General features: G+C 46.5%; 1 protein-coding gene across 1 annotated transcript; it reads right to left on the reverse strand.

The window, feature by feature from the left end:
* Positions 1-10,129: 10,129 nt before the first annotated feature.
* LOC135221942 (zinc finger and BTB domain-containing protein 49-like) lies at positions 10,130-60,592 on the reverse strand. The gene is made up of 6 exons (XM_064259974.1): positions 60,485-60,592; positions 24,250-24,347; positions 19,984-20,601; positions 19,644-19,940; positions 13,689-13,868; positions 10,130-11,069 (listed from the first exon to the last, which is right to left on the reverse strand). The coding sequence occupies exons 2-6, from the start codon at positions 24,328-24,330 to the stop codon at positions 10,758-10,760; spliced, it is 1,488 nt and encodes a 495-aa protein (XP_064116044.1). The 5' UTR covers positions 24,331-24,347; positions 60,485-60,592; the 3' UTR covers positions 10,130-10,757.
* Positions 60,593-65,777: the final 5,185 nt, after the last annotated feature.

The following is a 65,777-nucleotide window of genomic DNA, read 5'->3' on the forward strand; positions in this document are numbered from 1 at the left end:
TGGTGGTTCGTCACAGGAGTTGGCGCTTGACAGCCCTCTAAAAATGCTCATAATTGCCTACTTTAAAAGCTCATTCAACAAAAATCCCCTCTAAAAACATTTATAACTATCTATTTTAATAGTTATATCATGAAAGATGTATTTTGTCATAAAAATATGGTAATACGACAATTAGTGAATATTTCTCTACTAAATAGTCTGTGAATAGGCAAATTTTAGGCAAATAATGCAGATATACTACATTCCACAAAAAAATCTGCAAATAGGTGAAGCCGCGAATCCAGAACCGCAAATAGGCAGGGGTTGACTGTTATCAGATTGTTTACTTTAAGTAAAAGTCGTTTGAAATTGAAATTCACATAGAAGAGCTCTCATACAGGAGGGATTGCTACGTGGATGCAAAGATTTCTCATTAAACATGATTGGGCTGATATGTGCACATCTTCCTCTTTCCACTGAATTTTGTTTTATTTTGTTTTTCTTTTTTTTAAAATTGGCCATCCTTAAATTTAGCCCTGTCTAGGGTTGTGCTTAATATGTATTTAGCTGGACTGTGAGGGCTAAAGGGACCATCAGAGAAAAATTAGAATGATGTTAAGTTTATTATTGGATACTTGCTTTCCTATCTAATTAATTATTGGTCAGATTCAAACAGACTGCATTTGGGGCATGATTCACCATGGCCTGCACGTATCCTAGAGTAAGATTGAACTGGCATTTTGAAAATTTGACATTTTCACAAAAAAATTTAAGTTCCTTTCATGTTATAAATTGGTACAGAATAGTTTGCAATTTTTGGAGAAGTTTTGATTTTTTTTATTTGAGATATTTTCTGCTATTTCTAAGATGGCTTCTTTAATTACAAAAAGTGTTTAGTAAAGGGCTCAGTGCTGGTCCTTGATAAATATCAATATTTATCTCAAATTATCCTGACACATCTGCCACTGTCTTCACTCTAGATCTAGTATGTTTAAAAGTAAGTAATACAGTTCTTTCTGGACTTTTTTCTGCCATTGTAATGCCATTTTATTCTGTCTTGATACTTGACTAAATTTCTTTTCCAGATCTATAAATATATGTATAACCTCTTCCTTCAGTGGGGTAATACTTTTTCTTGTGGTTGCCTTAATATAAACAACTACTTTTATTGTTGATCAATGTTGCATGAAACCAAACTGGCAATTAGAGATTTTAACTCCTTTGTTCTGCCAGTACCTTTATATAGGATGCTCAAGCAATTTTACTATTTTACAGATTTTCCTTTATATGCTATTACTGGAGGGCTCTTTTCTGTCTATTCTGGTTATACCTCTCCCTTTAGGACATCCTCTTCTGCTGTTTCTATTTAGCTGCCTACTATTCTGGATGGTCCTGAGCCTGTTCCATTTATGATCTTCGCAAAATCCCATACAAATATCCTCTTCAGTTTTAAACTCTGCAGGTCCCTCCATTATGCCAACATTCTCAAGTTCATATTAATTTTCTTCATACATCAGATATAAACAATGCACAAGCCTTCTGCAGACAACTCATAACAATGCACACTAGTTAGCTTGTAAATTTAATACTGTTTACATATCATACCACATAGCACCAATCATGCCAAGTTTTCATGTAACAAATGAAAATACAATGAAAATGAAACTGGGTGATGGAGATGAATTGGGCATGTAATCGGCTAGAGATCTATTGTGGGCAAAAGATATTTTTTGCTTACACTAAAAAAAATCTTCCCATCCCACCTTAGGCATTTTGGTCTCAAATGAAAAATGAATGTCACTCAATATTTTTCCATACTCCTGCATTTTTTTAGTTTTCCTATCATCACCCTACCAATGTTATTTCATGTGTAAAAGCAATGTAGTTTACTAAATTTATGTAATCTATTCAATAAATATTCAATAAATTTATATAAATGAACAGGCTAAAAGGAAACTTTTGGGAATACTTTCCAATTTCTCACAAATAAATTTATTATATATGCTCTGCGCCTAACCCAAAAATAAATTTACATATTATGTATTGTAATCTTGAAAATGGAACATTAATTTTGAAATTTGTTTTTATGTACCATATATGCCAGCATGTATATGATGAGCCCCATTTTTTGTCAAAATGTAGGTTAAGAGGTATTTTCACCATATAAGATGACCCCACAATTTATTAAATTAAATACGTAATACTATCACCTGATGTAATTGGAATTATTGTATCTTCAAGATTTTAAAATGTTTGGCAAGCTCACCTTCATGAAAAAATAATTTTGTATTCCCTTAGGAAAAACATGTGGTAAGCATTACAACAAATGCTGAATGCAAGTGACGTCACTGCGGTTGGAAGTAGATCCGCATGAATGTATTCCTTTCATATTGGAGTGATCCCCGATATGAAAGATAACTGGGGAACTATCAATATCGCAAAACCCTTTACTGTAGTTTGATTATAAAATACTACTACCAAGGAAATACTGGCTTGTAAGTCAAGCACGACTGGGAACTACGAGCACGGCTATGGTTTGTAAACACGAAAGTTAGACTATCCCGATTTACCCTTTTGGTAACTTTAAATTATCTATCAATGCTAAAAGGGCATTGTATAATAAGTATTAATAATAAAATTGTCTAATATTATTGCCTTATAATAATGGTATTCTGGTTAAAGCTAGTACCAAAGTGAGAGCTTGCTCATCTTGAACATTTAATAATGGTAATACTACTGCAATTATAGTTGTTTTGTTTACCGTATCGACAGTTGTGTCACAAGTCATTCACTTGAATTACCTATGGTTTTTACTGTTATCACAGTAGTTTTGTTTACAGTTTCAATAGTTGTGATGGTAGTTAACAATTGACATTACTATTGATACTTTAGGGGTGGTTAGCCTATCATTAAAAATCTCAGCAGGATTTTAGGTTTGTTTTTTATACTAGGCGTAAAAGACGAACTCCCATTTTGGGGGAGATTTTTTAAGGTTAAAATGTTGCCTTAGACACCAGCTTATACAGTAACTTTTTTTAAAGAGATGACATTGCTCCATTGCAAATTTAACTATGATATCTACAACCAGATCATCATCATCTTGAATGATTTTATTATGCGCACTTATGTGTTCTGTGCTTTTCTTAAGTTGGTTTCTTATGTGTAGTGGACATTGCTGGATATTGTTTTAAGAAACACCAACAGCATATTAAATACAGTACCTGAAAGTTTAAAAAAAGTCTATTCTGATATCTAATATAAGAACAAGAAAATGTTTGGTCTTGCTTACTACCTTAAAATACTTACTAAGATATTGCCACATGGGATTTCATACTTTAATAATTTAAATAAACAATATTTAATTACGGTCCATTTCCTTCAGCGTACTACACTGACTTGTACAGTACTACCTAGCATTTTCATTTTATGAAAAAGTTTCAGATCCATTTGGCTGAAATGTCACGGTCGCTCTTAATAACAAATGTTAAGTACAACAATAAATTCTCCATCGAGATTCCTTGCCAAAACCCATTGAATAGTTTTAATGTCTTAAAAAAAAATCATGTGCTTTCATGAAGACCATACTCAAGAGGCACATTTGAATTAATATCATTTAAAAATATTTAAAAAAGATGAAACCACCAAATAAAATAAGGAATTCAAAACCTACTTTGTCCCTAAAAGCTAATCAGTTATCAACTGACCCCTGAACAATGGCAGATAAACTTGAAACAACTCTTAACACTATGGAGGGAAACATCTACAATTCAACAACAAATCTTTGACTGGCATAAACAATTACTACTTACAGAGGCAGTAGCAAAGACCCCATAAAAATCCGTTTGACTATCTATCCAATGTCTTCAAACATTTAATGGCAAAGTTAATTCATGTGAAACTGACAAACTTTGTAAACATGTTATTGTTATAATACAATTAAGTTTGTTCATACTTACCTGGCAGATATATATATAGCTGTATTCTCCGAAGTCCGACAGAATTTCAAAACTCGCGGCACACGCAGTGGGCGGCCAGGGTGGTAGTACCCATTTTCCCGCCGCTGGGAGGCGGATATCAGGAACCATTCCCATTTTCTATTCATATTTTATCAGTGCCACTGTCTCCTGAGGGGAGGTGGGTGGGCACTTTAATTATATATATCGCCAGGTAAGTATGAACAAACTTAATTGTATTATAACAATAACATTTTGTTCATGAAACTTACTTGGCAGATATATATATAGCTGAATCCCACCTTCGGATGGTGGGAAGAGACAGAATAGGATTTGTAGGAAACTTAAATTAAGTAGATGATATACACCTTGGTTCCTCACCTGTTAGCAAAGTAGACTCTGTGATTACTGTCACTGCAGCCTGCTTGTGCTCAACCAGAGTTGCCAGCCAGGTGGAGACCTGTAGTGCTGGTGCGCTCTGGATGCTCTGTCAACGGGGACGTGACCACAATGTGACAAGAGCATAGAGCCATACAAATGAGGGCAACGAAGCAACTGACCACCACCTGACCAACTATCCAAGACCCCCTGAACACTAAGCTAAGAGATGGGAGGTCTTCACCAAAGCCTCACCACAACCAAAAAACACAACAACTAAAACCTAACCTAAACCTAACTAAAGGATAGGGAGAGAGCTACCTTCAGCCCCCAAGACTGTGTCTGCAGAAACGTATGGCCCAAGAGAACAACAGTCCTCGTATATCGTTCTCACATCTCTCAAGTAGTGTGAGGCGAATACTGAATTGCTCCTCCAAAAGGTGGCGTCAAGGATGTCCTTGATCGACATGTTCCTTTGGAAGGCAAGCGAGGTTGCGACAGCTCTGACCTCGTGAGCTTTCACTCGCAAGAGGCTCAAATCGATCTGTGTGGAAGATGAATGAGCCTCTTTAATGACGTCCCTCAGAAAGAACGCCAAAGCGTTCTTGGACAATGGTATATCGGGTCGTTTAACCGAACACCAGAGATTATCTGAGGGACCTCGTACCTCTTTAGTCTTGTGGACATAAAACTTTAGAGTCCTGACAGGGCACAGGACTCTCTCAGGTTCTTGACCCACAAGGCTTGTCATACCCTTGATTTCGAAGCTCCTTGGCCAAGGGTTCGACGGGTTTTCATTCTTTGCTAAGAAAGTGGGACTCAAAGAGCAGACAGCGTTGTCCCCTTTGAAGCCCACTCTCTTACAAATGGCCTGAATTTCGCTAACTCTCTTCGCCGTCGCCAGAGCAGTTAGGAAAAGAGCCTTCTTAGTCAAGTTCCTAAGCGACGCTTCATGTAGAGGTTCGAAAGGACTCGACATTAAAAGTCTAAGGACTAATCCAAGTTCCAAGAAGGAGGCCTCGCCTGAGGTATCTTGGATGTCTCAAATGATCTCAGGAGATCGTGAAGATCCCTATTATCAGACAGGTTAAGTCCTCTGTGTCGGAAGACTGCCGACAGCATACTCCTATATCCCTTGATGGTCGGGACAGCCAGCTTCTGTACATTTCTTAAAAATAGCAGGAAATCGGCTATCTGGCTCACAGAGGTAGTGGAAGAGGAAATTCCCTCCTTTCTACACCATGCCCTGAAGGAAGCCCACTTCGACTGGTAAACAGCTCTCGAGGACGTTCTCCTAGCATTGGCGATCGCCTTTGCAGCTGCTCTAGAAAAACCTCTCGCTCTGGCCAGCTTTTCGATAGTCTGAACGCAGTCAGACCCAGAGCGGAGAGGTTTCGGTGATATCTTGCGAAGTGGGGCTGTCTGAGTAGATCTTTCCTCCAGGGCAAGGTCCTCGGAAAGTCTATGATGAATGACATTACCTCCGTGAACCATTCCTTCGCGGGCCACATCGGGGCGATCAGGGTCAACCTCGTCCCCTCCGAAGCCGCGAACTTCCTTACTACTTCCCCCATGATCTTGAATGGCGGGAAGGCATACAAGTCTAGGTTCGTCCAGTCCCAGAGCAGAGCGTCTATCGCGACTGCTCCCGGATCCAGCACCGGGGAGCAATAAAGAGGCAACCTCTTTGTTCTCGACGTCGCAGAAAGGTCGACTAGCGGACACCCCCACAGCCTCCAGAGCTCTCGACAGACGTCCTGGTGCAAACGTCCATTCCGTCGGCAGGATCTGATCTTGTCGGCTGAGAAGGTCTGCTCTGACGTTCTGGACTCCCGCGATAAATCTCGTCAGGATCCTTATCCGTCTCGCATCTGCCCACAGCAGAATCTCCCTCGCTAAATAAAACAGAGGACGGGAGTGTGTACCTCCCTGCTTCTTTAGGTACGCCAGGGCTGTGGTGTTGTCCGAGTTGACTTGGACTACTTTCTCTGCAACCTTTCGTTGGAAGAACTTTAGCGCCAGAAAAACCGCCGCTAGTTCTTTTACATTGATGTGCCAGGACACCTGTTCCCCCCTCCAGGTGCCTGACACTTCCTCCCCTCCCAGTGTTGCTCCCCATCCCGACACCGAGGCGTCGGAAAACAACACTAGGTCTGGCTCAGAAGCTTTAGGGACAACCCCTCTCGAAACTTCCGAGGATCTAACCACCATCTTAGATGGTTCTTCACCGATTTGGTGATGAAAAGGGTCGCATTCAGATCCTCTCTGACTCTCCATTCGTCTGCTAAGAAAAACTGGAGAGGTCTGAGGTGAAGTCTTCCCAGGGAAACAAACTTTTCCAGCGATGAAATGGTTCCCAGCAGACTCATCCATTCCCTCGCTGAGCAAGCTTCCTTCCCCAGGAAGGCCGAAACTCTCTCTAAGCCTTGCCGCTGTCGTTCCTGGGACGGAAACGCTCGAAAAGCCACTGAATCCATCTGAATCCCCAGATACACGATGGACTGTGTTGGGGTCAGATGCGACTTTTCGAGGTTGACTAGAAGTCCCAGGGACTTCGCCAAGGCCAACGTGAAGTGAAGGTCCTTCAGACACCTTTCTTCTGACGATGCTCTGATAAGCCAATCGTCGATACAGGGACACTCTTTATTCCTGCAGAATGTAACCATCTCGCTACGTTCTTCATGAGCATGGTAAATACCATCGGAGCCGTGCTTAAACCGAAACAAAGGGCTCGGAATTGCCAAACTTTGTCCCTTAGCATAAACCTCAGAAACTTTCTTGAAAGAGGGTGGATAGGCACGTGAAAGTATGCGTCCTGCAGGTCCAAGGACACCATCCAGTCGCCCGGTCTTAAGGCTCCTAGAACCGACTGAGGTGTTTCCATCTTGAATTTTTTCTTTTCTACGAAAAGATTCAGGCTGCTTACGTCCAAGACTGGACGCCACCCCGACGACTGCTTTGGTACCAGGAAAAGTCTGTTGTAGTATCCTGGTGACCCCAGGTCTAAGACCTGCTCCACCGCTCTTTTCGTGATCATTTGTTCCAAAAGATCTAAAAAAGAACCTGCTGTTTCTCCCCTTGAAAACGACGGGGAAAGATCTCTGGGAGTCGTTGAAAGAGGAGGAGGGTCTACAAAGGGGATCTTGTACCCCTGTTCTACTATCTTGAGGGACCACGCATCTGTATCTCTCTCTCTCCACGCCCCCGCAAAGAACTTTAGCCTGGCTCCGACAGGCATCTGAAGGACTTTCTTCTCATTTAGAGGATTTAGGTTTGAAGGAACCTCTTCCTCTTGCAAGTCCTCTCCCTCGAGGGGCAGCTCTCGAGGGAGGAGCGCTACGAAAGGGTTTAACCTTCCTAGGAGGTCGTCCAGACGACGACGTGATAGGGACTGCAGGACGTCTAGAAGACTGGGCCAAGAGATCCTGGGTAGCCTTCTCTTGTAGGCTCACTGCCAGGTCCCTTACCATAGCCTGGGGGAAGAGATGGCTCGAAAGAGGTGCAAAGAGAAGCTCTGCTTTCTGCGATGCAGAAACAGACCTCGCTGTGAAATTGCATAAGAGCGCTCTCTTCTTGAGGAAAGCAGTGCCGAAATGAGACACTAACTCTTCCGAACCATCCCTGACGGCCTTGTCCATGCATGACAACACATTGGACAGCTCCCCCAGACTCAAAGAATCAGGACCCCTAGATTGAAGATCCAGGACTCCTAGGCACCAGTCTAGGAAGTTAAAGACTTCCAGAGTCTTTAACAGACCTTTCATGTGATGGTCGATCTCCGTTGGTGTCCAAGAAATCTTCGCGGACGACAAAAGGGATCTCTTCTGGGCGTCTACCAGACTAGCAAAGTCCCCTTGGGAAGAAGACGGGATCTTAATTCCTACTTCAGACTTGGTCTCATACCAAATGCCGCCTCTCCCACTAAGTCTTGAAGGAGGAAGGGCGAAAGTCGACCTGCCCTGATCCTTCCGACGTTCCATCCAGTCCTGCAATTTCTTGAATGCTCTCTTAGTGGACAAGGAAGTCTTCATCTCCACCACTTCCGAAACCTTGCCCGACTTCGAAGACGAAAACTGAGAGGGCGGAGACTTAGGAGCTGCAGGCTGGAACTTCTCCCCAAACAAAGAACGTAAAAGTCGAACCAGCACCTTGTAGTCGGAAACCGACGAAACTGACGGCTGTTCTTCCTCCACTGAGTCAGCCGGACTACTATGTTCTCCTTCCTCCCGAAGAGGCAAAGGAGATAGAACCTCTGGAGAGGGCGTGCGCCCAACGGGTCTAGCCTTCAACAAAGGCTTTCGAGGAAGACTAACATCCGCCTCTTCAAAGCGACCGACCTTCTGTCGATCTTTAGAGCTCGAACCACGAAGAGCGTCCTGACCTCGCTGCGCGTCAAGAGAGGATACTCTAAGTCTCTCTCGAGGAGCGTCCTTACGTTTGACGCTCAAGCGTCCAGCTTTCGCTTTCAAAGCGTCCTTCTGAGCGCTCTCAAAAGCCTTCTCCACAGGCAAAGCGTCAAACAAAGCAACCCGACGAGCGTCTTCAAAAGCGTCCTGCCGAGCGTCTTCAAAAGCGTCCTCCAAGGCGTCCTGTCGAGCGTCCTCAAAGGCGTCCTGACGTGCGGGCGGAGACAGCGACGAACGAGGAGACAGAGACGGAGACTGCCTCGTCCTCTTGACAGGCAGTCTAGCGTCCTTCCTTCGCTTAGGCTCAACTGCTGCTGGGCGAGTCTTCCGAGCCATTAAGGTCGACAATTGGTCTTGAAGCGACGCAAGAATACTCTTCGTAGGTGAAGAACCGAGAGGAGGTGAAGGGCTGCGCCTGCGAGAAGACGAGGGGCGGGGGGACGCCTCCTTCCTTCTCACAGGAACAGCAACCTGCCTCTCCGAGGCGCGAGAGAAGCGCTTCTCAGCGTCGTCCTCGGACGACGTCCTACCTCTCTTCTGTGGAGGAAACGCGTCATACGACGCAGGCGAAGACCGCAACGAGAGCGGAGAGAGGGGACGTAAAGCGTCCTCCCTAGGAAAAGTCCTTTTCAACGGACGCGAGTCACTCCGAGAGCTCCACCCCTTGCGCGGGGAGGGCGCCTCGGAGGACGAAAAACAGTCCTTCAGGATGCGAGCCTGAGCACGCTCCTTGGCAGCCTGGGAAGTAGCAACAGGTCCTGCCGAAGGGACGCCAGATCGGTGGGGGGGCCCCGTAACCCTCTTGCGGCTTTCGACATGCCCACTCCCTGAGGTCTGGGAGTCCGACAGAGGTCTAGACCTAGAGGCATTATGGGGCCGATCTGACGCCCCCTCCACAACACTAGGGGCACGATCACACACTTTACTCGAGCCGTTTTCAAGGGCCAACACTTTGGACTCTAGAGTGCGCAATGACTCTTAGAATCAGAGAAAGGGCATTACCTTCTCCAGACACAGAACTAGGGCCCTCAGGCAACAACACAGGATTAGGTGAAGCAAATTCTACTGGTGTTAATATAGGCGAAATGTTACTTCCCTTACCTTTCGTAGAACCGCTCTTAGAGGAAGACCTCCTGATCCTATCGCGCTCCAACTTACGCCGATAGGATTCATACACCTTCCATTCATCCTCAGTCAAACTTTTGCATTCAATGCAACGATCAACCAGCAAACAAACATGCCCCCTACACCCCATACATACTGTGTGGGGGTCTACCGATGCTTTCGGTAGCCTCACCTTGCAATCACTCCTCACACACACTCTGAAGCTCACTGAACTTGATCCCGACATCACGTTCATAGAAAAGACCAATCCAAAATCCAAAACAGTCCACTATCGCGTATGCCATCCAACAATCCAGAGTCAAAACCAAAAGTCAATCCAGATACTTATAACGAGTCAAATCCAAAAATCCTGGGCGGAGGTCTGTAAACAGGTGTTTACCGACCGGCGACAGAAAAAATATGAATAGAAAATGGGAATGGTTCCTGATATCCGCCTCCCAGCGGCGGGAATGGGTACTACCACCTGGCCGCCCACTGCGTGTGCCGCGAGTTTTGAAATTCTGTCGGACTTCGGAGAATACAGCTATATATATATCTGCCAAGTAAGTTTCATGAACAAATTATCTATTCAACTTTAGGCAAATAAAAGAAAATAAAACTAACACCATTAAAAGTGATCATGATCCCTTATTGGTCCCTTCTCTTTCTGAAAAAAATTAGACATTTTCATTGCAGAAAATAAGTTTCTTTGAGAATTTGACATGAGACAGCACATAATATAAGTATATTCTACATTACATCGATTATTTAAATTTCTTTTTACTTTAGCTATGATTCCATTTGTCCAGCGACTAGACACCTATAACAAAAGAGCCAGAAGTACCTTATTAAGAAATAAAATTATAAATAAGTTACAAAAAATATCCTCCATACAAGTAAGTACCAATAAATCACTTACACTTGTAAAGTTTATCCCTCAACAGAGAGATTCCCTGCTAGCTATTTTCTGCTTGTAATAATCTGGATGCTTTACCTTTATATGGGCCTGGAGATTACGTTTCCGTTTTATGGTCATGTTACACACTGGACAAGGTAACCTCAAGTCTGCACCATTATGCTCCAATAGATGTTCAGCAAGAACTTCACGTCTAGTGAAAGCTCTTGTGCATATGTGGCAAACATACGGACGGAAATGGGCAAGATGATGTCGTTTCAGTATGGCAGCTTTTGCAAAGCACTTATGACATATAGGACACGAAAATGGTCGTCCATCACTAGATGCCATTTCCTGTGAAGAGCAAAAGGTTTTGAATGTTTGGAAAACAGTATCTGACTTAATATTTTGAATATTTGGAAAACAGTATCTGACTTAATATTTCTTAATAATCATATCACTCTCCAATCATGACTTTACTACTCTATGCAACATTAGGTTGATTTCTATCATTAATATAGACACTACTCACTTCATAAAATTGGTCTTTTATAACTACTCAGGCAAGCGACCAGTCAGTATTAGTATATGTGGCATGGGAAATGTGTTCAAGTTGTAAGTTCCATAAGCAATAGTATGAATGTCTGTCTGTTTACCATCTTTCTCTCTTGCTCATGTAAGGCTATTTTATTCCAATTTTTAATAAAGTTAATATCCCTTGGTAAAATGTGGCTAACTGTTATCAAGATACACATTGGATTAAGTACTTATCCAAGGCCTCCTCCACTTCTGTTATATATTTTATCAACTCAAGTACGCTAAATTTAGAGAGCATAAGAATTTTTTTTATTTTCATATGCCATGCCATATATAACAATATTTCTTTTGTAATTACATGGACAGCATTTTTTACTTTTTCTGTTTTAGGTGGGTAGACAGATCTACTGCAGGTTCTATTTCTACGGTTATTCCTACATATACTATGTGTTCAGAATGACACTTTTATCTCAGCCCCCATCCCCCCTTACCCCCTTCAATTTCATCTGCCTCCAATGGGTAACTCAAAAGGGCATCAATGAACTTATGATTGCTTAAATTTACAAACTAAAGTAATTGTTCATTCATTATAAGAAATTTATTTAAGGTTTGTGTATTAGAATAGCACTTTAAGTAAGTTTAGATATAAGCTATATAAATGATTATGTTTTTGTGATGTAAAGTCATTGAGCGAGTGCCTGTAATTAAAATGGTGGACAACAAACAGACAATTTAGCAGGTTGTACTGGGATGTAATTAATACAATGAGCAACAGCCATAAAAATATGAAATGATCAAAAAGATTTTTATAAGTACTTATACAATACAGGCAGCCCCCGTTTATTGGCAGGGGTTCCATTCCTGGGGGCTTGGCGGTAACCAAAATTCACCGATAACTGAAATTCAAAAGTCTACTGGTGCCGCAATCCACCTCAAGGTGCCCTAGACTGATTAATGATGCCTAACACAGTGTCAAGGCCAGCTAATTTACCCTTATATGTAATAACTCTAAATAAAAATGTGGAATTTTATTTGCCTAATCCTTTACTACAGTCTGCACAGTAGTTCTACAAATTTTTAATGCTAGATTCAATGAACTTACAAGTAAACCTTGGACTACAGAGAGAGAGAGAGAGAGAGAGAGAAAAGTCACCTTTATCAGAACACTTAACATCTTTCATCTCCATCTCTTTATTTATCCTATCTTCTAGTTAAATAAGTTAAAAAAGTAAAAGAGAATGATAAAAATAAATTTATAATCATTGCTTAAATGTATACAGCCATAAACAACTGAAGGAAAAAAAGTTGTTTTGCTACAAACAATCAAATCAGACAACAGCTGCTCTTTTGCTTGCATTTTAGCCATTATACGATAGTAAATAATTACCGTAGTTATGTTACAAATGAAATTAAGTAGAATAGGACTGATATATTTTTACATATACCTTTATTTGCTATGGAGAAAATAACGGAAAGGAAATATACTCCTAAATTTAAGCTGCAGTTGTAGCTGAAGCTGAGAAAACAATGTTCACACTGCTAATGACCATAAATTATCATGCATCAGTAACATGGATGACACTTGACCATACATAATAGTGGAGAAAAATAGTATTTTAACACAATTTACTGTTGATTTTATGTCAATAAAAGATAAATAAGTAACTCTAATAGATATTATGATGAAATAGGGTGAAAATAATGAATGGAACTTACTAATATTTTTACGCAAAAAACAATAACTAAATTTAGCCCACAATAAGACATATTTGTTATATTTAGAATTAAAACACCATATAGCAAAAAATAACCTTGTCCCATATAAGTAGTTTCTATAGATTTATTTATCCTAACTAGAAGTAAGAAAATTGCTTGAATTGAGTTATATATGGCAAAATAAACTTACCTCTGCCCTCAGCTAATTTTTCCAAACTAAACATTGCTTTTTTGTATTTTATAATACAATAGTTATACATATATGAGAATACATACTTCATTATTAGATTGTAGAGTGAGGTAAAGCTAACTTTTTAAGATGCATGGAAAAGATTCATATTCATTATGTTTGTATTTTATGAGGGTCTCACGACACTAAGCTGCCAATAACTTTAAACTTTTAAACCCTAGTTATTAAAAAAGAACCATAAAACCAAAAAACTGATAACCGATCCCGCCAATAACCAGGGCTTTATTATTATTATTATAAAGGATTAGTTTATCCAGACCTCTGAGCCTAACAATGACTCTTCTCGGGCTAATAACCAGGGCTGCCTGTGCATATTTGAAAAGTAGTATTTAAACGTAGATATCACATTTGTCAGATTAAAAAGTAAAAAAATTGGAACTAAGACTTAGATTTTGGTAAAAAATGTCAAGAAAAATATCCAGCTGCACTGCATGAAAGTCCTTTAAAACCAACAATACAATTTTAAGTACCTGTGGTTCATCAAGGGGAACAGCTTTGTTCAAATTGGCACTTCTGGTAAAGGCATCCAGATATATACGGGTCTCTTCTTCAATGCTGTTGGTACTGAGTGGAATATTTTCACCATGCAAGCCTTCTGACAGTGCAGTATTGGTAAAATCTAGAGCCTCTTCCTTCACTTCAGCTTTCATCTGAAAAAGTTAGGGCTAAAATTAGAAAAAAGATGGGAGTAGAAAAAAAATTATTGCCAGAAATTTCTTTTCCAAGTAATTACAAAAAGAAAAGACAAAGAAAATGCTAAGAAACAATGAAGTAGGTAATTTGTATTTTTCCTAACATTCAAACCTGGAATCCTTTAAGTTAGGATTTAACTTGCAAACACAAGCTGGAACAGCCATTTAAACTTTACTGTCAGATAAGAGGGGTGGCCATCTAAGTAAAGAACTTCAGGTTTGTATGTTAGGAAGAATACATGTTGAAGCTGCCACAACAGGACCCAAGGAAAAGATGTCCAAAGACTTTTGGGCAATGTCCTGCAGGTAAAAAATGAGCCAAAGGTGGTCTGGTGCAACCACAACAATACATGCAACACATGTTGAACTAACAGGTTCATAAAGAATGCCAGAGTCAGGGCGATGCCCCTGACTTCGTGAGGCAGAGCTCATAAAGTCAGGGGGATTGCCCCGACTCTGGCACCTACCAGCCTTGCTGAAGTGTCATATGCCCGCTTGATTATCTCGCGCAGCCAGAGAGAAACTGTTTTCTTGAAATACTTTCTCCTCGTCTTGCCACTGCTAACAAGGAGGCGTTGACACTCATGCTGAGATAACGAGTTCTCTTAAGATAGTATTGCAGCACCCTAGTGGGACACAGTACATAGTATCTTGTCCAGATCACTATAGGGAGGAGTTATGGGAGTTCCATTTGACAATGTCCTTGAGGAGAGAGAGAGAGAGAGAGAGCGAGAGAGAGAGAGAGAGAGAGAGAGAGAGAGGAGAGAGAGAGGAGAGAGAGAGAGAGAGAGAGAAGAGGAGAGAGAGAGAGAGGAGGGCGTAATTTGGTGGATGGATGGTTAACGATTGAATTGGCTGTTGGTGAATTCTGGGTTGTCTGCTGGTGTGGTTGGAGTTAGTTGTTAAGATCAGAGTTCTGAGGAGGCAGTCTGTATGAGAAATTGTGTAGGACAGACGTTTGGGCAGCAGTCATGGCAGTATTGTTAGTCAGTGGTGTTGTGTTTTCAGGGAGTTATTTGTGCTGTGTGTTTGGAGGTTGTTGCGCTTGTGTGTTGGGAGGTTGTTGAGCTTGTGAGTTTCTGTTGAGTTGTTATAGTTTAGGGTTGTTGTTGTTGTTTGGTGAGCTGTTTTGTTTCTTGGTGTTGTTGTTGTGGCTGTAGTCCTTGGTTGTTGGTTGTGGTTGTGGTTGTGGTCCTTGTTTGTTTGTTGTGTTGTCGAGTTGTGGTTGTAGTCCTTGTTCGTTTGTTGTGTTGTCGAGTTGTGGTTGTAGTCCTTGTTCGTTTGTTGTGTTGTTGAGTTGTGGGTTGTGGTCCTTGGTTGTTGTGTTGTGGGGTTGTGGTCCTTGGTTGCTTGTCGTGTTGTTGAGCTGTGTGGTTATAGTTCTTTGTTATTGGTTGTGTGTTGGTTTGCAGCAGTTGCTGATGTCTCAACGACCTCGTCCAATGGACAGTACAGCATAGCCCTGAGTATCTGGAGTTGGGGTGAGTACATGTGTTTGTGTTTTTTTGTTGCGTGTGTAGGTAATACAACTGTCCTGTTTTTTCTGTAGCGTGAAGAGGAAAGTGTGGCTGAGGGAGAGTTTGGCAACCAGATTGGTTAAATTTATGTGAGGGGGGGGTCTTGCCCGCTTGTTTTTTAGCTTGTGATCCCGCTACAACTATATGAAGTCCTTTAAGGAGGGGATTGTAAAGGACTTGAGGCCAACATCAGGGATCAACAGGTTCAGATTTTTCACCATGAAATCCAGAAAAATCCCAGCAAGACAGACCCCCAGCCCCTCAAGTGCCTAATGTTAAAAAGAGGCCATGAAGTTCACCTACCCTTTTTGCCAATGCCAGGGTCAGATCTTTGTCTGACGACTCTCTCAAAGGCTAATATGGGTGACGATCAAGGTTTCTAAGGATGAGAGTCATGTCCCACTTGGAGGATCCGAGTTCTCTTAGGGGACAAGTCTATTCATAGCTTCTACGGAGCATGGTGATCTCTTACAAGGAAGAGAGACCTGCTGCTTCAAGTCTCATGACTAGAGCCAACCTATAGACCTTATTGGCCAAGATAGAGAGAAGTCTCTCTCAGTGAAAAAAGACGAGATGCCCTTCTACATGCTGAAGAGTTGCTCTTACTAGGGTGAACGCTGTTGATGATACCACCCACAAAAGACAGCCCATTTCTCCTAATACACATCTGCTGAGGATTTATGTGGTTATCCAAATATCTCTTTCACTGTATGGGCGAGAAAAGCCTCTTGCTCACAGAGATGCTGGATAGTCTTCAGCCTAGTAATACCTCTCATTGTGTGGCTGATACAGAAGGTTGAGCTACAAAGGAATCTCTCTCAGGACCTGATAACAGATTATTATTATTATTTGTTTAAGCAGCCATTTCTGACTAAGTCCAATCGGCTGATCAGATAATAGAGCAAGCAGCTCAGGATATCACTCGGAATGTGGCCACTTGGGTGCCACCTTAGTTAGTTTGAGATTGCCCCATGAGTGCTGAAAGGCATCTTCCATTGCAGTCCATGGGTCTGGAACTATTTAACACAAGCGTCCCTCAAACCACAAAAAGCCTTCCTGCTATACCTGTGTGCAGGGACCACTTGTCCTTATCACCTGTTCTTGTGGCTGAGCTTGTTTGTCACTACAATCCAAGCCTCCAGAATGTATCTGGCAGTCAGTTCTATTGAGGGCCACCACCCACTCATGTGCTTGCATCATCAACTGGTGCAGAGGGAGAGAAACTAACCCTCCAAGCTTGCTGATATATGCAACTACCATAAAGTTGTCGCTCATCAGCACCACATAGCGCCCCAACACTCAATCATGAACTCCTTAATTCTTAATGGACAGGGTAATAAATCAATATGCATTCCTGATTATTTCCCTTAACCAAAACAATACTGTATTCTTGGACACTTCTTTCTTGACCCAGCCTGTGCATACAGAGGCCCTTCAACACCTAAGTCTGAGATGTCAAGTTTTTTTTTTTTTAAATAAGCCACAGTACTATGACAGGACATAACAACATTTCTTCAGTGTCACTATCCACAACGTATCACAATGAAAGTACAGAAAAAAAGACAAATCTGTCATCTACTACTGATGGATTCTGAGTCTTAGCCACGATTTCTGGTATAAATTTGAAAAGTAACAACTTTCAAAATCTGGAATGTTTTCACTTCATATGACAGGCCATTCAGTTCCCACATCCTTTTGGTAGATGCTAGGGCAAGCAAAAGGACTGTTTTCAGAGTTTAGTTCCTATCAGTGGTGTGTCGCAATGGTTCATAGGAGGCCTTAGTAAGGCTAGTCCATACCAGGGTTAAATCCCAGTTAGGAGAATTTAGTTCTCTAGGAGAACAAGACAGCTCAAACCTCTTAACACAGATATTTCCCATGAAGAAGAAATATCTACATCTTTCATCTGTAGGACCAGAGCTAGTGCAGCCCTATATCACCTTTATGGCAGACACAGAAAAGTGTTTTTCTGTTCTAAGGTATCTATTTGTTAAATAGAAGCTCTGCGTGGAAAATACTGTCTACGGCACCAATCACAGTAGACAGACCACTTTCCCTTGTACACACATGTCAATGACTTTCTGATATCTCCTGCCATCTGTGATGCTGCTTTTTAAGAAAAGCCTCTCAGCCACAGGAGATACTTGACAGTCTCCACTCGTGAAGAGATAAGGACTGTACTGATTGCTAATACCTCTCCATGTGGGATTAACATAGTAGGTTCTGCCAGAGAGGTAATTCTCTTGGAACTTTTATTAGTCGGGATAACAAATCCGGAAACCATTCTACCTTTGACCACAAGGGAGCCACCAAGGGCATCTTGAGATTCTGTGACCTTATCACCTTGTTCAGGATCTGACGGATCTGACAAAAAGTATGAAAGGCAAATACGTCCAGATTGTCCCACGGATGTTATAGAGTATCCTCTGTTGCTGCTTCCGTGTCCAGGACTACTGAACAATATCTCTCTAGTTTCTTGTTGAATCTTGTTGAGAACAGATCTATCACAGGTCTTTCCCACAAGAATAACATTCAGTTCATCACTTCCTGATGCAAAGATCACTCTGTTACCAGATTCTGGTCCTGGTGGCTCAGCTTGTCTGCTATTACACTCCTTTTCCCAGGAATATAGCTGGCATTGATGACTACTAAGTTCCCCACAGCCTACTGATGCAGTTTAACTATTATAGTATAAACTCAGAATATTTTGCACTATGGAAAAAATACATTTTGCTTCCAATCATACATAGTATGTACTGATAATATTACTATCAATGCCTATTACTGCACATAACAAATGTGAGGAAAAATAAGCAAACATTTCAGAATTTTCCTCTTTAACACTGGTTTAGTGATAATTCTCTTAAAAATGTCCTTACTGCTGGGAGAGATGGACTCAAAGCATTCCCAACACACCCCAGTTTCATATAGTGCTATGTGAAGAGATTGATAACTTTTGTTACAAATTTTCTATGAATGATGTAATTTCATATACAGTCCCCTTGCGAACAACACGAATGTAAAAAAGGGATTTTGACGTAGGAAAAATCTATTTCTGGGCGAGGAAGCCGTATCGCTCCGTGAAATAGGTTCCTTTAGCACTATTTCTAAGGTAAAATATTGTTATAATACCAGAGAACTGCTAAATTGGACATGCCAGAATATTCTGGTTCGCTCACCTTTATTAAAAGGTGTCGGTATGGTTCCTGGGGCGAGTGAAAACCACTACCACGGGACCCTCTCCAATTAGCCTCTCCTACATCAAAAACCCTTCAGAAAAGAGTAAAAATTCATGGAGATATGTATGCTTTTCTAATATACAAACAATTCTGATTGAACACAAATTTACTAGTAAGCATCATTTTCTAATCAGACATGTGCCTGGGTTGATCACAAGTGGCAAAGATGTTACAGCCATATTACCAAGTAGAAGAAGAAAGAAACCTACCCAGGGTTTCCAGGGTCCCAGATGTAAAAAAAGAAAGAAGAAAACAACACAGACAAAACTACTACAATTTTCTTATGAATGAAGTATCACAGGAGCCAGAGAAAAGTGAAGAGGACGTACAGACGAAAAAGAAAAGTGAGCAGTGAGGAGGGATGGACAGCATATGACAGTACTAGCAACAAGTAGCCAAAGCGGAGAAGTGCATATTAATAAAATAAGTATGTGCTTATGCTTTCATGACTTTACTAATGTGACACTTTTTTTAGAAAGAAGATAAAGTACTTAAGAGAGATTTTCTATACAGAAGTTATCTCTTTTCATAGCAGCACTGGAGTCAAAAGAAGAGGGAGCTGGAAGAGTGTGATGAACGAGGCAGCGGGAGAGCAGGGAAAGTAAAAACTTGTGTTCTTATTGTTGTTTCTGTGACCTTCTAATGTTTCAAGTTTCCTTAAACGTAATATTCCTTTAAAAGTTGACCATAACCCTCAAAACAGGCAAACTTTTTCAAGAGTCTAGGAAAATTATGGGAAAATTATGTTTACCAAATAATGCAATTTTAAACACAACATTTCCAGGAACATAACCCTAATGTTATTTCCAAAGTAACTGCAATCAGAATCTCAAATAAATAGTTAACAATGATAATTCTAATGTGTAATAGTATAAATTGCACTATGTCTCTATTCATTTCCTAAGCAAGCTGCAAGCCTCTAAACTGGCATCCACACTGTATCAAACAATATTCACAGTGTAGCAAGTGGGACTTACCAAGTTTTCTGGTGTATCTGCAAGACCAGCATTTGATTCTTCTAGTATATTAGCTAAACACCCTGCACTATAGTCTTCCTTGTTTCCTCCCAGACCTGCTAATGTATAATTCAATGCTCGTGGTGATGCTGTCTTAGTCTCAGGCCTAGGATCATGTAGAGGTTCTTGGCTTGAAGTACTTCTTTTACTACTATCTATATGCGAGTGATGGACTGGACTGTGACTGAGAGTGGAATAGGTTGATGTAGTAAGTGACAATGTAGAAGAAATGATAGCTTGGTTAGTTTTCTGGGCGCTCTCTCGCAGAGTACAGACCACTAACTTCTGTTCGAGGCACTACATTACCTTCCCCATTCTCTTTCACAATCATGGGTGAGGACGGCTCTACTGAGTGAGTTTTGTCAGAAATAGATGAACACAGGGCAGATGATGCAAAGTTAGGGCTTTTCAGCAAAGGCCTTTCTTCAGGTTTTCTTCTTTTCGGTGTAGACATTAGTGCATAATGGTGGCTATAAAGATTTTCTAAAAAGTGGTTATCCAAAGTGGTACTATTTGAATTGGCACGTGCAGAATCCTCTTTCAGTCCGGTGTGCACCAAAGGTTCTGACCGCCTTTTCCTGGAAACCCCTGAACTCTCTTTTTTTGGTTCACAGTTGCTTTTCTCTGGATCAGACCCTTCACCAGCACTAAAAACTCCTAAACCTTTAATTTGTAGAGCTTCAGCTGTTGACAGTAATAAGGGAACTTCTTTCTGAGGAATGTCTGTCTGTCCAGTGTACATGAAGTCTATCAGTGCTTGCATTTCTTTGGCTGCAATTCCTCGCAAGTATACAATTGGATGCTGACATGGCACATCCCCTAGAATGTGACGGAAGTAATCGCTGCATGTTACTAACACTAGCTTGTGGGCAGCAAATGTCTTGCCATCACAAGCAAGCGTAACATCCGTTAAAGTATTCTGAAACCAAAACAAATTACTCTTATTAAAAATCTACATAAAAAAAAATGCATTCCATCCTGAAATTCCAAGAAATACATATATACAATACTAAAAATCAACTAATAAACAGAAAACAATTTTAATTAGCAGGATATAAATGTAGTAAAAGCAGTGGCGTTGCTGTGGGGGGGCTGGGCCACCCAAGCAGATGATGCCCCTCCCCAGCTGGCCCCAAGTTGAAATTCCCTTTGTAGCTAAACTTTTGGCATATTCCTAATCACCTTATGTTGATCCCCATTATGTGTATGGTCGACTCGTATATAGATATGAAGTGAATGTTTCTTTTTATCTCTTTCTTTTAAACACAATCGACACATGCTGCAAATATTATTATTTTGATTGTCAGATATGATCCACTTTAATGGTATTAATAGTCTGCTTTACCCATTTACATAATATCTTTATTTACAGATGCACCATATACCTAATGACATTCATTTGGTTCTTGTCACCTTTAAAACTTGCATAGAGCTGAGATATGAAAGGGTATGTTTATAGGTTTTTAACACAAATAACATGTTTGTTCCTGATATTTTGATTCAACTTAATGTTATCAACTTAAGTATGAAGTGACTGAAACTATAATTATATTTTTGAGTAAGTTCAAAGCAATTTGCTACTGCTGCTTAAGAGTTAATTTACAGGAAAAGGAGACAAAGAAGAGGGAATGGGACGGGTTGAAATTTTGAAGAGAATTTGGAGGGTCATAAGTCTTTTGTGTTATTGATGCTGTTATCCATTACTTTGATATATTTACAAGACAAGGATATTATACTATACATATAGTTGAAAATTAAAACTGGATAATATATTGTTACATATAAGGTTGTGAGGAAATTTACATTACAGTACTTAATACATTTGCATATACATAGTAAGAGTTGAAAATTAATTGAAAATTGAGCTCTATATGTACAGTGGAACCTCTACATACGAAAGTCCCTATGTACAAAAAATTCAGGTTACAAAAGCAAAGACGAAGATTTTTTTTTGCTTCTGTATACGAAAATAATTCAGGCTGCGAAAGGGTAAAGTCCAAGATTCGCCAGGGCCACCAAGAACAATTTTAAAACTAGTGCGCCGCCAACTCAGTAAACTCGCCACCATCCTCCCACTCTCCCATTGGTTCCTGATGCTAGTCATTGCCATAAGATCCTGCTCTCCTATTGGTCAGCATCTGTCCCATCATGCCTCTATGTAACGGCATTCCTTGACCATATTTGGTGGCAGCGTTATTGTAAACATCTCTGGAATGTGTTCGTTCACATATATTTCATTTGTTAACATAAATGTGTGTTAGTGATTTCACTTTCGTTGTACGGTAAGTTACTTTATCGTGATGTGTGTGAACTTAATGACTTACAGTATGAGCCATGGGTCCCAAGAATGTTGCTGAAGTTAACAGAAAGAAGAGGATGTTTTCTATGGAGACAAAGATGGAGATAATCAAGAAGTGTTAATGTTTTCTGCCATTTGTTAATGTGTTTCGTAAAGTTTAGTGTTAATGTTTTCTGCCATTTTTTAATGTTTCGTAAAGTTGAGTGTTCATGTTTTCTGCCGTTTGTTCTCCTCCTCTGTCGCCACTTTTGGACATCACCTCACTCGAAAGGTTAGGATCCACATTTTACTACACCCACAATTTCTTGTACCCTGTACAATAATACACTTTATTTACAGGTACAGTAATGGTTAGGTTAAGTATTGAATGGTCCAAATTGTTGTATTTCATTGTTTATTGGTCAATTTAGCTTTATTATAAAATTTACTGTGGTGTTTTTGTAGGACTTGGAACGAATTAGGCAATTTACATGTAAAATGTAGTTCTAGATACGAAAAAATCAGATTACGAAGGCCGCTTCGGAACGGATTCATTTCGTAACCTGAGGCCCTACTGTACTGTAATTTCAAATACAGTGGTACCTCAAGATACGAAATTAATCCGTTCCGAGGCGGCCTTCGTATCATGAGTTTTTCGTATCTTGAACCCCATTTTACATGTAAAATGCCTAATCTGTTCCAAGCCCTACAAAAACACCCCAGTAAATTATATTTCCAGGCCTACAACACATGTTCTGGGGTTACGACGCTGATCCAACGGAAGAAATATGACTCTAAAAAGGCAAAATACTGTACATACTTGAGTAATATTCAACTGCATGTAATGTTCAACTCCATTTTTACTGCATATATTAGGACTTTAGCATATGTCCCTTAACAATAAGCCTACCCTATGTTAGCGGTTGCTACTGTAGCCTAGTCTATGATTCTGACATCTAAACCTAAGAATAGGCCAATAAAATGTATAAATAATCAGTATGTACTCATTTCAAATAATTATTAATTAATCATTAACTATAATACACAAACAAACAAACAAAAAACCTTCCAATCGTTTGTTTACATTCTGCTCTTACGAGTATCGAACGAACGCCACGCAATCACTTTTCCTAGGACACAGTAAGCCATAAATTTTCATTAGTATCTCTCTTCAACTAATGAAACTACCAAACAGTATAATAACCATTAATTTCTATTCTTTATTCTATCTTTACCTAATGGAGATACCGAGTTACTGACAGCTATAATGAAACATATACGTAACGTAATATTAAAACAGAAGAAGAATTCTAAAAAGTACGTATTTGTTGCTTCGATGATAGCAGTCTGATTTATTTTATATTTTATGATAGCTAATTCACAATTTTTTTTATTAAATGTATTGCATGTACTCATTTCAAATAATTATTAAGTAACCATTAACTATAATATACAACCAAAAAAAAAAGCTTCCAAACTTCTGTTTACATCCAGCACTTACGAGTATTGAACGATCGCCAAGCAATCACTTTTCCTAGTACACAGTAAGCCATAAATTTTCATTATCTCTCTTCAACTACTGAAACTACCAAACAGTATAATAACCATTCATTTCTATTCTTTATTCTATCTTTACCTAATGGTTTTTTTTTATTAAATGTATTGCATGAACAAGTTTTTCAATTTACAGCATCCTTTTACCAATAGAATACTTAAAGCACAAGGGGTAGATGCTGACCAATAGGAGAGCAGGATCTTATGGGGCGACTAGCATCAGGAACCAATGGGAGAGCGGGAGGATGGTGGCGAATTTACTCAGTTGGCAGCGCGGGAGTTTTAAAATTGTTCTCGGTGGTCCGGGCAAATCTCGGAACTTTACAGCAACAACCTTTCGTAACTTGAGCAATTTTTGTATATAGAGCCGTAAAATTTTTCGTATTTGCTTTCGTATCTCGAGTTTTTCGTAAGTTGAGCCTTTCGTATATCAAGGTACCACTGTACAGGTTTACTAATTACTAATACTGCTACGTAACTATGTATTATGTTTTCCTTGATTCACATGGTTATGTATACATTTGGGAATAGTATATTTAACTACATAATTACAGAACTGGTATACATTAGTTTTGCATAATTTTCTTTGGCCGCCCCATGAAAATATCTTGGCCCCACCTAACACACCCACTGATGTAATGCCAGCTATGCCACCGAGTAAAAGTAACATAAAACTTAATATCATTTGCACTAACAGCTACAAACCATGTTGAGCTAATTCTATTGAACACTTACCTCTTCTCTCAAGACACTCAATGTGCTTCTGTATGTAGCTCCATGGTTATTCCAAGTAAGCGATAAACATTCATCATCCATAATGGAAGCTCTCACTTCTGTAAAAAAAAAAAAAAAAAAAAAAAAAAAATTATATGCTATGTCATTTATATTTAATGCAAAATGTTGAAATTGTTAATAATTATGGCTAACTGGTAGTGTATTTGGGCACTTTCTTTACCAGATATCTACTTATCTATTGAAAACTGTCCATAATGAAGTCTGACAGAAAAGTCCTCAGTTAGGATGTGCTTTGGAAGCTGTAACCCTCTCTTCCTTTCTCAAGCAGTTCCAACTAATGAAACTGATGCTGTGGGGTCCGGGTAGCTAGTTACCTTGTATGGATGGAAAAGTGGTAACACGAGCCATATCTGTTATGACTCATACATTTGGCATCTCTTACTCCTGGTAGCTAGTAAGGTATTTGATGTTCTAATCTGTGTTTCCAAAGTTGTGAGTCAGTGAATGAAAGGTAGCGATCACCTGCAGCATAACATGATATTTTAGTATTATTTGTGATTTCCTCCATAGTATCAATGCGTATCAATGCACTGATCAAATATCTCATGGTGCATTTGCTTTTTTCTTATACAGTAATACCTCAATTTTACAGAATTCCAGTTGCGCAATTCACACTAGTGAACTTTTGATTGGAACCTAACTAATTATCATGTGCGAGTATTTCACAGACACGCGAACGCATACACAATATTTTTGAATACTAGGCCAAGATTTACCATTAAGTTCATGGAATCTGACATTAAAAATTTGTAGAACTACCATGCAGACCAGAGTAAATGATTAGGGAAATGAAATTCCACATTGTTATTAATATGTCATTACATATCAGGGCAAAATATATGGCCTTGACACTGTCTAAAGAAGTGGTTCCCAACCTTTTCAACTTCACGGGCCAGTCAAGAGTGTACTAAAAATTCTGTGGACCAGTACATACATCCAGGCATACACTGGCATTTCATTAGTCCAAATAATCATCAAAAACAACCAAAGGGATAGCATATGCACATATCCTCAACATATTTCATTTATATTTTCGGCAATTAAAATTTCTATGCGAGAATGCAATATAATCATAATGTATATTATATGTTTCACATTATGTAAAGTAAATTGATTTTAAAACATTCCAAATCAAATGCAAGTCATGGTGGTAAAAAAAAAAATACTCCAGTAGAAATGGGAGTCATGGTGACAGATTCATGTATTCAGTTGTATTCCCAGGAACTATCAATACACCAACATGTAATATTTGATATTTAACAAATGAAATGAGAAATAGGCCTACATATATAAGCAATAAAAAATACATCTTTCCAAACCATGCTTCATATTTTACCATTCAAATTCTATATAATTTCATGTTTGTGCAAAACTATTATAATTCATAATTTAACTGATTCTTGAGTGTATTTAAGACTCAGAAATCCAAGAGGCGGGGTCTAAATGTTATAAACTGAATCACGAAAGTTAGGGACGTGATAAATCCATAAATAAAGGTATAAGCCACGAGGGAAAATAAACAACAGAGTTTCCGCGAGATCTTTCGACGTTCTAACGTCCCTTACTTAGCTAACTAAAGAAGTAAAGGACGTTAGAAAGTCGAAAGATCTTGTGGAAACTCCGTTGTTTATTTTCCCTCATGGCTTATACCTTTATTGAGGGTCTAAATATAAATGTAATAAAAAAATGATATTGTTATGATACAATAAAGTTTCATACATACTTACCTGGCAGATATATACTTAGCTAAGACTCCGTCGTCCCCGACAGAAATTCAAATTTCGCGCCACTCGCTACAGGTAGGTCAGGTGATCTACCGGCCTGCCCTGGGTGGCAGGACTAGGAACCATTCCCGTTTTCTATCATATTTTCTCTCTTCCACCTGTCTCCTGCGGGGAGGCTGGGTGGGCCATTAATCGTATATATCTGCCAGGTAAGTATGTATGAAACTTTATTGTATCATAACAATATCATTTTCATACAATCAACTTACCTGTCAGATATATACTTAGCTGATTGGCACCCTTTGGTGGAGGGTAAGAGACAGCTAATATGGAATAGACAGGTAAACAACATATGTTGTAGGTATAAAAGAAAAACCTTGGTTCCTACCTGATAGGTGGTAGACTTCGTGGCTGTTGCCCAGTAGTCTGCATCACCTCAAGACTTTAGCGAGATATGTGATCTATGGCTAAGAGTTCTTGTGGGTCTGCCGATGGGGTATGAACCGCTTACTCGGCAGAGCCTGAAAGGACTTTGTCAGTGGGTACTGGACCACTTCTATGACAATACACCTTATGAAGGAGCACACAACCAATCCCGACCACCTGATCCTAACCACCATGTTAGTAGAAATTGTTCTGAGTTATCCCCAAACTCATTACAAACAACCATAACTCGAAAACACAATACGCATACATACAAAAAATTAAAAAAAAATTTTTTTTCCATACTCCTCCAAAAAGATATCACAAGAGTTCCTTACTGAACAACAGTGACTGGCCGCCTGTGCAGCATCGAGCCCTCTTTGTCAGCAGAAATCTAGAACATATCTAGTAGAAGGTAAGTACAAAGTTAAGGATTGGTGTTGGCTCCCGTACCCAGTATCGTATCCGCCGATACGAATGGACCCAGAGAAAAACATTTCTCGTAGGTCACGCGAACGTCTTTCAGATAGTGAGATGCAAATACTGAGTTGCACCTCCAATATGTCGTATCAAGGATTTTCTTTAGTGACATATTCTTCTGAAAAGCGAGAGACGTCGCCACTGCTCTTACCTCATGAGCCTTCACTCTTAAGAGTGGAAAAGAGTCGTCAGGACAGAACTTGTGAGCATCTGTAATGACACTCCTTACAAAGAAAGCTAACGCATTCTTTGACATGATTCTTGTGGGGTCTTTAATCGAACACCAAAGACCTTGTCTAGAGCTTCCCATTTGTTTCTTCCTGTGCAAGTAGAACTTAAGGGCTCTTACAGGGCAAAGAGACCTTTCTGCTTCTCTACCAACAAGACTCGATAAGCCTTTAATCTCGAATCTCTTGGGCCAGGGATTCGAGGGGTTTTCGTTTTTAGCTAGAAAAAGTGTTCTAAACGAGCAGAAGGCCGAGTCTCTGTTGAATCCGACTTCATCTTCTAGGGCATGAAGTTCACAAATTCTTTTGGCTGTAGCCAGAGATAAGAGAAACAAGCATTTCCTTGTTAAATCCCTAAACGAAGCTAAATGAGGAGGCTCGAATCTTTCAGACGAAAGGAACTTGAGAACCACATCAAGGTTCCAGCTGGGAGGAGCTGGTTCTCTAGACTTTGTAGTCTCAAACGATCTAATAAGATCGTGTAGATCTTTATTATCAGCAAGCTCTAGGCCTCTATTTCTGAAGACTGCCGACAGCATGCTTCTGTATCCTTTTATAGTAGATACAGACAAATGAGAGTCCTCTCTCAGGAACAAAAGGAAATCAGCGATTTCGGTTACAGAGGTACTGGAGGAGGACAACTTCTTAGACTTACACCACCTTCTAAAAACCTCCCACTTAGACTGATAGACTCGTCTAGTGGAAGCTCTGCGGGCTCTAGCGATAGCGCTTGCAGCCTTGTGAGAAAACCCTCTCGCTCTGACAAGTCTTTCAATAGTCGAAAGGCAGTCAGAGCGAGAGTGGGGAGGTTTTGATGATACCTCTCGAAGTGTGGTTGTCTGAGAAGATCCATCCTTCTTGGAAGGGATCTGGGGAAGTCTACTGTCCACTCCAGCACCTCTGCGAACCAATCCTGTGCTGGCCAAAAGGGCGATATCAGGGTCATTCTTGTTCCGTTGGACGCTACGAACTTTTTCAATACTTGTCCCAGGATTTTGAAAGGGGGAAAAGCGTACACGTCTACATGAGACCAATCTAGCAGGAAGGCGTCGACAACGAGAGCTCTTGGGTCTTCCACCACTGAGCAAAAGACTTCCAGCCTTTTGGAAAGGAATGTGGCGAACAGGTCTACATGAGGAATGCCCCAGAGACCAAAGACTCTGACACACTTCTGAGTGAAGGGTCCACTCCGTGTGAAGGACCTGGCTTCTCCTGCTCAGCCTGTCTGCCTTGATGTTCCTTGTTCCCTGAACAAATCTCGTTAGGAGGGAGATGTTCCTCTGGGAGGTCCAAAGTAGCAGATCTCTTGCTATTTCGTATAGGAAAGAGTGTGTGTTCCTCCTTGTTTCCGAATGTAGGAAAGAGCGGTAGTGTTGTCCACGTTCACTTGGACCACACTGTTTGTCACAAATGGTTCGAAGAGCTTTAGAGCCAAGTGTACTGCTAGAAGTTCTTTGCAATTTATGTGCCAGGACACCTGTGCTGCCTTCCAGGTGCCTGACACTTCTCTCGGCCCTAGTGTTGCTCCCCAACCCTTCTCCGATGCGTCGGAATATAACACTTGGCTTGGGTTCGGAACTTCCAGAGAGATTCCCTTGTTCTCTTTTAGAGGGGAAAACCACCATTCCAGGTGTGGTTTCATTTCCATTGGAAGGAGAAAACTGTCGGAGAGAAGTCCCGTCTTCCAATTCCATGATCTCCTTAGGAAGAACTGAAAAGGACGAAGATAAAGTTTTCCTAGAGGAAAGAACTGTTCGAGCGAGGAAAGGGTCCCTAGAAGGCTTAACCATTCCCTCGCCCAAGTACGTTCCTTCCCTAAGAAGAGAGAGACTTTCTCCAAGCCTCCCACGATTCTCTCTTGCGAAGGAAACACTCGAAAACCCCGAGAATCCATCTGAATCCCCAGATAGACTATGTTCTGTCTGGGGATCAGCTGTGACTTCTCAAGGTTCACAAGTAGTCCCAACGACTTTATCAGTTTTAGGGTCAAAGTAAGGTCCTCCAAACACTGTCTCTCTGATCTGGCCCTGATGAGCCAGTCGTCCAGATACAGAGAGATATTGATGCCTTTGAGGTGAAGAAACCTCGCCACATTCTTCATCAGGCTTGTGAAGACCTGAGGAGCTGTGGACAGGCCGAAACACAAGGCCCTGAACTGAAAGATCCTTCCCTCCGTCATGAAACGGAGGTACTTCTTCGAAGAAGGGTGAATCGGGACATGAAAATAAGCGTCCTGGAGATCCAGAGACACCATCCAATCTCCTTGCCGCAAAGCCGCAAGGACTGAGGCCGAAGTCTCCATAGAGAACTTCTCCTTCAGAACAAACTTGTTTAGAGCGCTGACGTCTAGTACCGGTCTCCAGCCCCCCGAGGCTTTTGCAACCAGAAAAAGATGATTGTAAAACCCAGGAGAGTTTTGATCCAGTACTAATTCTATCGCTCTTTTGTCCCACAATTGATCCACCATCAGACGAAGAGTATCCCTCAGTACAGGGTCCCTGTATCTGGCTGACAGTTCCCGCGGAATAGTCGTTAGGGGCGGACTGTCCTGGAAGAGGATAAGATATCCCTTCCTGATTATTGACATCGACGAGGCGTCCGAGTTTATGAGTGTCCAGGCCTCTGCAAATTCGAGTAGCCTGGCACCTACTGGTGTTTGGAGGCTGGCTGTCTCATTTCCCTTTCTTAAAGGGACGGAAAGCAGGTCTACCTCTCCTCTCAGGGCCTCTCCTTTTTGAGGGAGCTCTGGAGGGAGGGCCTCCTCGAAAGGGCTGAATCGAAGAAGTAGGTCCTTTCTTCTCAACCACAACTGGCGGTCTCTTCTTCCTTGCAGACTGAAGGAGAAGATCTTGTGTCGCCTTCTCAGTCAGTGAGCGAGAAATGTCCTTCACTAACTGAGAAGGAAACAAAAAGTCTGACATGGGAGCGAAAACCAGGGCTGCTCTCTGTGAGTGTGAAACAACTTTGGTTAGGAAAGCACTAAAAATAATCCTCTTCTTAAGGAGTCCCGCTCCAAAGAGGGAGGAGACTTCTCCCGATCCGTCTTGTACTGCCTTGTCAATGCATGACAATATACAAAGAATGACTTCGGGGTCTAGACCTTCCGAGTCATGGGCTTTCTTTGACATCACCCCAAGGGACCAGTCTAGGAAATTAAAGACTTCCAAAATATGGAAGAGTCCCTTAAGGAGATGATCTATCTCAGAAATAGTCCAAGTCACACGAGCTCCGTTCAATGCGTGTCCACGCGAGGAATCAACTAAGGTTGAAAAATCAGCTTCAGCCGAGGCTGGGAAAGGCCCATGTTCTCCCCAGTTCGGTACCACACACCTCTTTTTCCAGAAAGTATCGTTGGAGGCATACAGAAGGTAGTTCTGACAAGTTCCTTCTTGTCAACATCCATTTGTCAAGAGACTGGAGAGCCCTCTTCATAGAGATAGTAGGTCTCATCTTCAGAACCGACGAAGACTTTGGCACAATTGCACTCGAAAATAGTGATCGAGGAGAAGGAGGAGCAGCAGGAGTCAATGAATCCCCATACTCTTGCAAAAGAAGGGCTGTCAAAACTTTATAGTTCGAGAAACCTTCTCTGCCATGAGCCTCGTCTTCCGAATCTTCGTCCAAACCGGGAGGAGAATCTGCCTTAAATACGGGAGGATCTTCACAAACCTCTCTCTCTGCGGGAGACAAACTCCTACTAGGAGAAGGGCTCATCGAGTGAACAGTCTCTCTCAAGTCTACTTGGCGCCTCGCGCCTGGCTAGCTCCTCGCGCTTGGCTGGCGCCTCGCGCCTGACTGGCGCTTCTCGCTTGGCTGGCGCCTCACGCCTGGCTGGCGCCTCGCGCCCGGCTGGCGCTTCGCGCCTGGCTGACTCCTCGCACCTGGCTGGCGTCTCGCGCCTGGCTGGTGTCTCGCGCCTGTCAGGATCCTTGTCTGGCATATCGCGCTTGGCTGGCGCCTCGCGCCTGTTAGGCTCTTTGCTCCTGGAAGGCTCTTCATGCCTAGATAGTTTTTCACGCCTGGTAGGCTGTTCGTGCCTAGAAAGCTGTTCGCACCTATAAGACTTTTCTAGTCTATCTGGTTGCCAGGCGCGCCTGGCCAATGCTTCGCGCTGGAAGAAGAGGCCTCACTTCTGGCTGGAGTTTTTCGCGCCCTGGCAGTAGAAAGCAGACGAGACTTCTTAATAGGAAGCCTAGCATCCTTTTTGCGAGGAGGATCTCTCGAAAGAACTCCAACTAAAGAGGCTAACTGTTCTTGTACAGCTAACAAGATCCTCTTCGAAGCTACACCAGCGTCCTCTTAAATGGGAGAAGCAGGAGATCTCGAAGGTGTACGATCCTCAACTTCAGATTGAGGAGACGTTGAGACCATCTTAGCCTTCTTGATAGATGAGGGGGCTTCCTCCGAGAAGCGCTCCGGGCTCGAGTCAAAAGCGGGTTCTTTCCAGTGCCTTTTCAGTGGCCAAGATAGATCCGAGTCCTTCCACCCTCGTTTAGGTGAAGGAGAACCGGATGAAGAGAACACTCTCGCAGGACGCTCCTCTTGAAGCGAAACAGAGCCTGCTGAAGGGACGCCTGACCGGTGGGGATTCTCCACGACCTCCGTAAGGCTTTCAACTTTCCTTCTCCTCTGGGTATGTGAGCTTGGAAGAGGTCTAGGCCTGGGAGCATCGCAGAGACGGTCAGATGCCCCCTCCACAACACTGGGAACACTCACTTCACTAAGCATATCGCTATCACTTCCCTTACCTTGCATGGCCGCCATTTTGGTCCTCATCTTATGAAGAGTAGCCTTCAGATCGGCGATTTCAGAAGCCGAATCTGAATGCAAAGCCTGTGAGGGTTCAGATACAGAGGGAGAATCAAATTCATTAATAAAAGGAGAGTTAGACTCAGAAAAAGGCTCAATAGGCCTTGTACTTACACCCTTATGTGCAGCCCGTCTAATTCTATCCCTCTCTAACTTCTTCAAGTAAGAAGTTAGAGTCTTCCATTCATTAGCATTCAACCTTTCACACTCATTACAGGTGTTAGCTAAAGAACATTCAAACCCTCTACACTTACGACATACAGTGTGAGGATCAACCGAAGCCTTCGGTATCCTCACCTTGCAGCCTACATTCACACACACTCTCACACTAACACTTGAATCAGACATTCTAGCAGAAAAATCAAAAGCAAGTCCAAATCCAGTCCACGGTAGCGAATGCCAAAACAACGATCCAGGTACGTCACCAAAAAATCCAATAAAGTTGATCAAAAGTCTTGAAAAGCGAATTCCAGTCAGGAGGTAGTAACAACAATGTTGATACCACCGGCGACAGAGAAAATATGATAGAAAACGGGAATGGTTCCTAGTCCTGCCACCCAGGGCAGGCCGGTAGATCACCTGACCTACCTGTAGCAAGTGGCGCGAAATTTGAATTTCTGTCGGGGACGACGAAGTCTTAGCTAAGTATATATCTGACAGGTAAGTTGATTGTATGAAATCACAATTTTTACAAGAAAATATGACGTTATTATGATATAACAAAGTTTCATGTATATACTTACCTGGCAGGTATATATATAGCTATACCCTCTGTCGCACTGGCAGAATTTTCAAAACTTGCGGCAACCGCTAGATCACTGGTAGTTCAGGTGATCGCCACCCCGTTCCCGTGGTGCTGGCGCTCGGAACCATTCCCATTTTCATCAGATTTTCTCTGAACCCTGTCTCCTGAGGGGAGGAGGGTGGGAATTTAATTATATATACCTGCCAGGTAAGTATACATGAAACTTTGTTATATCATAATAAAGGGATTTTGACGAAGGAAAAATCTATTTCTGGGCAAGGGCCCATGTCGCCCAGTGAAATATCCTTTCAGTTCATATTTCTAAGGTAAATAATGCTAACATTACCAGAGAAAAATAAAAAGGGGATGTCAGAGCATTCTGACTCGCTCACCCTAAACACTTACCTAACAGGTATATATATAGCTGATTGACACATTTGGAGGTGGGTCAAAGACAGCAACATCATTAGAGTTTAAAACTTAAAATAAATTTTAAAGTACTCCTTGGTTCCTTACCTGCTAAGGTAGCTGACTTCATAGGTCCTGCCTCTTAGCCTGCTTAACCTTAGTAGCTCTCAACTAGGACGTGACCTGAATGTTGAAGAAGCTATCAAAAGGGTCTGACAACTGGACGTGGCCAATGCGTTGACAGAAAACCCTAGCCCTCTCTTACCACGGGCATTCACGCTAGGAATTGTTAGACCACCTGAACCACACACACACACACCACCACTAACAAATCGACTTCAAAGACTGAAGAGGGAATATACCCTCTCAGACAACCATAAAAACACTATAAACCTAACCTAAAATTAAAACCCCCTAGCATGTAAGTAGGTTATGGGGTGGAAACTCCTTTGCCCAATACTGCCCCTGAGGACACATAAGGGCCCAACGTTTGACAGTTGTCAAAAGTTGTCTTGACGTCTCTTAGATAATGGGAGGCAAAAAACTGAATTGGTCCTCCAAAATGTCGTCTCTATCAAATTCTTGAGGGTCATATTTTTCTTGAATGCTAATGACGTAGCTACCGCTTTAACTTCGTGCACCTTGACTTTAAGTAGTCCGAAGCTTCCCTCTTGGCAAAGCATATGTGCTTCTTTAAATAGTTCACTTAGGAAGAGGATGATAGCATTTCGTCATGGGTCTACTAGGCTCTTCACTGAACACCAAAAAGATCCTGAGGTGCCTCTAATACTTTTGGTTCTTTCCATATAATGGAGCAAAGCCCTTTCTGGACAAAGAACTCTTTCCTGTTCCTGACCCACAAGGTCGGACAGACCCATAATTTTAAAGGACCTTGGCCAAGGATTAGATGGGTTCTCGTTCTTGGCTAAGAAGTCCTCCTGGAACGTACACACTTCCTTGTTGTGTTTCCAGCCTATATCTTTATTAATCGCCTGAAGTTCGCTAATTCTTTTAGCCGTGGCCAAAGCAACTAAAAAGATGGTCTTCTTCGAGATATCTCTCAAAGACGCCTTACTTATAGGCTCAAACTTATTAGTGCCTAAGAACTTCAGTACGATATCCAGATTCCAAGAAGGGGCTCTGCATTGACGCTCCTTCCTTGTTTCAAAAGACCTGAGGAGGTCTCTAAGATCCAAGTCATTGGAAATATCTAAGCCTGTGTGTCTAAACACCGCGGCCAGCATACTTCTGTATCCTTTGACCATTTGATTTGAGAAACCTGCTTCCTTCTTCAAATACATGAGGAAGTCTGCAATTTGGGTCACAGAGGTACTGGATGAAGAAACCTTCTGCTTCTTGCACCACTACGGAAGGTCTCCCAGAAATAAACGATTCGGCACGAGCGCGCTCCCGCCCTCGGCACCGAGAACATTATTCATGAGGATCAACTTCGGGAAAAGAGCGGAAACCGCCGCATTTATGGCAATGGCTCCATTTCTTGACCCATAATTTAATTAATGAAAATGAAAACAGAGTACTTACAATTTCATTTTCAAACCAAACAAACCAGTAGTGGAAAACACAATATAAACAAAGCATACAACGATGAAGCGGGCAGAGAGCGATGACGAACACGTCCTCCACACATGCAGCCGAAAGCAAAAGTGGTTCTTCACTTCCAAGGCGCGCGGCGCGCGCACTGTCGGACAAGCAGTTAACTACCGTTCTCCCTTGTTCAAAGCTTACGACCATTCCAGCTGCCGCTAGCTACTTCCTTTTGTCAAAGGACCGAGGGTTTGTATTACGTCTCAGAACAACTGAAGCAACTTTCAGAGAGAGAGAAGGGAAGGAAGAAGGACGGGGGTGGCGGTGGAGGTGGGGGAAGAGGGTAGGTGGAGCTTTTTACTACCGTGTTTGTATCCATTTCTGGATAATGGAGTTTTTGTCTCTTGGTAAAAGAACAAGTGTCGTTATTCTTTACAATTAGTGATTCGTGATACCCTTATAAATTCCGGCACTGGGTGTAATACACCATAGCAAAATCTTGTTCCGATAAAAGTGTTCGTTACAGAAATATTGCCAAAAAACGTGCTTGCACAGACTCTGAAACCCATAGTAGGTATGCTGCTTAGTTGTCATTCAAGTTTTTTGTAATCAAGTATTTTTTACGAACTAGCTATATTGCATAAAATTATATTTTTCTCAATCAAAACATATGCTCCTCGATGCTCACTTTCCTTTTTTAACGACTTTCAGGTCATTGCAAATTCGGCCCCATTAATTTCTTATGGTGCGAAAACAGACAAGAGGCCCAGGGAGCGAAAGCAATTGCGTCACACTACAGTGGTAACCCGGCAGTAAAACATCTTCATATATCCAAAAAATGACAATTTGTCCAAAATTGCATTTTTCCTAACTATACAAACCTGAGGTCCTTTTACAATAGGAAGGTTACTAGCGGCAGCTGGATAGGTCGTAAGCTTTCGAACAAGGGGTTCGGTAGTTAACTGCTTGTCCGACAGGCGCGCGCGCGACTGGGAGGTAAACAATCACTTTTGCTTTTGGCCCAAGCAAAAACTGCAGAGTGAGGGGTGGGACTATGTGTAAAAGGACCTCAGGTTTGTATAGTTAGGAAAAATGCAATTTTGGACAAATTGTCATTTGTTCCGACACGGCATACAAACCTTTGGTCCTTTTACAATAGGAAGACTCACTTCTTGGTGGGAGGAATCCGAGTCTTTTGTGAACAGACTGGTGTTCGCCCAACCTTGGAATGCCTCCCTGGTCGTAAGAGCGAGGGAGGGATCCAAGCCTCTGTCCGATTATGAACGGAAACCTTGATCCATAAGGAATTGATGCAATCAAAATATATATGAAAATGAAAAAGAATACTGCGCTTGCGACTTCGATTTCAAAACTCAAAAATCAACTAAAAAAAAGGGGAAAAAGGATCAATTCCGGGTAAGAGCGGAACTGATCCAAAAAATGACAATTTGTCCAAAATTGCATTTTTCCTAACTATACAAACCTGAGTCCTTTTACAATAGGAAGGTACTAGCGGCAGCTGGATAGGTCGTAAGCTTTCGAACAAGGGGTTCGGTAGTTAACTGCTTGTCCGACAGGCGCGCGCGGCGCGACTGGGAGGTAAACAAATCACTTTTGCTTTTGGCCCAAGCAAAAACTGCAGAGTGAGGGGTGGCATGAGGTGGGGCTATGTGTAAAAGGACCTCAGGTTTGTATAGTTAGGAAAAATGCAATTTTGGACAAATTGTCATTTGTTCCGACACGCCATACAAACCTTCGGTCCTTTGTTTTACAATAGGAAGACTCACTTCTTGGTGGAGGAATCTGAGTCTTTTGTGAACAGACTGGTGTTCGCCCAACCTTGGAAGTCTCCCTGGTCATAAGAGCGAGGGAGGGATCCAAGCCTCTGTCCGATTGATCGGGGTGTGCACCGCAGGATCAATGGTCAGACCTCTGGACCGGAGTACTAAGAGAGAGGCAAGCGTATCTCTTCGTACCAGCAATGTAAGAACTTGTTCCTGTACAGGAGCAAATATAAAGTCATGGCGGGTTTGACTCTTGTAGGCATCCACTTCCCCCCCCTTGTAGGAGGAAGTGGTGGATATTCTGCTCCTATCCCTAGTGAAAGGGATAGGATGGGGCCTCTGTCATATAGCTCACCTGCATCTCGTCCTCATCCAGGGCGTAGTGACGACCGTGGCCCTCTGCCCACAGGTAGAGGAGGAGGAAAAAAAAAGATGGGAAGAGGAGCCAGTCACTCACTCACTCACACATCCATCCACACAGTCACACCAGGACTCGATGCTGTTTCAGCCTGCGAGGGTCTGGGTTAGCTACACAACTTGTTGAGCAGCCACCACGGGTACCCAAGGAAAAGGTATCCAAGGACCTGTGGGCAATATCCCGAAGGTAGAAGGACGTAAAGGTAGTCTGGTAGACCAGACCCCTGCCTTCAGGACCTGCGCCACGGAGAAGTTCTTACGAAACGCCAACAAGGGGCCAATACTTCTGACTTCGTGAGCTCTCGGACGGGACGTACGGATGTCGTCACTACCATCAGCACCTCATAACGCCCTCCTGATGACCTCACGCAGCCAGAATGAAAGAGTATTCTTGGAATACTTCTTTCTTGGTTACACCCCCCGGTGCTAACGAAGAGGCGTCGACACTCAGGCCTGAGGTGTCGAGTTTTTCTTCAGATAGCGCCGTAGCGCCCTCACAGGACAAAGCAGCATCTCATCCGCATCATTATCGGTGAAGTCCATTAGGGAGGGAATCGTGAAGGACTCGAACCTGTCGTCAGGGACCGACGGTTTCTGAGTCTTCGCAACGAAGTTCGGGACGAAATCGATGCGTCACAGATCCCCATCCCCTGGAGTGTCGTACATCATAGGAAAGACCATGAAGTTCCCCTACTCTCTTCGCCGATGCCAGGGCCAGCACGAAGAGGGTCTTGAGGGTCAGATCCCTGTCTGCCGGCTCTCGGATTGGCTCGAACGGCGTTCGAGTCAAACTCCTAAGGACGAGAGTCCACATCCCACGCAGGGGGCCTGAGTTCCCTAGGTGGGCAAGACCTTTCGAAGCTCCTCATAAGCAAGGAGATCTCGAACGAGTTCGAGATGTCCAATCCCCTCAGTTTCAGGACGAGAGCCAGGGCGGCTCTGTATCCTTGACTGTGGGGACTGAGAGGAGCTTCTCTCCGGCGAAGAAAAACGAGGAAATCCGCTACCTGCTGAAGAGTGGCTCTGAGAGGAGATAGACCCCGTCTACGGACACCAACCACAGAAGACGGCCCACTTCCCCTGGGTACACAGCTGCAGAGGACTGACGGACGTTTCCAGCCATCTCTGTTGCTGCGCTACGAGAAAAGCCTCTCGTTCGCAAGAGATGGTGGATAACAGCCAGCCGTGAAGACGTAGGGACTGGACTGCTCGGTGGTACCGCTCGACTTTGTGGCTGGGCGAGAAGGTTGTGCCAAGGGGGAATCTCTCTCGGTTCTCTGCGAGAAGAGCCAGCAGGTCCGGATACCAAATGGCCTGTGGCCATTTGGGAGCCACCAGGATCATCCTGAGATTCGGGGTGACCAGTGCTCGACTGATCACCTTGCGAATCAGGCTGAACCGGGGGAAAGGCATAGACGAAGAGTTGTCCCACGGGTGTTGAAGAGCTCCTCTGCAGCTGCCCATGGGTCCGGCACGGCCGAGAAGAACACCTGGAGCTTCCTGTTGTGCCGGGTGGCGAACAGATCCACGACTGGTCGCCCCCACAGTTGAAGAGCCTTTCCGCCACGTCCTGGTGTAGAGACCACTCGGTCCCTATCACTGATCCCGACGGCTGAGCGTGTCTGCTACTACATTCCTCTTCCCTGGAATGTAGCGTGCCGACAGCTCTATTGAGTGTGCCTCGGCCCACTCGTGCACCTGCCGAGTCAACTGGTACAACGGGAGAGACACTAGGCCCCCCTGTTTTGTTGACGTAGGCCACTACCGTGGTGTTGTCGCACATCAACACCACTGAGTGTCCCATCAAGCGGTCCTGGAACTCTTGGAGAGAGAGGAACGCTGCCTTGAGTTCCAGTACATTGATGAAGGTGCTTGTCGTTCTCGTCCCACACTCCTGAAGTCAGCAACTCCTCCAGGTGTGCACCCCATCCCTCGGTCGATGCGTCTGAAACAGCTGCATGTCCGCCGGGGGGGGGGGGGAGTGCGCAGAGGCACTCCTCTTAAGATGGTCCTGTCGTCCAGCCACCAGGCTAGGTCCTGACCTCACCTCCGGTGTCAGTGACACTGGAAAGCTTGGGGATCCGTCGCCTGTGACCAACTCTCCTTTAGTCCTCCACTGAAGAGACCGCAGGTGAAGACGCCCGTGAGGGTCTAACTTCTCGAGTGACGACAGGTGTCCGATCACGACTTGCCATCGCTGAGCTACCTGTTCCTGCCGAGACAGGAACTGGTTGGCTGCCTCCCTGAATCTGCTGATCCGCGAGTCTGCGGGAAGACTCGCCCTGCTACCGTGTCGATCAGCATACCCAGGTACTTCATCCTCTGCTTGGGCTCGAGATCGGACTTTCGAAGTTCACAACGATCCCCAGATCGCGACAGAACTCCGAGCAGTCGATCCCTGTCCTGTAGCCCGCTCGCCAGGACTAACCAATTGTCGAGATACCTCATCAGACGTATCCCGTGCGAATGGGCCCAAGCGACACCAGAGTGAACACTCGCGTGAACACCTGTGGGGGCGGTTGAGAGACCGAAGCAAAGTGCCCTGAACTGGTACACCGTCCCGTCGAGGATGAAGCGGAGGTACTTTCTGGAGGACTGATGAATGGGTATTTGGAAATACGCATCCTTCAAGTCCACTGAAAGCATGAAATCGTTCTCTCCCTGATGGAGTCGAGCACTGAACGTGCCGTCTCCATCGTGAACCGGGTCTGGCGAACAACCGGTTCAGAGGAGAGATCTATCACCGGCGCCAGCCTCCCGTAGACTTTTCCACCAGGAAGAGTCGACTGTAAAAAGCCCGGTGACTGATCCGTGACGATTTCTACAGCTCTCTTGCTCAGCATGGTCTTGATCTCCTGTCTCAATGCTACGTCCTTCGATGACCCTGGAACGTACGACTGCTGTTGGACCGGGTTTGGAGGTGAGGGGTGGCCGAGATTCGAAGGGTAATAGATATCCCTCCCGAAGGACATCTACAATCCAGGTCTTGGCGCCATAGCGCTGCCAGTTGCCCAAATGGCTGGCCAGGCACCCCCCCACTTCCGGCAGCAGGTGAGGGGGAACGCCGTCCCTAGCGTTTCCCCCCTTTTCTTCGACTTCTTCCCAGAGCCTCCACGGGTAGGAGGAGGGCTGGGAGGGAGGGCTGGTTACGGCTCCCCTTTGTAGAAGTCGAAGAAGACAGAGTCTTTCCCCGGGGCTTCGACGCAGCTACCGTCTTAGCCACCGAGGAAGCGCTAGCCGAGCTCTTAGACTTGGCCGCAGTCCGAGGCTGCCCAGAAGCCTTCGAGACTGCCTGGTGAACCAGACGTCACTGTCGTCATGCGCCGTCTGTCCACCGCAGCGTCCACACATCTCTCCTGGGAAGAGAGACGTGGAACTCCGTAAAGGTCCGTTGCGAAGTCCCAACGCCGCTTCACGCGCCCGGCCGCCCTGGAAACCCGAGTAAGGACAGCGTCCCTACGTCGGAGAACCAGGTTGGCCCACAGGTTCACCGTCTGGTGGGCAAGGAAGGAGATGGCTCTTCCCCAGACTGGCAAAGTCTCCTAAAGGCCGAGTCATCTTCGGGAGAAATTCCCCCGGAGTTGGCTGCGACCTTAGATACTGTGAGGGACCACAGATCTAACCAGGAGACGGCCTGGAAAGCTGCCATGGCAGTAGATTCCAGGCCAAGTGCCCCTCTTGCTGCGAGAACCATAGGTTCTCAGACAGGAGCTGCTGCAGACACACACCCGGAGTCAGCCTGGCTAACTCCGGGTTCACCTGTTTGGGCGGCATCGGGTCCTCAGATGGCACGTAAAAACGCCGCTGTCGCAGCAGAGGAGGTGGAAGCAGCTTGCTCGACCTGCCAGACTTGAGAGAACCGTTCTTGCCCGGAGACAAGCGATTCTACCTGTCCAGCACCGAGTCGGCAAGCTCGGACGCGGCAAACCCACCGTCGGTCTGGGTTCCCTCTTCGGGCCCCAGTAACGACTCGAGCCGGGACGTGGTCTCGGATGGTGGGAGCGCGATCCTTCCGCGAGGTTCGTTGTGGCGGACGAATCAGCGCAATAACCTCGGCAAAGTTCTCTGGCTCTCAGGAGTGACTGCGTCCTGCGGCGTCGGACCATCCAGTCCCTCAAACAGGAGCATCCCCGAGGACCCTCCTCCCCTCGAGGGGAGGAACAGCGACAGACCCCTCGGTCTCCTCCAACACCTTGTGCTACGCCTGGCTGGTCGAGAACCGTGCCTGGTAGGTAGGACGACGTGGTGGGATCCTGAGGGGCGCACTCCCTCACGATCAACGTCCTCAATACCTCGCCCCTCCCCGGTGTAACCCGAGATGTTGAATGGTATGGGAAGGCCAGACTAACGCTCCATCCTCGCTCGCTGGCAGAACCAGTGGCTTGGAAACGCAGGCGATCGTCAACCCGCGGTTGGCGATCCGAGCTGCAGGCCTAGTCCGATGCCGTCTCGCTGTGGAGAACGTCTGGACCGAGAACAGCGGCCCGGTCTCGTGTGTCAGGAGGAGCTGTGTGGTTGCCGTACCGATCGCTTTCTGTGAGAGTGACGGTCAGGCGCACCGGCGAGCTTCCACTGTCCGGTGAGACCGTGGCGTATCCTCACGGCGCGTCACGTCGCTGGTACCTAGCCGTGGCTGGCGCCGGCGACGGGGTAGACTCTTCCCAGCCTCAGCCCGTGGCCGGTCAATGGACCGCACGTCGCGCCGGGTAGCCAGCTGCTCGCAACGCGAGAGCAGAGCTGGTCGGGTGATTAGTCACGTGAGCGGCTGTCACCAGTCTTCCGCTCCGTGGCCGTGAACCTGCGGCTGAGCTGGCTCAGAGGTCTGGTTCCTAGCTTGCACGGTCGCTGGTAGGCACCGTACACGTCGGTACCTCGCTCTCGCTGAACGAGAGGCCCGAGACGGATCCTGCTGTCGTGGTCGAACCACGACAGCAGGTGAGGAAGTGCCGGTATTACCGGCACTCCTCTGGTCCCCGTATCTTTCTTTTTCCTTGCGGAAGAAGAGACGGTCCCTGCCCCCCAAAGGAGCAGGGTGACCAGCGGAAGAACTACCCCGTCTCACCAGAGCGAGACGGGGACCTTAGAAGTTCCCGAAGGAGACTTCTTAGGGGGGGGGGAGGCGACCTTCTTCTTCTAGGCGGGGGAGCCTTAGAAGAAGAAGGGGGAAGAGGCGGCAGACGCGACAACGACGAAGAGACGATGAAGACGACGACGACACTCCTCCTCTTCTTCTTTTTTTCGTCAACCTCCTCAGGAAAACCGATAGTCAGATCTGTCATCCAGAGCGGAGCCGGGGCTCGCTGTTGCCGAACAACAGGGCCCGGACGTCACCTGTCCCGAACAGATCAGCATCGGGAGCAGCGGAGCCAGAACAGGAACAACGTCCAGCAGTGCAGGCATCACAGGACAGCAGTGATACGGCAGGATCAGGTACAGGAAAACGGCAGCAGTGTCGCAAACGTCCGTCCGTTAACAGCGGCTTGGCATGTACGGCAGTACGGCAGGCTGGGAAACGGACCAGCGGCACAGACAGCTGGTAACTGGTGGGAGGTCACAGGGATCGAGCTCTTCGGGCACACGAAGTCCCCCCAGGGTCGCGGCAGCACGGCAACCAGGCGGCAGGCAATCACACTCCCCTGGGTACGGGCGACTGGCCCCCGCACCGATGTAGTTGGTGTGACAGGACCGCGTGCGGGGTGTACACCAGGTGATGATGTGAAGCATAGCCAGGCTTGTAAGGTCGTGGTGGTGGTCGTAACCGTAGCATGCGTGACCGCCACAGAGCCACGAGATGGTAGAGCAGCCCCTGGACACGTCGGCACGCCCTGCCAGCCCCAACGATGCCACACCTGTCCGAGGTCCGTCCTTCGCGGCACCCGCACCTAGGAAGCAAAAGTCGGGTTATTAGCAGGATCCTCTACCACGCTCGCGCGATAGGACGAACGGATAGGTAAGACCCTAGAGTACAACTCGACATTCCGGGGTATCTAGCGCCCATCCTCCACACTCGACAGGCGGTGAGGAAAAGGACCTAGACCCCCCCCGAAAGGGGAAGGCGCCAAACGGGGGAGCTGCGCGGGCGGCTCAGGAAAGAGAACGAAGTGTCCGTAACCAACGGAGTCCCGCGGGAGAGCTTTCCCGCGACTCCTTTGCAGGAGCCTTCGCTTCTTCCTGCCCTCGTAACAAGTCCACTGCGCCTCCGACCATTAGAAACATACTTCACGGGCTCCGGCTCGGGTGCATTCGCGCCCCCGACCCAGGGGGGGGCGCCACAAATATGTGGGTCAATTTCCGGGAATGAGCGGAACTTTCCGCATTTACGCCTTCGGTACCCGTGCATAGTCTCCGTGGGGTAGCGAGGCGTGAGATTCATTATTGACAATTCAACAATTGAAGAAATAAGAGAGGAAATGATTGTTACTTTACAAATGTTCACGACACAAACCACCAAATACTCATGAAAGCAAACGACGAGAAAGCGGCAGAGAGCGTGAACACTACACGTTCCACTCGCTGTGAGGCCAAAGCAAAGTGTTTGTTTACCTCCCAGTCGCGGCGCAAGCGCGCATCTGTCGGACAAGCAGTTAACTACCGAAACCCCTTGGTCGAACGGCTTACGACCTTCAGCTGCCGCTAGTACCTTCCATTGTAAAAGGACCGAGGTTGTGTATGCCGTGTCCGGAACAACTGATATTGATACAATCAAAATTAAATATAGTGAAATGGAAAAGAATACTGTACTTGCGATTCCACTTCCATACGAATACGTTTTCGTTCCGAGCGCAGTCACTCGGCAACGAGCATACAGTCAACTCAAAAAAAATAATGAAAAGTGTTACTTACTTACGTTTTCATCTACACATTTCCAACCAAAATGACAATTTGATCGAAAATGCATTTTTCCTACTATACAAACCTTGAGGTCCTTTAACAATAGGAAGTAGCTAGCGGCAGCTGGAACGTCCGTAAGCTTCCGAACAATGGTAGAACGGTAGTTAACTGCTTGTCCGGTCGTCGCGCGCCGCGCGTCTGGGAGGTAACAAATCATCTTTTGCTTTTGGCCCAGGCAAAATACGCAGAGTGGGGTGGCATGAGGAGGGACTATATGTAAGGACCCTCAGGTTTGTATAGTTAGGAAAAATGCAATTTTCGACAAATTGGTCATTTGTTCGATACGTAATACAAACCCTCGTCCTTTAACATAGGAAGACCTCACTTCTGTGGGATGAATCTGAGTCCTTTTTGATGAACAGACTGGTGTTTCGTCCATCCCTGAATGCCTCCTGGTCGTAAGAGCGAGGGAGGGATCCAAGCCCCTTTTTCTGTCCGAATTGATCGGGGGTGTGCACCGCAGGATCAATGGTCAAGACCTCTGGGCCGAGTCTAAGAGAGAGGCAAGCTTATCTCTTTTGTACCAGCATGTTAAGAACTTTTTCCTATCATTAGCAAATGTAAGTAATGGGTTTGTCTCATTTCGGCATCACTTTCTCCCCCTTGTTGGAGAAGTGGTGGATATTTACTCCTATCTCTAGTTAAAGAGGTAGATGGGGCGCTGTTGAATAGCTACCTGCACTGCTCCCTTCTCCGCAAGGTAACGACCTTATCACTCTGCCCACAGTTAGAGGTTAGAAAAAGATGGTGAAGAGACCCAGTCCACTCTCCTCATTCGACCTAGCATTCATTCTCCCATCATACCCGAAATCGATGCTGTTTACTGCCTGCTCGGGGTGCTGGGTAAAAGCTACCAAAGTGTTGAGCAGCCACCACAGGTCCAGAAAAAGTTATCCAAGGACTTGTGGGCAATATCCCGAAGTTAGAAGGACGTGAAGGTGGTCTGGTTTGGCCCAGACACCTGCCTTCAGGACCTGCGCCACGGAGATGTTCTACGGAACGCTAAGGAGGTCCGATATCCTCTGACTTCGTGGGCTCTCGACGGAGCGTACGGATGTCGTCGCTACATCAAGCTTCGTACGCCTCCTCCTGATCACCTCACCAGCCAGAAAGAAAGGTGTTCATTGGCGACTTTTCTTTCTTTGGTAACCCCAGTGCTAACGAAGAGGCGTCGACACTCAGCAAACAGCCTCGAGAGGCGAGTTCTCTTCAGATAAGCGCCGTAACGCCCTCACAGGACAAAGCATCATCTCATCCGCATCATTATCGGTGAAGTCCAGGAGGGAGGGGACCGTGAAAGAACTCGAACCTGTCCGTCAGGTCGATGATTCTAGTCCTTAAGCGTACGAAGTTCGGACGAAATCGAGTCGTCACAGATCCCCACCTCTGTATGTTAACATCCATAAGAAAGGCCAGTATTCCCTACTCTCTTCGCCCGTGCAGGCCAGCAGAAGAGGGTCTTGAGGGTCAGATCCCTGCTTGACGACTCTCGGAGTGGCTCGAAGGGTCTTCGAGTCAAACTCCTAAGTACGAGAGTCACATCCACGCAGGGGGCCTGAGTTCCCTGGGTGGGCAAGACCTTTCGAAGCTCCTCATTAGCAAGGATATTCTCGAACGAATCGAGATGTCCAGTCCCCTCAGTTTTAGGACGAGAGCCAGGGCGGCTCTATATTCCCTTAACTGTGGGTACTGAGAGGAGCTTCTCCCTCGGCGAAGAAACAACGAGGAAATCCGCTACCTGCTGAAGAGTGGCTCCTGACGAGGAGACAGACCCTGTCTAACGACACCACCACAGAAGACTGCCCACTTCCTGGTACACAGCTGCAGAGGACCGTCCGGACGTGTCCAGCATCTCTGTTTGCTAGTCGCGCTAACGAGTAAAAGCTCATCGTTCGCGAAGAGAATGGTGGATAACAGCCAGCCGTGAAGTTGAAGGACTGGACTGCTTGGTGGTACCGTTCTACGTGTGGCTGGGCTAGACGTTGTCCAATGGTAGCTTCTCGGTGCGTCCGCAAGAAGAGCCAGCAGGTCCGGATACAAACGGCTTGTGGCCGTTTGGACCACCAGGATCATTCTGAGATTGGGATTGACCCAGGCGCTCGGACTGATACCCTTCGAATCAGACAGAATGGAGTAAAGGCGTACGCGAAGAGGTTTGTCCCAGGGGTGTTGGCGAGCGTCCCTCTGCAGCTGCCCATGGGTACGTCACAGCTGAAAAAGAAAACCTGAAGTTTTCTGTTGTCCGGGTGGCGAACAGTTCTACGACCGTCGCCCCCCACAGGTTGAAGAGGCCTTTCGCCACGTCTTGGTGTAGAGACCATTCGTTCCTATCACCTGATCCCGACTGCTGAGCTTGTTGCTACTACATTCCTCTTGCCTGGAATGTAGCGTGCTGGACAGCTCTATTCGAGTTAGCCCGTGGCCCACTCGTGCAACCTGCCCCGTCAACTGATGGAGCGAACAGACACTAGTGAGCCCCCCCTGCTTGTTACATATGCCACTACGTGGTGTTGTCGCACATCAACACCACTGATGTCCCACCAAGGGTCCTGAAACTCTGAGAGCGTTGAACCCGCATTGAGTTCCAGGACATTGAGGTGAAGTGATTCTCGTGACGGTCCCACACACTTCAGTCAGCAACTCCTCCAGGTGTGCGGCCCCATCCCTCGGTCGATGCGTCTGAGAACAAAGCAATCTCCGGGGGGGGAGTGCGTATGGGCACTTTCCTCTTAAGAGGTTCTTGTCGTCGAGGCCCCAGCTAGGTCCCTGCCTCACCTTGTCGTGATTAGCCACGGAAAGTAAGGAGGGATCCTTGGCCTGAGACCAACTTCCCTTGTCTCCACTGGAGAGACCCAGGTGAAGACGGCCCGTGAGGGACTATCTTCTCGATGCCGCCAGATGGCCGATCAGACTTGCCATTGCTCGTGTCTGCCTGTTCCTGCGCGATACAGGAACCGCCGGCTGCCTCCCTGAATTTGCTGATACGCAAGTCTGCGGGAAAGACTATGCCCTGCTACCGGTGTCTCCACATACCCAGGTACTTCATCTTCTGCTTGGGTCGAGGTCGGACTTCTCGTAGTTTTCAACGATCCCCAGATCGCGACAAAACTTGAGGAATCGATCCTCTGTCCTGTAGCAAACTGCGAGCGGGAGCTCGCCAGGACTAGCCAATCGGCGCGATACCTCAGAAGACGTATCTCCCGTTCCGAATGGGCCCAAGCCGACACCAAGTGAACACTCGCGTGAACACCTGTGGGGCGTTGAGAGACGAAACACAGTAGCCCTGAATTGGTACAACACCGTCCCGTCGAGATTGAAGCGGAGGTACTTTCTGGAGGACTGATGGATGGGTATTTGAAAATACGCGCCTTCAGGTCCACTGAAAGCATGAAATCGTTCCCCTGATTGAATCGAGCACTGAGCGTGCCGACATCCATCGTGAACCCGTCGTGCGAACGAACGTTTCAGGGGAGAGATGTCTATCACCGGACGCCAGCGCCCCCCGATGCTTCTCACACTAGGAAGAGGCGGCTGTAAAAGCCCGGTGACTGGTCCTCCACGATTTCCTACAGCTCGTTTTCGCCAGCATGGTCTTGATCTCCTGTCGAAGAGCGTTGTCCTTTGCTGATTCCCCGGACATAAGTCGTAGATGGACTCGGTTTGGAGATGAGGGGGGGCCGAGACTCGAAGGGTAGTAGATATCCCTCCCGAGGACGTCTACTATCCAGTTCTCGGCGCGTAGGAGCTGCAAGTCGCCCATGGCTCGCTAGGCACCCCCCCACTTTCCGGCAGCAGTGAGGGGAACGCCGTCCCTGGGGGGGGTGGGGAGCCTCCCTCCTCTGTTCGACTTCTTTCCAGCCCTCCTCGGTGGAAATGAGGGCTGGGAGGAGGGCTGGTTCGCCCTCCTCTAGCATGAAGTTTGAAACAACTGGAGTCTTCCGACTCTGGGTTTTTGGACGTTGCAACCGTCTTCGCCGCCGGGTGGAAGCGCTATGCCAGTCTTTGGTTTGGCCGCAGTTACTCGAGGTTGCCCAGAAACCTCGAGACTTCCGTGGAACTAAGCGGTCACTCTCGTCAGTGCGCCGCCTGGTCCACCGCAGCGTCCACCCATCTCTCCAGGAAAGAGAGCTGGGGAACTCCTAAGAGGTCCATTTTCGTAGCCCGAGTGCCGCCTCACTCACGCCCGCCCCCTGGTCACTCGGGTAAGAGGACTGCGTCCCTACGTCGAAGAACCAAGTTGGCCCCAGGTTAGCGTCTGATGGCGAGGTAAGAGGTTGCTACTTCCTCCAGACGGGCACAGTCTCCTGAAAGAAAGCGGCGTCTTCGAGAGCAGAACTCCCAGAGCCGGCCGCTACTTTGGATATTGGTGAGGGACCACAAATCCAACCAGGAAAACTGCCTGGAATGCTGCCTAGCGGTAGATTCCGGGCAATTGCCCTTCCTGCTGCGAGAACCATAGGTTCTCCGACAGGAGCTGCTGCAGGGACACACCGGAGTCAGCCTCGCTAACTCCGGGTTAACCTGTTTCGGCAGTATCGGTTCTTCCGATGGCACGTAAAATCGCCGTCTTGCCGCTGTAGAGGAGGAGGAAAGCAGCTTAGAGGACCGTCCGGATTTTAGCGGTCCTCCCGTCGCGGAGACGAGATTCTCCACTTCCAGGACCGAGTCCGCAAGCTCCGATCCGTGGCAACCCCACACTTTTGGGCTCCCTCTTGGGACCACCAAAATGATTCGAGCCGTGACGTGGGTCTCTGCCTGGTGGTAGCGGCGATCCTTCCGCAAGTGTCTTATGCAGACGCATCAGCTTATGACCTTCTGCGAAGTTCTCTGTATCTCAGCGTTACCGGCGTCTTGTGGAGTAGGACCGTCCAGTCCCTCCAGCAAGAAGCATATCCCTCGATACTCCTCCTTCAGAAGGAGGAACACGCAGACCCCTGACTGTCGCTCAAAAAAAAAGAAAACTACTTGCGCGTGACGTTCTGGTCGGTCCTAAGACCGTGCCTGAGCCGTACTGCGTCATAGCTGGGTCACGAGCGCCCACCTCATCGTGATCGCTCCTTGGTACCTCGCTCCGCCCGGTATATCCTGAGGAGTTGAAGGTACGGGAGAAGGCAGACTGACGCTCCCCCCTCGCTCGCTGGCAGGACCAGCGGCGTGGAAGGCTGCTGCTGATTCGTCAACTCCGCGGTGACGGTCGAGCAGCAGGCCTAGCCCTTGCCGCTCCGCTCGCCTGGGGCGATTGGCTCGGCTGAGAACGCGAGACCGATCTCTAGCGTCAGGCGAGCTGCCGCTGGTCACTCCGTCTCCGCCCGGTCCCATCGGGAGCGGGCGGACTGGTATCCTGCTAGGCTCTCTGTCGCGTCGAGAAACCGGCCAGCGTCCTCTCGCGCGTCAAACCGCTCGTACCAGCAGTGGCTGGTACCGGCGGCGTGGGGACTATCCTCCTCGCCTCAACCCGTGGACGGTCAGCGACCGTCACGTCAGCCCGAGCAGCCAGTTGATCGCTTGCGGAGCGTCCACTGCCTGGCGAGAGTCGTGGGCACGACTCTCGCCAGTCTTTCTGCTCCGCGCCGCTGTCTTGACGGCGAGCGAGCTCGGGCGTGCAAAACTTGGCTGGACGGTCCTCTTTGGAAGAGGCGTCCACGTCGGTGCCTTCGTCGCGAACGATAATCGCCGAGACGGAACCTGGTTTAGGGGGCAGAACCGCTAGCACCAGGTGAGGACGCACCAGCCGAGGCTGGTGTCCCTCTGGTCCCCGTCGACTTCTTCTTTGGCAGAAGAAGCGACGGGCCCCGTTCCCGAGGAACATAGGACCAGCAGAGAAGCTCCCAGCTCGCTGAGGGGAGCCGGGCCCTTGAGAAGATTCCCGAAGGAGTCTTCTTATGGGGGAGGAGCAGCCTTCTTCTTCTCTTTCGGCTGTTTAGCCTTAGAAGTCAAGGGAAGGAGAGGCAGCAAACGACGAAGAAAGACGATGAAACTAAGACGACACCTTCTTCTCTTCCTCTTCTTCTTCGCCAGGCTCCGCAGAACAGACGTAAGGTCTTCCATCCAGAGGGAGCAGGGGCAGTTGCCGAAGCACAGGGCCCGATGCACCTGTCCGGAAAGAACTGAGACTTGACAGCAACACCACGCAGGAACAACAAGGGAACAGGTCCGGGAACACAGAACGGCAGGAACATCTGAATGAATGTGCCAAGCCGATCTGAAAGGGAAAAGATAGCTGGAACGGCCAAAGGTACGGCAGGCACGGCAGGTACCACGGGAGAGCCAGGCGTCCTTCTTGCAGTCACCCGTCAATCCTTGGCACTGGCGGCAGGTCAGGGGGTACTTCTTTGGCCAGCGGAAGTCCGGGGTCGGCAAGGAAAAAATCCAGGTGGTGGTGGCACCGTCCTCCTTGGCACGGCAGCAATGGTTTTTGTATAGCCACCGTGGGTGTCACCGACATTAATATGGTGCGTATATACCAGATGTGTTGGGCTCTCATACGCTGTGTCGTTATTTGTGGTAGTAGTGGTGGTCACCGGCACCATGCGTGACCACCTCCGCCCCGCCAACCGCTGAAGCAAACCCCTGGATGCTGGCACTCCCTGCAGTCCCAGCGACTCCACACCTGTCCAAGTCGTCCTTCGCGTTGATGGCACAGCCCCCGCTGCGGAAGCAATAGTCGGGTTAGTTGGAGGGCCTTCCTCGCGCCCATGGGTAAGAAACACCCCCCCCAGAGCGGACAGGAAGACCCCGAGTACAGCAGCATGTACGTCCGGGTAGCGGGCGCCCTCATCCACACCGCGGATCGATAGAGGAAAAGATCCGCTACCCCCCCCTCAGGGGAAGGCGCGAAACGTGGGGGCTGGGCGGGGGCAGGAAAGAGGACGAGTGTCCGTCACCAAGGAGTCACTGGACTTTCCGATGACTTCTGCCGGCGCGGCCTAAGTCTCTTCCTGCCCCCCCCACCCCCCCCCCCCCCCCCCCCCCCCCCACCCACCCACCCCCCCCCCCCCCCCCCCCACCCCCCCCCCCCCCCCCCCCCCCCCCCCCCCTCCCCCCCCCCCCCCCCCCCCCCCCCCCCCCCCCCCACCCCCCGACGCCCCCCCGCCCCCCCCCCCCCCCCCCCCCCCCCCGCGACAGCACCACTGCGCCTCGGACCAATTAATACAAGGACACAAGGTTTCGTGTGCGGAGCACGTCTCTCCCTCCGGCGAACGAGTACAAACCTCATGGGGGTCACGTCACGAAATGACCTGAAAACCTCCAATCTACGCCCCTCCAGCCCGGGAACACACTCTAAACGGCGACTGGAGGGCGCGGTGATATCCTCCATTTCTTCCATTCACTCCTTGCAAGATCAATAGAATTGTAAAAGTCTTAAATTCCACTCTGCTTTATACAGAAAGAGAAGGCATACTCAAACTCAAGCAAACGACAAAGCGGCAAGCGATGCAACACCTCCTTCCACACACTGGCCGAAAGCAAAAGTGATTTGTTTTTACCTCGCCAGGCAGTTAACTACCCGTTCTCCCTCTTGTTCGAAGCTTACGACGTTCCAGCTGCCGCTAGCTACTTCCTATTGTTAAATGACCCGAGGGTTGTATTACGTATCGGACAATATAAGCTTTGGAGCGAGTGCTCTCCCGCCCTCGGCACCGAGCATACACAATACGAGGATCATTTCTGGGAAATATGAATTCCCGCAATTACGCCCTTCATCCCGGCACTCGGGTATCGGAGGGCATGGAGAACCAATCCTTTATTCACATTGGAATTCCAATTGAATAAGATGAAATGATTGTACTACAATTCAGTTTTCCTAGATAAATAAAAGAGAAAAACACACCATGCGAAAGAACGACGATGAAGCGGGCAGGAGAGCGTGATACACACGTCTACACGCCAAGCGATGCCGAAAGCAAGTGATTTGTTTACCTCCCCTGTCGGACAAGCAGTTTTTAACTACCGAACCCCTTGTTCGAAAGCTTTACGACCTATCCATCGCCACTAAGAACCTTCCTATTGTAAAGACGAAGGTTTGTATGCCGTGTCGGAACAAGTACATAATAAAGATATATTTGCGCATTAACGATTATAACAATTACATGAAATCGCTGATAACAATCTGCATGATAACTGGTAAAAACTGTTTCTGCAAGAAAGCTGGTATAGCAATTCATTTACAATTGGTACGAAAGTCACGATGTCCTGACGTCATAATACAGACTTAAAAACGTTCTAATTCCGAAAAATAATTACTTTAAATTTGGTCAGGATGAGTTACTTTTTCAATAACGAATAGTTTCAAATTAATCACATAATATGTAAATATGACAATTTGTTCGAAATTGCATTTTTGCCTAACTAAGATCAAACGGGTTCCTTTACAATATGAAGGTAACTAGCGGCAGCTGGGACGGTCGTAAGCCTTCGAACAAGGGGGAACGGTAGTTACTGCTTGCGAATCGTGCGCGCGCCGAGAGGTGAGAATCACTTTTTGCTTTATGGCCCATGCAAAAGTTGCCGATTGAGGGGTGTCATGGAGGTGGTCTATATGTAAAGGACCTCAGGTTTTGTATAGTTAGGAAAAATCAATTTTCGACAAATTGTCATTTAGTTCCGATACGTAATACCAACCCTCGTCCTTTAACAATAGGAAGACTCCTTCTGGTGGGAGGATCTGAGTCTTTTTGGTGAACAGACTGGTGTTCGCCACCCATGTGAGTGCTCCTGGTCGTAAGAGAAGGAGGATCCAAACCTTATGTCGATTGATCGGGTTGTGCACCCGCAGGATCAATGGTCAACCTCTGGGCCAAGTACTTAAGAGAGAGGCAAGCGTATCTCTTCGTACCAGCAGCAAGAACTTGTTTCCTGTTTGCATCTCGAGACATCATAAAATGATGGGTGTTCCAAGTTGATATCCACTTCGATTCCTCCCCCTTTGTTGATGAGTGGTGGATATTTACTCCTATCCCTACTGAAAGGGAATAGGATGGTGCTCTAATTGAGTAGCTCCCTGCAATCTCGTCCTTAACCAGCAGGTGAAGACCGTGTCCTCTACCCAGAGGTAGAGGTAAGAAAAAGATGGGCAGAGGAGCCCAGTCACACCTCATTCCTCATACCATTCTTACGGTCACAACCAGGACTCGATGCTGTTCAGCCTGCAGGGTCTGGGTTAAACTACACAACGTGTTGAGCACCACCACGGTTCCCAAGGAAAAAGATCCAAGGAACTGTGGGGCAATAGCCCGAAGGTAGAAGGAGGTGCATGCGGTCCGTTGACCAGCCCCTGCTTCACTACCTGCGCCACGGAGAAGTTCTTGCGGAACGCGGAGAATGATGAAAGGCGGCCACACTCATCCTGGTTGTCGAGTTTCTTCAGACAGCTCCGTCGCGCCTTCACAGGACAAAGCAGCATAGCCTTCGTATCGGAGGCGGTGAAGTCCATTAGGGAGGGTAGTGTGAGGACTCGAACAAATCGTCCAGTTTACCGAAGGGTTTCTGAAGTCTTCGCTAGCTACGAAGATCGGTAACAAATCGAGCCGTCAAAAATCCCCATCCCTTGGTGCTTTGACGTCTCAAGAGAAGTCGTGCAGTTACCTAAGACGAAAAGAAGGGATAGTCGTATGACCTATCCCTCTTCTCGACGTTGGTTTATGTACAGATACTCATTACTGACAAGCTATTAAGACGAAGTAATGATGCTCCTGGAACAACCGAACTAAGTCACAGCATAGTTCGTAACTGACTCGGGCGCTCTGACAGCTGCCGAACTGACTGGTCGGAATCAGTAGAGGCAAGTTTCCAAGCATCCGGGTAAGTCCACGTGACCTTCTCTCCTTTAAGAGTTATGCTGCGAGACCAAACAAATAGATATTTGTTTAGTCACTCGATGCCGGACGGCGAGGCGATGATTCTCTAAATGCATAAGCTCAAAAGGCGAAAGTCAATTTGCCTTCAAAAGACCGAGGTCCCTCTCATGGCAAAGAAAATCTCAGAACGTTGAAATCTCAGCTTAAGGAGAAACAACACTATGTGACGTTGAAGAACGAAGGTAGCAATGATGCAACCTACGTCTTCCCGCTGAATCAGAGAAGGAATCTCAGATTCCTAAACTGTGCTTACAAATGGACTGAAACCTAACTGCCATTTCATTGCTGTCCGGTGTGAATGAAAGCGGGCGTTCTTCAGTAATGAAACCACAGGGGAGAGCCGCTTGAAGAACTGCTTCTCAAATGGGCTGAACGTTTGGAAGTAGTCTGGCAGCTGTGGGAGTAGGCGATGTCTTTCATACGCCTACTAATCCGTGTGACAATGAACAATTGGCACACCTCCGAATACAAGATATTTTGAGGACAAACTCAGATTCAGCAAAAATAATCGCATTATCGAGATCGATGCAGCAAGGACTAGTACAGATTTGTTCCAGGCGGTAAAGCAAAAGATGAGAGTCGTATAGTTATCTCTGTTTAAAATTCTCAGCAATACCGAAGACGATGAAATACTAGCGTCACAGCAGTAGATGGTCTTCAGGTATGAGAGAATCCCCGTTAATTCAGAGACTTACGTCCGTGATTGTTGGGCCAGAGATACGGTTTGGTAATTCATCAAGCAGTTGAGAAGACATAACCAACCGTCCATCTGAAGCGCAGCTGGTACTGAAATGCCTCGGGAAATTCATAACCAGTAGCTGTCGCTGACTCGTCATCCTGATTGCCAGTAATCCTTTCCAACTAAAGAAGGAATGCGTCTGCTAGAACCACCGACATAAAAAGATATGCTCGAGCATTATATTTATGCGAACGAATTTCGGTAAATAAATAAAAGCTTAAATGTGTTGTTGTGAACAACACCATAAAGTATTTAAATTGAAACTGTACTGGAAATCTCCTGGGAGGTTGCAGCAACCCCGAGTTGCAGTTCAAATAGAATACTTCTCGTCTAAGTCGCAATCCGGAGAATAACCAGGATATTGCGCCTACACTCGACCCATTGCAACTGCTTAGCAGCACATGTCGCAGTTAATATACGTATATATTTGTAGGATTCTGAACAACGATCATCCATCCGAATTCTTATCCTCAGAAAACAAAATAAGGAATTGGAGATCGAACACACTCGTCTCTTTCAAAGAGAGTGAAGAAGTCCCTTCCTCGAGGAAGCTTCAATGGTGAACAGAATACTAGAACTAGTTCAAGCCAAACTGGATATCCCGTCCGTTCTTCTCTATTCCAGGTTGGTCCGCCTACTGTGAGATAGTCTTCTTCAGCAGCATCTCTTCCTAATGCTAAAGAAATTCGCAGTAATTCGAGCATAGGCGAGTTTCCCGATTTATCGTGTAACATATCGTGGAATTCTCGTCTCGGCTCAACTTTGGACCGTGGTCTCAGCCTAAGTGTTTGAGATCGTTAAGAAACTCGAACACATCTGATGCGCTAGAAATTCCGTAGAATTCTACGTCGTCTGCGAAACCGCCCACCGAATTCGTCAAACGCATCGGCTGGTGGTCCTCTCGATTTCCGTAAAAATCGAGAATGGGGCAGGATCCCTCCTCAACGACCGGGGCGGGGTTATGTCAGGTAGGACCCGAAGGTCCCCCCGGTAGCGCAGTCCCCAATGTGGGATCCTACAGAGATATCTCTGTAGGATCCCTCCCCTTTCCTCGTAGCCGTAAGGAGAGAGGGAATGGGGGAGGAATTGGATACTCGCTCGCCTTCCCAGTGGAACTAGCAGTTGGAGAAGATTAGGAGCAGCCATCGCCTTGCGGCGATGGCCTCTCAGAGTCTGGGAAAACGTATCGTCAGGAGAAAACATTTTCCCGAGGAGGATTACGAACTCTCACTGTAGGTAAGGGTCTGCCGCCACTGTGAACGTCGTCTGGGTGGGGCTGATCGACACCTGACAGGAGAGAGCCGATACCGTCTTCGTCGAGGTCGAAATCTCTCAGGAGGACCGAAGGAGTATTTAAATACGGTGTCCGAAGACACGTAGAAACGCCGCTGTCGCAGTAGAGGAGGTGGAAGTAGCTTGATCGACCGGCCAGAACTGAGAGAGCCTTCTTGTCCGGAGACGAGAGACTCTGGTTCAAGACAGAATCGGCAAGCTCCGATCGCGGCAAACCCACCGTCGGTTTGGGTTCCCTCTCGGGCCCCAAAACGACTCGAGCAGAGACATGGGCTCTGCTGGTGGGAGCGGCGATCCTTCCCCCAGGTCGTTGTGCTGACGAATCAGTGCAATAACCTGGGTAAAGTTACTCTGAATCTCGGAAGTTACAGCGTCTTGGAGGAGTAGGACCGTCCAGTCTCTCCAACAAGAGCAGCTCCCAAGACCCTCCTCCTTCAGAAGAAGGACCAGCAACAGATCCCTGACGGTTGCCTCCAATCACTTGCGCGTACGTCCTGGCTGGTCCTAAGACCATACCTGGCACGTGCAGCGTCGTGACGGGATCGTGAGCGGCGCATCTCTCACGATCACTCCTATATACCTCGCTCTTCCTGGCGTATGCCGAGGAAGTTGAAGGTATCGGAGAGACAGAACTGACGCTACCCCCTCCCCCCCCTGACGGTCGCCTCCAATCACTTGCACGTACGTCCTGGTTGGTCCTAAGACCATACGTGGCACGTGCGGCGTCGTGACGGGATCGTGGAGCGGCGCACCTCTCACGATCACTCCTAGCTACCTCGCTCTTCCCGGTGTAGCCCGAGGAAGTTGAAGGTAGTGGAGAGACAGACCTGACGCTCCCCCCCGCTCGCTGCAGGACCAGCGTACGTGGGGGGCTGCAGCCGATCACAACCCGCGGTGGGGATCGATCTGCAGGCCTGGCCTCCGTGCCGCTCACCTGTGGCGAGCGGCTCGACTGAGCACGTCGACCCCAGTCCCGTGCGTCAGACGAGCTGCTGCTGGTTTACCGTATCCGCCCGGTCCCGGTCCCGGGAGCGGCGGTCAGGTGACCTGCAGAGCTCACTTTCGCGGTGAGACCGGTGAGCGTCCTCGCGGCACGTCAAACCGCTGGGTACCAGCCGAGGCTGGTTACCGTCGGTCGAGGGACCTGGGGGACCTCTTCCCAGCCTCAACCCGTGGTCGGTCAGAGACCGTCACGTCCACCCGAGGTACCGGCTGGTCGCTACGAGAGCGGCCGCTGGCCTGGCGAGAGTCACCTGAGCGGCTCTCGACAGTCTTCTGCCTCCGTGCCTCGGTCATGACGCTGAGCGAACTCAGGCGTCTAACTTTGGCTGCACGGTCACCCAAAGGACCGACCGTACACTCGGAACTTTCTCGCGGACGAGAAACCGAGCCGGTACCTGGCTTAGCAGCAGAGCTGCCAAGACCAGGCGAGGGTGTACCAGCGTAGCCAGCACAACCCTTGGTCCCCGTCTTCTTCTTCTTCTCAGAAGAGAGACGGGCCCCGTTCCCGAAGGAACAGGAGGACCAGCAGAAGAACCCCCCCGTCACACCGGAGTGAGACGAGCCCTTCGAAGTTCCCAAAGGAGTCTTCTTAGGGGGAAAACCCCGGTTACCAGCTGGTCGCTGCGAGAGCGGCCGCTGGCCTGGCGAGAGTCACCTGAGCGGTTCTCGTCAGCCTTCTGCTCCGTGCCGCGGTCTTGGCGCCGAGCGAACTCTGGCGCCGAAACTTTGGCTGCACGGTCTCCCGAGGGAGAGCGTACACTCGGGATCTCCCGCGAACGAGAGACCGAGTCGGAACCTCGCGTAGCGGCATCGCCGCTAGCACCAGGCGAGGAAGTACCAGTGCTAACCGATACTCCTCTGGTCCCCGTCTATCTCTTCCTTACGGAAGGGGGGGAGACGGGCCCCGCTCCCGAAGGAGCAGGAGGACCAGCAGAAGGACCCCCCGTCCCACCGAGGTGGGACGGGCCCTTAGAAGTTCCCGAAGGAGACTTCTTAGGGGGGGGAGGCAGCCTTCTTCTTCTTCGGCTTATGGGCCTAGAAGTCGAAGGGGAAGAGGCAGCAGCAGACGAAGATGAAGATGACACCTTCCTCTTCTTCGTCAGCTCACACAGGACAAGTCAGTCAGGTCCTCCATCCAGGCCGGAGTCGGGCCTATTGCCGAGAAGCAACACGGCCCGACTGCACCTGTCCGGAAGGACCTGGGACTGGGGAAGACACACCATGGGCAGGACCAGCATGGACAGGCGCAGGAACCAGGAGCGACAGGAACAGCAACCAGCTCAGGAGCGGCAGGAACAGCGGCAGCGGTAAACACAGAAGGGACAGCCAAGCCAGTAGCGGGAACCACATCAGCGACAGGTACGGCAGGCCCAGCCATCGCCTCGTAGAATCATCGGCAGCCAGCGGGAACCTGGTTACTGGCGGCCGGTCCAGGGGCGAGCTGCTGGGACAGCGGAAGTCTGGGGCAGGCAACACGAAGAAAAAACAGGCGGTGGCGGCATACCCCTCCTCGGTACGGCGGCGACCGGCCCTAGTAGCGGCAGACGGCGTCACCGACACAGCATGGGGAGTGTAGACCGAGGGGGCGGGGGGAAGCAGCATAAGCGGCCGTGAAGGTTGTAGTGGCGACCGCTCCCAGGTCACCGCCCCAGACCTCGCTAGACGCTGCAGCAGATCGTGGATGCTAGGCACGCCCTGCAAGCCGCAGTGGCCCATACCTGTCCAAGGTCGTCTCCCACGGATGTAGCACCTGCGGTAGCACAGACAGATTAGTAAGAGGGGTTCCCTCACGCACGGGGGGAGACATGCCCCACCCCGAACGCAAGGAAGACCCCAAATACAAAATACAACGAAGAAGCTGAGCGGGGGGCAGGAAAGAAGACAAAGAATCGGATACCAAGGGAGTCGCGGGAGAGCTTTCCGACGACTTCCTGGCAGACCTTTGCTTCCCCTACCCCCGCACAGCAGTGAAAAGTAATATGAAAATGAAACAGAATACTGCACTTGCGATTCACTTCATAGAACTTAAAGGGGGAAAGATCAATTCCCGGGTAAGAGCAGAAACTTGATCCATAATAATATGATGCTATCATAAAATATATATGAAAATGAAACAGAATACTGCACTTGCGATTTTCACTTTCACATAAATAAATCGTAAGGATTAATTCCCGGGTAAGAGCGGAAATTGATCCAAAATTAAATTTGATGCAACTAATAAATGAAAATGAAAAGAATACTGCATTGCGAATCCACTTTCATTGCATTCTATTCATACAAATAAGAGGCTCGTGCCGAGCGCAATCAAGCTCTTGGCAACGAACGCACAGGGCAAAAATATAATGAAAAAGAGTACTTACATCTTTCAATTACACACTTTCGCCCAAAATACATGACTCAGCGCGAGTGCGCCCGCCCTCGGCATCGAGACATAATTCAAGTCAATTTCATGAAAAGAGCGGAAATCGCCGCATCTACGGCGATAGCTCCATGTTGATTCATAATTAAGTAATGAAAATGAAAACAGTACTTACAGTTTCATTTTCAAGTCAAACAAACCATTAGTAGAAAACACAATATAAACAAAGCATACGACGATGAAGCGGGCAGAGAGTGATGACGAACACGTCCTTCACACCCGCGGCCGAAAGCAAAAGTGATTGCGCGCGCACGATCGGACAAGCAGTTAACTACCGTTCTCCCCTTGTTCGAAGCTTACGACCGTCCCAGCTGCCGCTAGTTACCTTCCTATTGTTAAAGGATCGAGGGTTTGTATTACGTATCGGAACAAATTGATGTTTTACTCTTTATTTAAATGATTATCTAGTGCACGCTTCGTCGTCGTCTTCTACCAAAACCGTAGTTTCCTTAAAAACGTCGTGGCAAGGGACCGTTTTCCAATTGTTGTGATTAAAGTGCCCCAGCGTCTATGGGTACAAGTGGTGTGCGGATTTATCACAGGAAATGGGAAGTTTGTTGACACAAGCGACTCCGCAAACATCAAAAAGGCGTCAATCTTCTAAGTTATTTAATCGTAAGTAAAAATTTTTAAAGCGTTTTGGTGGAGTTTGCACTGCGTTTGCCACCCTTTTCATTAGCCTCTGTTTACAGCCTAAAATATGGCCTTAATTTCTAACTTTGGAGAAAATACTTACATTGGAAGGAGAGTAGAGGTCTTTAGCTCTGTCTCTCACCAACAACAACTCGTGACTGATGACCATCTCCGATGTCAGGATGCATTTTAAGTACTTTTTCGGAGGGTGTCCAGCCGTGATCATTGGTGAGTTGGCCAGTCTATGCAGTGTTTTACCATACAGTCGTCTGAATAAATATATTAGCCTATACTTTAAATTCTTGTTTAGTAAGTAAAATAACGTAGGAAAACGTCAACTGCCATTGTCTACTTTACTGCGGAATGAGGGCTTAGAATTACCTGTTATTCATACGTTGGTACTCTTGGTTAAGATATAAATGTTTCTGCTTGCACAGTCAGCAACATAAAATAAAAGGAAACATGACAAGCCTGCTTTACCTTAAGCAAGTTAGGTAAGCCTATGTCTGGAAGCAAGTTAGGACATTACCGTACCTTGAAAACTGTACAATAAACGTAACAAAAACTCAACAAATCACCATTCCACGACAAGCAGCAATAATATCGTTTCACGTTCGTACCCGGACAAGCGTTACCACCTGCCTGTTGCTGAGTGACAGCTGGACGCGTCAAACTATCCCTGTTGACCCATGACGCGGCAACCTGACTCGGCGTACTTTAAGATTACTCACATGTAATACACTTTGCTTCAAAAATAACAGAGAAAGTTAAATATGTACCTCTAGCACTATGAATATAAAAGTAAACAAGCGCAGCATAACTCGCAGAAATTTTAAATACGGCCGGAAGTGGATGCGTCCTTTGTGGCGGCCGCTCTATTGGTTCCACTCCACACACTGCGCCAGATGTCCAACAAAACAAAGATGCATTTGCTAAATATTTAAAAATTCTTCCAGATGACAAGTAATTTACAAATTGTATCTTTCTGTCATTGAAAGTAATAATCTAAATCAAATAAAATTACTTTATCTCTAATATATCAATTATGACGACCTTTAATCAATTTGGAAATGATTCCTAAACATTTTTATAATATCATCGTTAAAAGATATATCTATATTCATAATATATAAAAAATAATTACTCTGCCATCAATTCTTCAATAGCGAAAGAAATTCTTTCATTTGCAAATATCTTTCAGATGCGTAAAGTATTCTCACATGTTCTTAATTTCTAAGCGTTAGAACATCCAAACAAAAGGTTTTCTGTGTGAGTAGCAACACCAACGCTACAGAAATACTGTCTCTCATACCATTAACAGCTATGCTCCTGAAATATGGAAAATTATCTCGAATCAAGCATATTTCCAAGCAGTTTTAGCATAAAATTAATAAAATCATCACTAAATATATAAAAACTGTTGTACACTTGTACTTTAAATGAACAATGAATGCTCTCTACAAAACAAAGTTGAATTGTTTTACTGGAAGGTATCATCTTCACGTCGTGGTCGATCACTTAATTCTCATATAACTTTGCTTACGTTAATTCAATCAAATATGGCTTTGTATTGTAACTGGTACACATGAGTTTTTCATATATTTCATAGCTGTAGGAAGTTTACCTACGAGGTTGTTATACATGACCCCCATCTCTGTGCAGAGAGAGAGAGAGAGAGAGAGAGAGAGAGAGAGAGAGAGAGAGAGAGAGAGAGAGAGAGAGAGAGAGAGAGAGAGAGGAGAGAGAGAGAGAGAGAGAGAATTAGGATGTCTTAAAGACTTATTAGTTCTTCCGAGGAGAGATCATTTGCTCACTTATCTTTAGGAGTAGGTTTTATTATTAATTCACAGCGTCCTAATGATTGTGTCTAACTTTCTTTTAAACTCTTCCACACTGTTGCTGCTTGCAATTTCTGGTGGTAGTTTATTCCATGTATCACATATCTTATATGTAAAGAAGTTCCCTCAATGAGATGTGTTGTATCGCCTCAGTTCTGGTTTAAATCCACCATTTCTTGTTTGGTTTTCGTTTGACGTGAATAGGTTACCGTCTACTTTTGGTATGCCTTTCAGTATTCTGAATGTTCCTATTGGCTGTTTTCGCAATCGTTATGTTTCTAAGCCATACAGGTTCAGACTCTCTAGTCGTCTTTGGTAGCCTATTTGCCTCATGAATGGAATTAACTCTGTGGCTCTAGCTTGTACCCCTTCTAATCTATTCATATCCTTATTCCTTGTTGTTGGTAACCGAAACACGGCATATTCAAGATGAGGTCTAACTGATGTGTAGAGATGCAGCCCCATCTCCGAGTTTCTATATTTGAACTACCTCTTTATATGTCCCACTAGTTTCTGTGCCTTCTTTTCAGCTTTTATGCTATGTGTTGTGGATTTTAAGTCCTTAGTAATAATGACTCCAAGGCCCTCTTTTTGTTCTACACTATTTATGTCATCCCCAAAGCAGCATGTAGTTGGCATGAGGGTTGTTTATTCCTATTTGCAACACTTTACACTTGTCCAAGTTAAAAAGCATTTGCCACCCTTTTTTTTTACCACTCTCCTATTTTCATTAGATAATTTCTTAAACTTTCCACTGTATCTGGGTCTGCTGTATTCACACCTGCTTTGGTGTCATCTGAAAATTTTACTATCCTGCAAGTTAAACCTACATCAGTGTCATTAATATATGAAAAAAAAGAACCAGAGCGGGCCAAGGACAGAACCCTGAGGAAATTTTCCCCTTGTTACATCTGCCTATTTTGATTCTTCACCATTCGTTACGACTCTTTATATTCTATTATTTAGCCAGTCTTCGATCTAGTCCGATTCTCCTACAATTCTTAAACCTCTAACTTTTGACATTAGTTTCTTGTGTGGAACTTTGTCAAAGGACTTTCGAAAATCTAAGTAGAGTATATCTATTGCTCTACTACTGTCGTAAATAAAAATTCTAAGAGGTTTGATAGGCAGGATTTGTTTTGTTTGAAGCCTTGTTGACCGTTTAACAACCCATAATTTGATCAGCAAGAGAGAGAGAGAGAGAGAGAGAGAGAGAGAGAGAGAGAGAGAGAGAGAGAGAGAGAGAGAGAGAGAGAGAGAGAGAGAGAGAGAGAGAGAGAATTAGGATGTCTTAAAGACTTATTAGTTCTTCCGAGGAGACATCATTTGCTCACTTATCTTTAGGAGTAGGTTTTATTATTAATTCACAGCGTCCTAATGATTGTGTCTAACTTTCGAGAGCAATCACAAACGACTGTTGATGTAGACGCGAAGCACTACTCGATGTTAACGTCGGCAAAACGCCGCTTCTTATCGCAAGTTGGATAAGGAGTGCGAGAAATTACGAAGTGTCAAATTTCGGCCAAACTTCAAAAGTCGAATTTAGCAATTTGCCTCCGTGATTCGTGTTGTTCCCAGGTACAATTCGGAATTAGCTGCATTTTAGTACTTTGTGTCGTAAGTATTTGAAATGTTAGGCTAATTCGTTTCTTTAGAACTAGGTAGCTACCTACTACCTAGGTAGTAGTAGTAGCCTACCTAATCATTTGTTAACAAGGAACTACCTAGGCTAGACCCTAGTAGGCCCATACCTACTAGGTAGTAGCCATTACCTAGATAGTTAGGTACTAGAGGTAGCTACTAATTTTTTTTTGTTTAGGCAGACCGTGTATGTCAGCGCTGATAGCTACCTATAGGCTAGATACCTATCTCTGTAATTTTTTCCCCAAATAGTAGCATGAACGATACCTAGGTAGTAGGTAGTACTAGGTAGGTTAGTAGTAGTAGATTTTTCCCGTTTTTTGTTTTTTATATAGCTAGGTAGTAGTATAGCTAGTATGCTTTTTCACTAGGTATACCTAGCTACCCATTAGGAATACTACTTACCTAGCTAGGCTAATTGGTGAAATCCTTTTGGTAGCCCTAATTCTAAGCCCTCATTCGGTTCCGTGGTAAAGTAGACTATGGCAGTTGACGTTTTCCTAAGTTATTTTACTTACTAGTGAACAAGAATTTAAAGTAATGGTAAATGTCCAGGAGAAGGCCGCACCCGTTTTTCAAGTATTAACGACGAAAAACTGCAAAAAACGACCAGATTGGTGTTGCACATCGCATAGAAACATGAGGGAAATTAATAAAAAAGAAACTAGGCTAAGAGTTACTCTTACACACAAAATCTAAGCATAAACCTACTACTTCAATTATGGGGGATCCCAGTGGGAAGCGGGGTTTGTTCCGACACGGCATACAAACCTTCGGTCCTTTTACAATAGGAAGGTACTAGCGGCAGCTGGATAGGTCGTAAGCTTTCGAACAAGGGGTTTCGGTAGTTAACTGCTTGTCCGACAGGCGCGCGCGCGCGACTGGGAGGTAAACAAATCACTTTTGCTTTCGGCCTCACAGCGAGTGGACGTGTGTGTTCGACGCTCTCTGCCCGCTTCTCGTCGTTTGCTTTCATGAGTATTTGGTTGTGTGTGTGAACATTTGTAAGTACAATCATTTCCTCTCTTATTTCTTCAATTTTGAATTGATCAATAATGGAATCTCCACGCCTCGCTACCCCACGGAGACATAGCCCGGGTACCGAAGGGCGTAAATGCGGGAAGTTCCGATCTTTCCCGGAGATAGACCCTCATATTTTTGTGTGCTCGGTGTCGGGGCGCGAATGCACCCGAGCCGACCTTGTGATGTGTGTAATGATTGGTCGTAGGCGCAGTGGACTTTGTATGAGGGCAGGAAGAAGCGAAGGCCTGCAAAGGAGTCGTCGGAAAGCTCTCCCGCGACTCCTTTGGTGACGGACACTTCGTCTTCTTTCCTGCCGCCCGCTCAACTTCCATCTCGCGCCTTCCCCTTCGGGGGGGTGTCTAGGTCCTTCTCTTCTCCTGACTTGTCTAGTGTGGAGGAGGGCGCTAGATACCCTGACGTCCAGTTGTACTCTGGGTCCTCTATCCGTTCGTCTTCGCGCGAGCGGGGTAGAGGATCCCCCTAATCACCCGACTTTTGCCTCCTCAGGTCGTCGGTTGCCGCGAAGGATGACCTCGGACAGGTGTGGGCATCGTTGGGGTTGCAGGGCGTGCCGAGTGTCCAGGGGGCTGCTCTACCATCTCGCTGGCGCCGTGGCGGTCACCCATGCAACGGTCTCGACCACCACCACGACCCTTACACAACCCGGCTACGCTTCACCTCCTCACCTGTGTACACCCAGCACGCGGTCTCTGTGACACACTACATCGGTGCAGGGGCCAGTCGCCGTAACTCGGGGGAGTGTGATGCCGCCACCTGGGTTTGCCGTGCTGCCGCGACCGGACTTCGTGTGCCCGAAGAGCTCGCCCCTGGACCTCCCACCGGTACCTAGGATGTCTGTGCCGCTGGTTCGACCACCTGTACCGCCCACACAGTCTGCCGTACCTGCCGTGACCACCGCTGCTGTACCTGTACCTGCTCCTGCTGTCTCGTCTGCCGTTCCTGTGATGCTCGCACCTGCTGATGTTGTTCCTGTTCCTGGCGCCGCTGCTCCCGATGCTGGTCTGTTCGGACAGGTACGTCCGGGCCCTGTTGCTTCGGCAACAGCAGCCCCGGCTCCGTCCTGGATGACAGATCTGACGTCGGTCCTGAGGAGGTTGACGAAGAAGAAGAAGAAGAGGAGGGGAAGGTGTCGTCGTCGTCTTCATCGTCTTCTTCGTCGTCGTCGTCGTCTGCCGCCTCTTCCCCTTCTTCTTCTAAGGCTCCCCCGCCGAAGAAGAAGAAGGTGGCCTCCCCCCCCCCTAAGAAGTCTCCTTCGGGAACTTCTAAGGGCCCCGTCTCGCTCTGGTGAGACGGGGGGTTCTTCTTCCGCTGGTCGCCCTGCTCCTTCGGGAGCAGGACCCGTCTCTTCTCCCGCAAGGAAGAAGACTACGGGGACCACCAGAGGGGTGCCGGCTAACACCGGCACTTCCTCACCTGCTGTCAGTGGTTCGGCCACAGCAGCAGGGTCCGGCTCGGCCACTCGTTCGCGAGAGGTACCGAGTGTACGGTCGCCTACCAGCGACCGTGCAGCCAGGAACCAGACCTCTGAGTCCGCTCAGCGTCAGGTTCA

Source organism: Macrobrachium nipponense, chromosome 3, assembly GCF_015104395.2.
Source record: "Macrobrachium nipponense isolate FS-2020 chromosome 3, ASM1510439v2, whole genome shotgun sequence".
Taxonomy (NCBI): Eukaryota; Metazoa; Arthropoda; class Malacostraca; order Decapoda; family Palaemonidae; genus Macrobrachium; species Macrobrachium nipponense.

Bases quoted from the DNA above. Each gene is read 5' to 3' on its own strand.
- LOC135221942 (XM_064259974.1), bottom strand. From the start codon at position 24,330: ATGGATGATGAATGTTTATCGCTTACTTGGAATAACCATGGAGCTACA. The intron at 20,602-24,249 runs GTAAGTGTTCAA...TTTTGGTTTCAG, and splicing joins TGAGTGTCTTGAGAGAAGAG to AATACTTTAACGGATGTTAC. The intron at 19,941-19,983 runs GTAGTGCCTCGA...ACTCTGCGAGAG, and splicing joins AAGAGAATGGGGAAGGTAAT to AGCGCCCAGAAAACTAACCA.